The sequence below is a fragment of the Labrus bergylta genome, chromosome 2 (assembly GCF_963930695.1).
Source record: "Labrus bergylta chromosome 2, fLabBer1.1, whole genome shotgun sequence".
In the NCBI taxonomy this organism is placed as follows: Eukaryota; Metazoa; Chordata; class Actinopteri; order Labriformes; family Labridae; genus Labrus; species Labrus bergylta.
The window spans coordinates 27,937,635-28,008,897 of record NC_089196.1 but is presented as its reverse complement, the minus strand read 5'-3'; the positions used below and the strand labels follow the sequence as shown (position 1 = coordinate 28,008,897).

At 40.8% G+C, this 71,263-nt stretch overlaps 5 protein-coding genes, 1 long non-coding RNA gene and 1 pseudogene across 7 annotated transcripts; 2 read left to right on the top strand and 5 right to left on the bottom strand.

The window, feature by feature from the left end:
- Positions 1–2,213: 2,213 nt before the first annotated feature.
- Positions 2,214–3,059, bottom strand: LOC136176999 (GTPase IMAP family member 4-like). Its single transcript, XM_065962124.1, has 2 exons — positions 3,000–3,059; positions 2,214–2,900 (listed from the first exon to the last, which is right to left on the bottom strand). The coding sequence occupies exons 1-2, from the start codon at positions 3,057–3,059 to the stop codon at positions 2,214–2,216; spliced, it is 747 nt and encodes a 248-aa protein (XP_065818196.1).
- A 6-nt stretch (positions 3,060–3,065) lies between these two features.
- On the bottom strand, positions 3,066–4,294 carry LOC109999948 (GTPase IMAP family member 8-like). The gene has a single exon (XM_020655127.2). It carries the CDS (start codon positions 4,082–4,084, stop codon positions 3,107–3,109), a length of 978 nt encoding a protein of 325 aa, XP_020510783.2. The 5' UTR covers positions 4,085–4,294; the 3' UTR covers positions 3,066–3,106.
- Positions 4,295–15,449: 11,155 nt separating this feature from the next.
- On the bottom strand, positions 15,450–19,764 carry LOC109999944 (GTPase IMAP family member 7-like; annotated as a pseudogene).
- A 5,843-nt stretch (positions 19,765–25,607) lies between these two features.
- Positions 25,608–34,269, top strand: LOC109999951 (RING finger protein 225). 2 transcript variants are annotated; one of them, XM_065950605.1, is made up of 3 exons: positions 25,608–25,916; positions 28,656–29,496; positions 31,707–34,269. In XM_065950605.1, the coding sequence occupies exons 2-3, from the start codon at positions 28,829–28,831 to the stop codon at positions 31,948–31,950; spliced, it is 912 nt and encodes a 303-aa protein (XP_065806677.1). In that variant the 5' UTR covers positions 25,608–25,916; positions 28,656–28,828; the 3' UTR covers positions 31,951–34,269. The 2 variants fall into 2 exon arrangements, with proteins under 2 accessions (XP_065806677.1, XP_029137281.2); XM_029281448.2 differs by lacking the exon at positions 25,608–25,916 and having other exon boundaries at positions 28,655–29,496.
- Positions 29,352–30,415, bottom strand: LOC114921450 (uncharacterized). The gene is made up of 3 exons (XR_003809743.2): positions 30,276–30,415; positions 30,025–30,168; positions 29,352–29,482 (listed from the first exon to the last, which is right to left on the bottom strand). It is a non-coding gene; the product is annotated as an uncharacterized lncRNA (long non-coding RNA).
- A 7,736-nt stretch (positions 34,270–42,005) lies between the features above and the next one.
- On the bottom strand, positions 42,006–47,380 carry LOC109999947 (cilia- and flagella-associated protein 157-like). Its single transcript, XM_029281444.2, has 5 exons — positions 47,077–47,380; positions 45,739–45,904; positions 45,402–45,648; positions 43,530–43,630; positions 42,006–42,305 (listed from the first exon to the last, which is right to left on the bottom strand). The coding sequence occupies exons 1-5, from the start codon at positions 47,378–47,380 to the stop codon at positions 42,089–42,091; spliced, it is 1,035 nt and encodes a 344-aa protein (XP_029137277.2). The 3' UTR covers positions 42,006–42,088.
- Positions 47,381–58,267: 10,887 nt separating this feature from the next.
- On the top strand, positions 58,268–60,312 carry LOC136181310 (radiation-inducible immediate-early gene IEX-1-like). The gene is made up of 2 exons (XM_065962413.1): positions 58,268–58,587; positions 59,676–60,312. The coding sequence occupies exons 1-2, from the start codon at positions 58,311–58,313 to the stop codon at positions 59,822–59,824; spliced, it is 426 nt and encodes a 141-aa protein (XP_065818485.1). The 5' UTR covers positions 58,268–58,310; the 3' UTR covers positions 59,825–60,312.
- The last annotated feature ends 10,951 nt before the right edge of the window (positions 60,313–71,263 follow it).

Sequence of the window (71,263 nt, the reverse complement as noted above, 5' to 3'; positions counted from 1 at the left end):
TTAAATAGAAAATAATAAATGACTTAAATAATTGCAGGAAAGTAAAGAATTGTTTAACCATTAGAGACGCTCATTTTAAATGTCCAAATATGTGATGTTTGGATTTGGTTAACTTCTGAAGGGTTGTCTTTTTTAATGCATGACTGTTAGTACAGTAGGAGTGGGTGTTACGATGCACTGTAACTTCATTGTGTGAGAGATGACAATAGACTTACCTGACAGTCTACCTACGTAGGCAAAGAAAAATATTGATCTACTTACCCATTAGTAGCCCAGAGTCTAACCCTGTTAGAGATCAAGAGATGGTCTTCAAATCTTGGGCATTCCAAGTCTTCCAGAGCAATAGCATGATTTACCTGCATGTGGTTTGTCTATGACGACGAGGTGATGTTGCTTCTACTGTGGTCAAATATAGTAAATATGTAGACCTTGTCAGAAAGTTACGAAGCCAGGTTTAACCTACGATCAAAAGAATATGAAGAATAAGTGATAAGAGGAATGGGAAAAACGTAAATATGAGTATGAAAGTATGAATTACATAAACACTGAGGTGAGAAGAAATATTCAACTGTAGCTCCTTTAACAGAAATGAAAAAAAATATCTGGAGAAAAAGCCAGTTTAAATAGACAGTGCGCCCTCTTGTGGCAGCGCAGGCACTTTACGTGATCATACAACTTCAAGATTTGGTGAAGCAACAGGTCAATCACTTACTGAAGTCTGTTGTTTTTTAAATACACAATATGAATCAAATGTTGTCTGTGAAGTCATAATTTATCATATTTAACTCATCTGATGAATAGTTTACATGATTTTGTTTTTCATTATAAACGGTGGTATTATAAAGGAGAGATAACCTGGTGTCTGAGATGTAAACAAAAAAAATGGCAGACAGCAAAGGGCTCTTTATAACAAAACTATGCAGAGAAAAACAGATTTAAGAAAGCATTGATATTATCTACAGACTCAATATGTCAGCTAACATTGAGCAAAGCGTATGGTACTCTGATATATAATGCTTTTAGTACCAAATAATAAAAAAGGACATACAAAAGATAATTGTTAGACATTAAATGTTTGTTATCAAATTCACGATACATCACAATAATGTTTGTTATCAGATAAGGTTTAGTAGAGAATACATTTGCCTAGTTTCTCTAGTCCTGAAGGTTAAACTGAAGTTAATTAAATAAAGTTATACAAGTTTGGAGGTATAAAACCACCTCAAAATAAAAAGAGAGCTGCTATACCAACCACCAGGAAAGTAGTACTAAATAAATTAATAAATAAAACAACTTACCAAACAGCACACACATTTTTCATCTTTCTTCCTCGGCCGTCTCTTTCTGCAAAAGTTATTCCTCCATGTAGTCTGGTTCATAAAGGTTTCCTTTAGTCTCCAACGTTATCGACACTTTGATGATCCTTCATGATTTGAGTTTCCTTCATTAATTGTCTTTTCTTAAAGCTGCCTAAGATGTCAGGTCGTTTACCTTAAAGTCTCTGTAGATGTGTTTCATGGTCTTCTTGTAGGACCCCTACCTGTTATATGAATCACTCATGAAACTGCTTTCCCCTTACAGTAGAGAACAGGTTTAGTGCTTATGGGGGTTGCCTCCGTTTACCGCAATTAGCATGTTTACACAGCGGTAATTCATTTTTGCGGTTATAGCGACAGCCCTCGTAACAACATATTTTTAATAGTAATTTTTACAAATTTTTAACTTTACTTCTTTGAAGGTTATTGTAAAGTTGAAGGCTTTCTGATTATATTCATTCTACAATTCCCATAAATTGTCAACCTACCTCCATCTGTTTTTAGCCGGTCAGCGGCGCCATCTTGTGGAGCCCCTACAGAGTTGACTCAGTCAACCCAGAATTTGAATCCAGTCTCCCGTTAACTGTCGATCTATCACAAATCTATTCACATTTACTTTTTGTAAAAGACTCAGTGATCATATCGATTGTGTTAAATATGATTAAGTCAAGCAGTATCTCACACGAGACATTCTGCTGCAGCTCGGATTTAAAACTCATCATGCCATCAATACAGACATGCTTCCAGAAGAAATTCTCCAGGATAACTCAGTCAGCCAAGACAACTCTGCACACAAAAATAACAAGGTAACCAGGAGGGGAAAGAGAAAGGGAGGAATCAGAGCCAGGCTTAAACGGGAGACATGTAAACAACGGACGCTTCCATCTATCATCCTGGCTAACGTACGCTCCCTCCGGCTTCAGCTTCAATCAGCATCTCATTGGTGTAGCAGCTGCCTCCATTAGTTCTCACCATTTCTTCAATCTTAGTTATCAGCTCACTGACTTGAGTTTTGTCTGTGCAATCGCGGTTATCAAACACATGGTATCTTCCTCCACAGTCAGCAATAAGTTTCTTAAAGGAATCATCACATCTCTTTTCAATGTATTCTTCAGTGGACATGTTCTTACGCTTTAATGAATCTCCTCCAGTTAGAAGAACGATGGTGAACTTGTCAGCATTCCTCCCAAAGCCTTCCTTGATGAGTTTTAATGTCTCCTTCTCCTCTGGTGTAAATCTGCAGATATTTAACACCAACAGGAAGACATGTGGTCCTGGAGCCAGAAGACTGATGCATTTAATCATCTCTTCATAAACCTCTTCATTAGACATGCTATTGTCAAACAAACCAGGAGTGTCGACCACAGTGACAGGACGTCCATCCACCTCGCAGTGTTCTTTCTGACAATGCTTGGTGACAGACTTTTGGCCTAGTTTAGACATAAATGTCTTTTTTCCCAGAATGGTGTTTCCTGAAGAGCTCTTCCCACAGCCAGTCTTCCCTATCAGCACAATCCTGAGACCTTCTTGACTCAGCTTCTCATCATCACCACCTGGGAAATAAAAGGGTCTGGAGTTAATATGCTCACAAATTACACAGCATTAAGCCTTTAAGCATATTGTCAAAAATACAACAGCTTGTTCTTAACAAATCATTTGATTTGATAAAATTAATGGATGTACTTTATTAAACGAAAGCAACTCTTTCTTGTGCCTATGGCCAAATCCCAGCCACACTGACATTTAATACAACAGCACTCCCTCTCATGTGATATTGCTTATACAAGTAACTACTCACGTCTGGTTATCCTTGTTGTTTCTGCCTGTAGTGTGTCGACCCTTTCTTTTAGGGCGTGTCTCAATGTTTCTGTTGTGTAGCTGAGTAGTTTGTTTTTAATCCCAGGTCTATGTTTCTCTAGATTGTCAAACAGCTCTTGAATCTGCTGCTGATCACGGATGTTGAGAACAAAATTTCCTCTGCATCTCTGAATGAGATCCTGGATGTCTTTGTTTTTCTGTACAAAGTTGACAACTGCTGAAGCTGATGGATCTGACTCGACAGTGAACAGAACCATGGTGAAGTCATTGACTGCAGAGCTGAATGTGTTTAGGAAGGTCTTAAACTCTTCCTTGTCTTCATCAGCAAGTGGACACACAGGTAGGACCAGGATGAAGGCATGGACACCCTCAGGATCACAGAGGGTGATGCATCTGAACGATTCCTCAATCACTTCTTCCAGAGGTTTTCCATACAAGGCAGGAAGCTCCACCAGGGAAACCCGACGTCCACACACCTCACCCTGATGTTTAACACACACTGATGAGCTGGAGACTGAATGAAGATCTGTCTGACCTAAAATGGCCTCAGCTGCTGAAGTCTTCCTCTCTCCTCTCCTCCCAAACAGAACCAGGTTTAAAGCTGACTTGTTATGTTCAGACTTTGGTCTTATGGACTCTTCAGTGAAGGTGAGGAAGGCTCCTTTGTTTTCATGCACAATGTTTTCTATCTTCTCCATCATTAACAAATGGTTGTTTTCAGCTATGCTGTAGTGTCTCTCTCCACAGTCTTTAAGAAGACGGCTGAAAGAGATTCCTGCTCCTTCCACCTCATGTGTGCTGATGAGCATCGAGTAATTCAAAGTATCTTGACCAAACAAACTCAGGATGAACTTCAGAGTTTGTCTGTTCTCTTCAGTGAAATCAGAAGGTTTCACTAATAGAAGCAGGACATTTGGTCCTGGAGGACAGCACTCTGCACAGCTTCTCATTTCTTGTCTCACTGTTTCTATGGACAGATTGAAAATGTCTGGAGTTTTCACAACTGTTAACTGTTTCCCTTTCCACTCTCCATTGGCAACCTCACACTTATTGTTTGTAAAGAATTTCAGGTTATAAAACTGCCTTCTCCCAATAATGAAGATTCCCAGTGTTGTTTTTTTGTCAGCACTTTTGCCAAACAACACAACACAGAGATTTGGCGCTGGAACAAAAAGAAATATGATTAAATATATTACCTTGCAATATTACATTCAGAATCTTTTCATCATATTCAGTGACTAATGCAGACATTTAATGCATTTTTGTACATTATGATTGATATATTTTGAATTTCATTTGTTTGCTTAAATGCATTAAAGGCAGAATGTGCAACATTTGACACATAAATAAATAAAGCAGAAAACAAATATATTCTCTGTAAATGTCTCTTTGAGTCATGACTGTCTATGAGTGAGAAGCTCAAATCCTGCTGGCTGTGTTGTTGTTGGAGCCGTGTTTACATGGACGGGATGGCATTGTGTATAAAGCTGTTTAAGTTAAGGACTAGAGGAAAGAAGAATAGCCTACTCACTGCTTATTCGGATGTCAATTAAGAGTCTTTAGATCACGGTCATTGGTGCAATGTGAAGCTATGAGCTAACCAAAGTGTGCTAACATTAGCCTGCTAACACAAAGATGCAGGGCACAGGCAATTGCAGCTTGAGCAGGGACAATGGTGCTTATTTATGGTGCCTTTTTATTGATAACTCCCATCTCCAACCCCTCCTCGAGTGGAGGGGGGTTGGAGATGTGTCTGGCTGGAGGTGTTGGCAAACATCAGTTTGTTTTGGATTAATGCTGGTGCTCACAGGTGACATCTACTGGATCAAAAAGTTGCACATTCTTCCTTTAAGCAGTGAGTAAATAAAGATTTACCAACAGGATCACTAAGGGCAAAGTCTGAGTTTCAATTCTGTCCATTTTATAAAAAAATACAAACTTGAAGGACTTACCTGGGCTTGAAGTGCTGATATCCATCCTTGTTGTCAACCCTGTACAAAAACACAAATCCCTCATTGGTTTTATCTACAATAAACAAACATTTTGATATCGTAGCTATTGCCTAAATATCCGTCACATGTCAGAATACTTACCAGCATTTGTTTGGTCCTTGAAAGGATTCAGGCTCAGATGCTCTCTGTTTTTTTTTTCAAAAATTTGATCCAAACGTGTTTCCAGCTCTTGATGTTTAAGGTTCTCCTGCATCAAGTATCTGTTTCCACACAGTGTAATTATTTCTTGTAAGTGTGGATTGATCACATGATTGTAGCCTAAACTCTTCTCACTGGGTGTTGAGATCAGAACCAGTGAATGATCAAATGACTGACCACCAAAGTGTTGAAGGACTCTGCAGAGCCTCTGTTTGTGTTGCTCAGTGAAGTCTTCAGGCTGTAGAACCAGCAGGAATACATGAGGTCCAGGTGCAGAGAGTCTAGCACATTTTTCCAAATGTCTTTTCAGTTTATCATCCAAGATTTTGGAAAGCAGCAGATCAGGAGTGTTGATGACGGTTATTATTTTGTTCTCCCTCCACCGTCCTCTGACTGACTGAAAGTGTGGATCTTTGTCTGCCTCGAACACTTTCCCGCCCATCATTAAGTTTCCCACTAAATTCCGTTGAGACCAGCTGTTCCCCAGAAGGACAACCCTCATCTCAAAATCTGAAATGAAGATATGGAATTAAAACAGAAAATAATTACACGGGAAAAAAAAAAGAGTTAAAAAATAAGAATCAAATTGAGAGGATGGGATTTCCACAGGTGTTTAAGAATTAAAGCTTTCTGGCATCTCCTCATGCAAAGAAATTACAATAGCTTGCATTCAAATGGTAAATGGACTTACCGTATTTTCCGCACTATAAGGCGCACCGGATTATAAGGCGCACCTTCAATGAATGGTCTATTTTAGAACTGTTTTCATATATAGGGCGCATCGGATTATAAGGCGCATAGAATAGAAGATACTGCAGTCAAACGTTTGACTGGGGTTGCGTTATGCATCCACTGTATGGAGCTGTGCTAAAGGGAATGTCAACAAAACAGTCAGATAAAGTCAAACTTTATTAAGCGTTCTGACAACTCCGTTCACTCCCATGGTAACGATGTTCAAACGTTGATGTGCATATTCACAATATCTCCCAGCCTTGTTCAGTTGTAAACACGTAAAAGAAACACAGTCTGATACCGCTAATTCAAACGTTAGTGCATAACTCAACATTGTTCAGTTACGTATAACACGTAAAGCTCACTTTTTCAGTTCATTCCCCGTCCACGAATCCCTCGAATTCTTCTTCTTCAGTGTCCGAATTGAACAGTTGGGCGAGTACGGCATCCAACATGCCCGGCTCCCTCTCGTCATTATCCGAGTCAGTGTCGCTGAGCGCCGTGTACAACCAGTATGGATTAACCAATTGATCCATATATAAGGCGCTCCGGATTATAAGGCGCACTGTCGTTTTTTGAGAAAATTAAAGGCTTTTAAGTGCGCCTTATAGTGCGGAAAATACGGTAACTTGTATAACCATTTTTTAGTCTTCTGACTACTCAAAACAGTTTTACACAGTATGTCACACCTACACATTCACACACTGATGTAGTTAAACCATCAGCAGTAACTAATTCATTCATACACATTCATACACAAAGCAGCGGTAGCGATTTTAGTGTCTTGTCCAAGGACACATGGGACATGTAGCTGCAGGAGCTGGGGATCTAACCACCCACCGGTAGGAGACGATGACTCTACCAACTGAGCCACAGCCGTCCCCCAATTTAATTTAAGAAGAATTAACATTTTTTCTGCCTTTTAATATTTAATAATGTTTAGTCTCCATCTTGGCTTTTGATTTTTAAGTGTTTAAATATTGAACAGTAATCACAATCATCTACTTAAACTTAGAAATACATAAATATTTAAAGTAAATAAATTCAAGTTTATATATTTTAGTGATGTCCATCAGATGTGAGCTATATTTTTACTTCAATGGCTCCTCCTGGCAATCAGCCAATCACTAACTGGAAGACATCAATTATTAAATGTCAAGACTTCCTGGAACTATTATTAGACAGCTGAGAGGAACGAGCCATCCCAAGCAGTTAAGCTTCAACATTATTTCTGTTTATGTCACATTAAATGAAACTCAAATTTAAACCTTAAAAACACATTTTCCTTTTTCCTCATTCGTGCAAAGTCGGACTGAACTCACCTGATTCTGCCATTGCCATGATGCGTGTGTTATAATCATCACAGGAAACTTCACTTGAGACAGAAAATCTATAAAAAAAAGGCAGAACAATCAAAACAAAATTATCTGCAATAAAGAGAGAACGTTTCTTATCAGTTCAGTTACTAAACCTGTGACAATGTGTGTCTCTGCGTGGAGCTGGGTGTGGATCAAGTTGACTAACTTGTTCTTTTAACTTCTGATCATAGACCTGTTATATATATCATGTAGTTAAAAGTGAACATGACACAAAAATAGTTAATATAAATGAATGAAGCTTAGAGAGGAGCTGACACCATTGTTACATTAATAAGAGTTACATAACTTCCGTTTCTACTTCTGTTTAATCATCGAAATCTGAACTGTTGGCTTCACTTTATGTTGATAAAACTGTTTAAGTCCTAATAATAATAACTTTATTTATATAGAACTTTTAACATCGTATATCTTATCTTAAAATGTATAGTTGTAACAGGACTTGTCTTTTGGAGGCGGCTGCCATGATGATCCGCAATGACAGAGTGTGTATCGTTGCCGTAGAAACACCAGATGTTACATCAAAGACCGCTGCATAAAGAAGCGTGAGCTGCTACAGAAAGCTGCCGTACTGTTGCTGCATGTGCTGCTGTGATAAAATCGTCATGTAAATTATACTCGGATACATTATTTTGAAATTGGTCTGGTAGCTGAAGAGGTTCCAGTTCAATTCCTGAGCACTGCTGAGGTGCCCTTGAGCAAGACACCGAACCCCAAAACCTCTCTGCAGCGCTCGCTGTGGGCAGCCCCCTCACTCTGAGACCTCTCCGTTAATGCATGTCCATTGGATCCTGTTTGTGCATGTGTGTGTATTCCGGCATATGTTTGTGTAGCGTGTTCATTAAACAGAGTGTAAAACTGAATTCCCCTCACAGGATTAATAAAGGATAAATTATTATTATTATTATTAGCTCGTCAGTAAACATATTCTCTTTCTTAGGTTGGTTTCACTCGTTCAATTTCACCACGGAGCTTTCTGACCGGGGACTCCCATGTTTCCCCGTCAACCTCGACGTTCTCTTTTGTTATTGTTGTATTGATTGAGAGCTCCTGATGGCAGAATATACAAACTGTGCCTTTAAGTCAAGCAGTGGAAGTTGAGTGTGGATGTTTAAATTACAAAAGGCCCATTTTATTATGTGAACTAAATATATCTTACATGTCACTGTTTATAAAAGAAGCCATTTAACCTCTGCTGGACGGGCCACTTCTTCATGCACCACTACACCACTGGTTGGTCATTTCCACCAGATCCACTTAATAAGAGTTTGGTTGAAATTGTCTTTAGGTCCTGACAGAAATGAATAACTCAGGCGCTCCGAAATAAAGAACAAAGAAAATCCATCATCTGTAGCACTTGTAAGCCTGTAAAACCGGCCATTGGCCAGTGTGAGTAGTAAAATATTCAGTTTTTTTTAACATGTATTATGATAAAAGTATTTACATACCGCTGAATGAGACGACACAATGCGGCGCTCATGCAGGTAAGTGAGGGGCGTGGCTTTTGAGGGAGCACGGAGGGAATGCTACTTTCAAAATAATGCTATTTTTGGAAATTACCAACCCTGCCTTGAAGGCTATAAACCAAAACAGTTAAAGACAAATAAAAACTAAAAGTCAACAAGCTAATGGCGATGACATACGGTAAAAAAGACGACATCACATCACAGGTAATAAAAACAGAAATTAAGATTAAAAGGAGCCAAATCAAAGAAAGCTGTTAAAAATAAAAACACAGCAGAGGATAGGAGAGTCAAACATTAAAGGATTAGGAATGGATAGATTATTAAAAGTCTTTAAAAGGAGAAATCACAGTTTTAAGAAGTGATTTAAAAGATAGCTTCCTTCATCTCCTGTTGAGATTATTTCAACAGATTCTCTCAGAAATGATTAGTTGAACAAATGTGCTGACTTAACCACTTAACATCCTGTTAGATTATATTTCTGTGTGTCTGTATACTGTTTGAACAGAAATCTGTTCCCAGATCGGTTTCTGTTAAAGCTGTAAATCTGTTCTGAGGAGCAAACTCTAAACTAAATAATCTTTAATAACTTACCTCTGTCAGTCTCAAAGAGTGAAAGTACAAGTTCTATGTAGTTTTTACAAATGCATTAATCTGATTTATTTCTGTAGTTTTGTACTCACCTGCTGAGAGTTCTGCTGCGACATCACACCGAGATGAGAAAGGACAATTAAAAACAGGAGCAGAATCTGAAATATTAATAATGATCACGTGATTATGGGTGAGGCTTCATATTTAAAGAATGAATAACTGTTTCAATATGTTAATGAGACAGAGAGAATATTTCAGGCACTTTGTTTTTGAATGTAATTTAAAGAGACTCTGTCTTTTTGCCTTTATTAGATCAGGCAGCTGATCAGAGACAGGACATGCTGGGAGGAGAGAGTGGGGGATGATATGCAACAAAGGGCCGAGGTCGGGTTCGAGCACCCTGGCCGCTGTGGCGAGGACTACAGAAAAAAACTTTTTCAAGGTTTTTATTGACATTTTTTGACCTGAGCTCTTAATTTTTTTTTATTGCCGTATATTAATGAAGACCTTAAACATGTTTTTGGTCACTTTTATTTCTTAGGTGTTAAGTCTAACTCCTTTAGAAACAGAACCTTTGTGCACACTTGATACTGAAACTTCTGAGCTGGGTGTGTATTAGGAAAAAACACCTGAGGTCAAATGCTTTCATCGATTCATTTCCTCATATCTGAAATGATTCCTGTAAGTATCTTAATTAAATACTTTCAAAGAAGCCAGTCATATTTGTATAACAGGTAGTGTTGAAGTCAAGACCACACTAACCGAGACCAGAGTGCTCTGAGACCGAGACAAGACCAAGGCAGGGCGAGACAGCAGACCAAGACCATAAATATCAATGAAAAATCATCACTCATTGTCACTCATTTAGTCCCTAACTACGGGAAGGTTGTGGTCGTAACCAGGGGACAAAAATCAAACTATGAATTAATTAAAGTTATTTGTTCTTTTGCTAGTGGCGATTTCCTTCTAAACTCAGTGATGACTTGGAAAAATGTCCAATCAGTGGAGGTCTTGACCGGTCTTGATTCAGAATCCGGAGTCCGCCCGGTCTGAGACCAGGGCAAGACCGAGTAAAAATGGCTTTAATTCAAAGATGAGACCTTCAAAAAGTGGTCTTGAGACCAAGACTGATTTCAAGTACTACAACACTAATGACAGCATGTTTGTTAAGTTTTCTAGATAAATGAAGTTCATTATCAAATTAAGGACAACAGCGTTTAAATATTATTCAGACTCATTATTTGGAGACGAACATTCAACATCCAGTTGTATTTGTAGTTGTAATAAAGAGTGAACTGTTCCCTTAATTTAGCCTACAGCAGTATACTGTAGGGGTCAGATGGAGGGGGCTGGTGAGAGTGGGGAGCAGAACAGTTTTTTGTCTGCAAAAGGAAAGCTTAAGCTAAATGTACACTACAAGATAATTAGGCTGTTTTTTGGCCCGATTCCCCACTTCCAGCCAAAGTCAGCGAAGATCTGCATATCTTGCCAGATTCTCCTGTGGTGTGAGGTGTGTTAAGAGTGATTCTAACCTCCCTGATCTTCTCGGGAGACGATCATGCACGCCCCGATTTCAAATCGTAAATATTAAACAAGTTCAATATTTACAATCAGAAATCCTGTTGTGTGGGGAGATCGCCACGGGCGGCCGAGCACGGACTCTGTGGATTTTCATGTGGAACGGAACAACAGCCAATCTGAAAGTTAGATGGATGTCAAAAATTTGTGGCAACAACAAGAGTGTTTATTCAAAGTGTTTGTAAAACAAACCACAATCTAGCTGACAAAATGTTCGCCGTAATGGATGTACCGGTCATGTTTGTTTACTCTTAAAGAGGACATATTCTCCCCCTTCTCCATCTTTTCAAACAGTCCCCCTGTGGTCTAAATGAAACATCTGTGCTGGGCTTTGGTCAAAAAATAACATGAATCAAGCACCAGAGGAGGTTTGTGACCCTGTATAAACCAGCTCTCTCAGAACGCTCCATTTTGGTGTGTGTGTCTCTTTAAATGCAATGAGCCCCCCCTGAGTTTTCCCGGTAGACATCACTCTTACTTCACTAGCGAGAATAAAAATGGCGAACCAAAGCTAGGGTCCATGGGTGGAGATACCAAGGCGGAGATACCAGGGGAGGGGAGGGTAATTTTTTTTTTTTTTACCAGAATCCCACTGTGACATCACAAGGAGAGCAAATTTGAAACGGAGCATTTTTCTCTGCATTGTAAGACTTATGCGAACCACAAACAAAGGACTGGATGTGTTTAATTCACATTTTGTGGGTCAGTAGACACTCAGGTTACCCAAATATAAGTTCAGAAACACTGTAAACGGATTTTTCATAATATGTCCCCTTTAAAAAAAAGGGGAAACCTACCAGTACCCAAATGATAAAAAAAAGTGATTTATTGCTGTCAAAATCAATATTTCAGTGTAACCTTAATTACAGGGGGTGTCTGGCTGACTCAATTTTCTGATATTTTTGAGTGAGGACACCTATTTTAACAGTTTTATTTACAGACCTTTGTCAGAGTGTGAGTGTGTGCGTGAGAGAGAGAGAGAGAGAGAGAGACATCACTGAGTGAGGCAGAGGAATAGGTAACTTCCCAAAGCTAATGGCTCTGCTCAGGTTAAAAATCAAGGCATCACTCAATCACATCGAAGTGTGGGTAAGAAAAAAGCTAAACATTAAAAAGTCTCGATTTTTACAATCGAGACTTAAAATCGCAACTTGTGTCGCAATTTTCGTTTGCTGCCGCGATTTAATTGCAAAAAAACATCTAAAAACATTCAAACTTTCTTGAAAAGTTGCCACAAAATTAGACATTTTAGGCCGCAACAATCCCCCAAAAAGTCTGCGTAATCCTGGATAGAGTGAGTAGGTGTCAGAGTTAAATATTGCTCCTTCTTATGCTGCCTTTTCAGTAAGAATATATACCATACACCAGGAATGTGTGTAAGTGGAAAATGTTACGGTTTGTATCCAGACCCAAAAGCAGACACGGCAGCAAAGTTGAAGGATTTGAGGTTTTATTGCAGGGTTTGGGAAAGGTGGATGGCTGACTGGCTGGCTGGTAATGACGGCGTAGAGGAGACTATGGAGTAGCTGGTTCTGTAGGCAGGTGGGTGAGTGGTTGAGTTGTCTGTGAGGAGAGCAGACTGGAGGAGATGACACCGGTGAGAATCTGGACAACAGGAGAGAAGAAATCAGTTAGGATCCACTAGTAAAACACTAGGAACAAAACTCTAACAAACGTTAGGAGCAGCCGATAGTATCTACCACTTCAGTAGACTCAATAATCTGGCAATGAGTCAAGTTGAGCCCAGGGCTTTTAACTTGAGGCAGATGAGCAGATGAGCTGCAGGTGTGAGTAGTCACCCGGTGTTGATTGCAGCCACACCCTCCAGAGACACACACAGACAGACAGAGGGGGAGGGGACACAAAGGATACACAGAAACAGGATCACAGCCAGAGCCGTAACAGAAAAGTTATTTAGCTTAAAATAAAGAAATAGTTTCGAAATTAAAAAAAGTTATTTTTCTGCTTGTTAAATTTTTTTTTTTCTTTGCCACTGATACTTTGCTAAATGTTGATTAGTGCTGGATTAATGTTGGATCTTTGCAGATAATATAACAAAGATCACAGTCCAGGAGTGCTGTTTTAGGGAAAAAAAACTCACTTTCTCCCAGAGACATCATTTTCTCAAGATGCCAAAGTTGGTTCTGAGATTGGAGTACAGGGAGGCAGACACCCTCTTTACTTTCAGGGTAGGCTAATGCTAACCCTGGACCTGCCCTACTTCACTTATTGATCCACATTTCGAACACCCTCCCAGACTTTACTTATGCATAATCTGTTTACTCTGTTATCTTTTTATTATACCCAAAGCCAGATAAGCTTCAGCTTTAGCATGTCTCCTCTTCATACAACTTGACACATTATGTATCATTTAAATATGCAGTTAAATTAATAGCTTTACTATAAATACAGTAAATCAACAATCCCTTAAAACAGTTGTTCTCAACTGGTGGGTCGGGACCCAAATGGGTTGCGGAGCCATTTTCAGTGGGTCGCGATTGTGTGCCTTGGAAAAAAATAGTGTCAAGAAGTCTGTGAAGCCGTTTTTAAAAATGCTTGTTTTGAGCCATCTCTTTGCTCTTACACTTGTTTGTAGCGTCTGAGCACCAAATGGCTCACTTTTTCATTGAATAAATCTGATGGGTCCTGAGTCTGGACCAGTTGGGAACCACTACTTTAAACAGTGTGACCTTTATCTCTATATTACCTATAGCTTGTTTAACTAAGTGGTTGGTGGGTAATGTTTTCACGCTAAACTTTGACGTACTGTATGACCAAATATGAAAAAAACAACAACATTGCAGAACAAACACTTAACGGACACAGAAACCTGAAAACAATCATGGCCGTGTACTGTTAGCTGCACTTCACACTTCAACGCTAAAGTCCAGTTTGTTTGACCAGTGTGACCGCTCAGTATCGTGCTCAGGCACGGTACACTTCCTTGGCTTTGGCACACTTCGGAGAGGTGTGCTTCGGCACGGTACACTTCATGCACAAGCACAAGCACCCGTAAACAACCTTCAACAGCCTTCATTATGGAGAAATCCAGAGTTTCATGTCTGTATCTGACTAACATGACACAATATGAGCCACAAATTAGCTGTCATGTTCTCTGCGTTGTTCACCGATGTGCGGGCGTCCGCGCGGACTCGTGTGGTGGGGGGGGCAATCGTGCTTGGTTATAGCACGGTACAGATGACCAGTGTGACCGCGCCCCTAAGACTCTGTGAAGTCTCAGCAAAGTGCCCACTTCAGAGTTCAGAGAGACACTGCAAAGCCAGAAATTAAAGATGTGTCACATTAAAAAAACACTCTGTACCTAACATGCACATGCTTGTCTTTAAACCTCTGAAGGACTAAGGACCTTCTCATGCTGCTTTCAGTCAAACAAAAAAGGAGAGAGTCTGCATTCAGTTACTGAACAGCACAGAGGCAGGAAAACCTCCAGATGACATTAGACCACATTTTAGTCCACGTTCAACTCTTCTATTTGCAGCCTTCTACTGACTAAACCTTGAATAGTAATCATCTCGTCATCCCATCCCGTCTGCTTGTCGATCTTCTTAATATTTTCATTTTCCTTAAAAACAAAATCCAACTGTGTTAGATTTGTAAACTGCCTTTGAGAAAGAATACGCTGATGCAAAATATTCCTTCTCTCTCTCTCTCTCTCTCTCTCTCTCTCCTCTCTCTCTCTCTCTCTCTCTCTCTCTCTCTCTCTCTCTCTCTCTCTCTCTCTCTCTCTCACCTGATAGAGTTCCAGCGCTGTCGCCTCTGTTTATAAAAATAACTTGTTTTTGAAAACATTTGCATCAGCCTCTGGGCAACACCCTTCTATCATCCGCCCTATTAAATACTTTGAACCTCCCCTTTAATGTCCCTCGGAAGATGTTGTGGTTGCAATGTTACAATTATGGACAACTAGAAATTAATAAACACTTCCTAATGAACCCTGGGTATGCTTCTGGGTGAAATACAGACAGCAGTGGAAGGGCAATCTATCCCTCATTGAACAACTTAAAGAGGTCTGCAGCGAGTGGCTGAGAAAGATACTCTGATTTATCCATGAACAAAATGTGAAAGCATTTTTTTACATTACTTGGGAGTACTAAACAACCTTGATGCAATGTCTCCATTCCAGCTGACACTCACCTCAGCATTAGCAAAAAAGGTCATTTTAATTTACCAATATCAATCTGAAATGAATTCTCTCCATGCTGCCTAAATGTCGGCCTCTGGTGGACAGAGTTTTCACATCCACTAAATGTTCTGCGGGTTCTGCAGTCAGGTGTGCTTCAGTTATCCAGAAACTCTTGAAAACTGTGAAAATGCAAAGTTAATCAGGTGTAAAGGAGTTCTGTGGCAACTTGGTTTTATTTGCAAACAGCAGTGGTGGATAAAAATTGACTTCAAAACAAATGCTGATATATGTTTATACTTTATAGCCACAAACACAAGAAGAATCAACATAACACATTTAAAAACAGATAGTTCAAATCATCAGTGTCATTAATAATTTCAGACATTTGATTTTTAATCTCTATGTTATCGTTTTATTGAATTTCATGCAGTCTATTTAATGTCATCATCTGTACAGCTGACACTTCAATCAAAGCCTGCAGTAAATTTTGTCATGATTTAATCTGTTTTATTTTATAATTTCCTATCCTCGTGTTTCTTTCCCTGTGTGTTTTCCTTTTTTTTGACCTCCACAGGTTCCAGGGAATAGGGCTGTAGTACTATATACTAGTAGTATATTCTGGATTTTAAATCAAAACCGGTCGAGATTGTTTTAAAATAACAAATAACTTTTATATAAAATAACTCTTTCTGAAAAAACAGATAAATCATTCATAATTTGTTTTGTATCCCCCGGTTACAGCCGCAACCTTGTTACGGTCTAAATGAATGACACGCCCCCTGTACACCAGATGATGATTTTTCAGTGATAGTCATGGTCTTGGTCTTGTCTCGGTCTCGGGTATTTCTTGGCTTCGGTTAGTGTGGTCTTGACTACAACACTGAGTCCGCACTCCAGAAGTAGCTCCAAATAAATGAAATTTAATGGACTCTTGAAAAAATTCACGATAAAAGGTCAACAGGACCAATGCATGAATATTACAAAATGCAAAAGTGAAAACAAAAATTATTTTACATTGGTGTACGTCTCCAGCAGAAAAAAAACCCCTGCAGTCACAGGAGGATTACCAGAATGAGTGACTAACTATAAACATCATGAGATATCAACATAATAACATGGAAGCACAAAATCAATAGAGGCGGCTTTATAATATGGAAAAAGTGGTAGAGACCAATGAAAAAATTGAAATGAAAAGCACAGCAATCGTGCCTTTGTGAACACACATTTTCTGAAAAGTGGAACAGGAAAAAGACGGAGAAGATGGACTTTTCTCATAATTGGGGGGTTTGTAGACAGACAAGAGACACATGTTAGAGTTAGAGAAACATGATTTTACATAATATATGACATTTAATGCTTTTGAGGAATTAAGTTTACATCTTAAGCAAAAAGTCCTCATCTTTAAAAGTCTCTATACTGAAATAGTTCAAATTAAGAATGAATCTCAATTTTTGGAGACTTCTGGTAATGTTTTTTTAATTTGTTCATACGTCATAGTACCGTAGTTTTATGAAGATTTCCGTTTCAAGCCGCCATATTTACGCCCTGCAACGTTTCGGCTTTAATCTGAATTATGCAGAGGTGTAATGAGGGGATGAAGTGATGCCCCCTCTTGGAGACTGTTTCAGCAGGAAGTGCAGCACTGTGTGTGTGTGTGTGTGTGTGTGTGTGTGTGCGCGCATGTCTGACTGTGTGTATGTGGAACTTTCGCTGTGCCGCGCTTCTACAAGGCCGAAATTTTTTTGAATTCACCGACTGGGACACCAATATTACGTCGTTGTGGAATCAAGATGAATGAACAAAGACGTGATGACGGCTAAACCCAGTGAAGGCACTTTTGTGAAGTAAAGCAGTCTTAAAAGGGCTAGTATGAGTGAATAAAATGTGTTCCCTAATGTGAATAAGCAAGCCTCGATGGACTTATTTTAAATGTTCTCTGTTCAACATAATTAGGAGATGTTGCATCTTCTTTTGTTTTTCTTTTCACGATATTCTTTCTTCATGTCTCGTAGTTCTTGTCTGAGTTTCTCTACCTCTTCTTGATTCAGTTGTTTATCACTCTCCATTTCTTGTATTTTCTTTTTTAGCTGTTCCATTTCTTCAGCTTGTATTTTGCTGGCTTTCTGTTCCATTCTCATGAATTTCTCGACTTCCCTTTGAACGGCGTCCTTTGTCCATAGGAATATCTCAGCATTGTAGCAGCTGCCCCCATTTGCCTGCTTCATTGCCTCGATCTTGGTAAGCAGCTCTCCGACTTGTCCGCGGTTCTTGTCTTCTTTTGTGATTTTTGTCAGCATAGTTATTGAAGACCTGGTATCTCCCTCCACAGTCATGTACAAGTTGTTTGACGAAATCATCGCAATCCTCCATATAACTCTCTATTGACCGACCTTCCAGGGCTTCTCCTCTAGTAAAAAGAATAATGATGAAGTCTTGAGACTTTTTACCAAAAACACTCTTAATCAGTTCCACAGAGTCTTTCTCCTTTTGTGCCATGTTCCCAATCTGCATCACCAGCAAGAACACGTGAGGTCCAGGAGCCAACATGCTGATGCATTTAAGAAGCTCCTGTTGGATTTCATCATAAGACAGAGTTGTGTCGAACAAGCCTGGGGTGTTGACCACAACAACAGGCCGTCCATCAATCTCTCCTGTTGCTTTCTCACAAGACGTGTTCGCTGGCTTCGGGGCAACTCTAGGTGTGAAATGTGTGTTGCCTAAAATGGTGTTTGCTGTTGCACTCTTTCCACTGCCTGTTTTTCCAATCAGCACCATCCTGAGACATTCCCTGTTCTGACTTTCATCGTCACCGCCCATTGCAGTCTCCTGTTTCTCATCTTCATCCCACAGTTCAGCTGCTGCTTTTCTATCTTTGTTTGCCTTCCCTCGAGCCTCAGCAGATCCTTCTGATCTTTTCTTTTCCCCACCATCAGACAGCCCTGAGATCTGCAGCTTGTCCTTGATTTTTATAAAACAATATTGCCTTTCACAGCTCTGAATAAGCTCCTGGATGTCCTTATTTTCTTTCTGAAAGTTATCAATATCTGTAGTGGTCTGGTCTGACTCCACAGTGAACATAATCATGGTCTTCATAACTTTGAGTCGAGAGCTGAAGATGTTCTGGATGGTTTTGAACTCTTCCTTGTCTTCATTGGTGAGTGGACCCCCAGGTAGGACATGGATGAAGGCATTGACACCTTCAAGGTCACAGATGGAGATACACCTTGATGATTCCTCCATCACAGCCTCTGGAGGTTTTCCATACAAGGCAGGAAGCTTCACCAGGGAAACACTTCCAAACTCTGGTAAGATAGAGCTGGGATGAAGATCGGTCTGATGTAAAACGGCCTCAGCTGCAAAAGTCTTCATCGATTCACTCCTCCCACATAGAACCAGGTTCATGACCTGATTGTTGTATCCTGACGTGGACTTCAGTGATGAAATGATCATCTCACGAACTGAAATGAAAACACAGAATTAGAAAGACAAACCACAAAAAAACCAAACCTATGGTGAAATGTACAGTATTATGCAAAGTCAGTCAGAGAATGAAAGTGAAATAAGCAAATGTACTTTGCTTATGGTCTTCACAGACTATTTCTAATTTACCAAACCAAACATCTTAAGACGTTTTCACATCTGCACTCCGGATAATATCTAGATAATTACAGGTTACTCTGAAGCTAACATCTCAAAAGTACACTCAGTTTACTGCACATTGCACATACTGCACAAGTTCACTTTTTCTTTAAATTTTATTGTATTTTATTTACTACCTTTTGCACAATTTATTACTGTAAATATTATTTATCTAGTTTTACCTTATCTTATTTTACCTTATTTTGGTTATATTGCACCGCGGGACGGAGACAAACAAAATTTCGATTCCACTGTGTGTCTGGCATATTTTGAAATTGACAATAAAGTTGACTTTGACTTTGACTTTGAGGACTTCTCCGGAGATTCTCCCGACCTAGCCGTTCACATATGCTCCTCACAGCGGGGGACTCTCCCTGTCAGAGGGGAGGGGGATCGAGGGATTTTCTGAGGTAAGACGTGACGTAAATAAACAACGTGGAAGTAGCGGCCGAAGCAACAGAGTCCTCTACTCGACGTTATAATGAGACTATTTGCCTTTATATCAATACTATGTGTAATCCAATGGAATGACAACATCCACAAAAGAGTGGAGAACAACATACTGACGAACAGGAAACATAATGCAGATGTTTAATTACGTACACAGAGATCGTAGCGGTCGCGTGCAGACACTTTAGCCGGTCACTATATAAACGTCACTCGGGTCCTATTGGCTCAAATTGAAAATCTCCGGAGTGTATGCGGTCACGTTCAGACATCAGCTCACTCGGACTTTCTGTGGAAAAAAATACTAGGTCTGGTTGAAGACACTCCGGGTAAAGTCCACGCGAAAAATTCGGCTGTTTGCGTTCACACACAGCTTAAAAACCTCCGGGTAGCCAAATCTTCAGAGTTTTTCAGGAGATTTCTGCATGTGTGAAAAGGGTTTAAGTTTGTACTCACTGAAAGGTGGTAATCTCATGCTGTGTCTGGACTTCAGGAGAACAGTTGTGTCTTTAGCTGTAACAGAGAGAAGAAATCTTTAAAATTATTGAAGTCTTTCAAACTGAAATGTATATTCATTATAGTTCAATAGCAACTCCCTGTTACTGAGCAGCCTGGAGTGTGTCAATTCTCACGTCCTTAACTGTCAGCATACACCTGTGGATCAGTACCAACCAATCAATCAATCAATCAATCAATCAATCAATCAACCAACCAACCAATCAACCAACCAACCAATCAATCTTATTTGTATAGCACCAATTCATAACAAATGTGATCTCAAGACACTTTACAAAGGAGCAGGTTAAAGAGCTTACTCTTTGTTATGTCAGTACCTATCAGTTTTAACTATTAATACAAGAATACAGTCCTTTATTTTAAAATACAGGTTTCAAATGTATTCTATTAGATTCAAACAACTTTATTGATCCCTCTTGGGGCAATTGGTGGTCTATTAAGTTTATATTCATAAGTTAGTCGTGTCCACTCACCAGGCGAGATCTTCTTTGCTGCCTTTAGTGCGTCAATGAACTTCAGACTGCAGAGAAGGCACGAAATCAAGACCAACCTTTATTTTACTAAATGGGTGGCACACTGGTAAGAAACGATCCACGCATGCGCGCGCAACGACGGCCGGGAAACTGTTGTGTTTTTAATGTTTCTGTGAGTCCGTCACGTCTTGTGTCATAACATCTGATCGGGGCACTGCTGGTTTCACATATGGAGTATGGATATTCTGTATTATTTTATACAGACTGCTTACCTGCGAGGTCTGCAGGGCACTGTGCCAGGTGAGGACGGTGAGGACTCAATGCTCCAGGGACCAGCTGCTGCAGCTGAACTTTGCCGGTCCAGCTCAGCCGACTGATCCCACGCTGCAACTACCGGACTTTATTCTGAGAGATGAACATGGTGGTGTTAAGATGGACAAGAAGAGAAAGCGGGGCAAACGAGGAGGCGTCAGACTACACATGAGGAAACAGCGGCTCACTGGGATTCCTCTGCCCACGGTTATCATGGGGAACGTATCGTTACGCCCTTTTTTACCTGCCCCGCGAGCTCCCTCAACTTTTTAATACTATGGTGTATGGCTTTATTCACCTGAAGGTAGACGCTGCCTCTGCCTCAGGTACCGTCTTGTAATACAGAAACTGCAGTCGATCTCGCCTGATGCACTGAACTTCATACTGTTTGTTTTTAATCACGTCTCTCTCAAAAACTCACTCATGTCACCTGTCCAACTAGACAGACATCGGATCTTTGTTATGGGTCTGTTAAGGACAAATACAAATCCCTCCCACTTCCTCCTCTGGGCTCGGCGGATCATAACTGCCCACGCAGGACTGTTTTAAAGAGAGACAAAGTTAAGACTAAAGACATGAAGGTCTGGTCAGGAGAGGCAGTTATCTGCCTGCAAGAATGTTAGAACTGCATTGACTGGGACATTTTTACACAGTCCCGTGGAGATGATGTGGACCCCTTGGTGGATGTATACCTGCTCATATGTGACCTTCTGTAGGGACATGATCATCCCCTGTAAGCGTGTTAAAAATGTAGCCTTTCCCAACAATAAACCATGAGTTACCTCATCTGTAAAGTCCTGCTTAAGAAGGAAGAAATTTTGAAGAGGGATCATCATCTGATATACATTCAGCTACTAAGGAGCTGAAGATTGAACTTTAAAATCAAAGCTGAACTACAAGTCAGAACTGGAAATTTTGGCTCAGCCTGCATGGGCGACTATGAAAACCATAGCAGGTCTCCAAAATACAGAGAGTATCATTCATGTCATTTTAGATGCTTTTAACTCAGATACTGAATTGGCTAATGTTCTTAATTGCTTTGACTGTCGTTTTGATCCTCTTGACTTTAGCACCCTGAGTACCAGCCCCTCCCTTCAGGTAGATGATACAGGGTACCCTTACAGTAGGAACAAGAGCTTCAAATATTCCTTTGTCCCCTTGTCCATCAAAGCCCTCAACACTAAGCTGTAATGTGTATGTATGTATGTGTGTATGTGTGTAGATGTACCTGCACTGTTCATTACTTCTCTTAATTTTCACACATTTCTGGTTTTAGTAATTCACTCGTATGGAATTGAATGATTATTTAACTGACATGTTTTACTAACGAATGAATGTATTTTGATAATTTGCTACTGTATCAGAACACTGTGATGTCCAAGGTGAATTTCCCACTAGGACAATAAAGTTCATCTTATCTTTATCAATGAAATTCTGAGTCTTAAACTTAAGGACGATCAGCACTTTAACATTCACCTTAAGGACGTTGCCTTCCTTTCTGTAACAGTAAACAAAAAACATATCTGTGGACGTTTACTGAAATCATGTGCAAAACAGCCGAGTCCTGTATTTCACAGTATCTTTAATAAGTCCTTGCAAACACGTCCCCAATCTCTGGAAAGATGCTGTGGTTGTCCATGTCCCTAAATCCAGTTGCCCTAAAACCCTGAATGATTTCATGCCATTTGCTCTGACCTCAATTTTAATGAAAATTTTAGAGAAGCTGGTCAGGTCTGAGGTTCTGAGGCTAACTGAACATGTGCTGGATCCCATGCAGTTTGCATATCGGCCTCACAGAGATGTGGAGGACGCTACAGTCACTCTGCTTAACATGCTTTTCAGACATCTGGAAGGTAATGGGACTCATGCTTTCAATCCAGCCCCATATCTTAATCAGGAGGCGTTTGGAACAGTTTGACTTGAGAAAGAAATCTGGCATGCTGGATAATCGTCTTCCTAACCAATAGGACACAGAGAGTCAGAGTAAATGGGACTCTGTCTGAACTAAAGTGCACTTCTACTGGCTCTCCACAAGGGTGTGTGCTGTCACCCTTATATGTGTCAGAGAAGATTTCACATCAGATCTATTGTAAAATATGCCAATGAAATGTTACTGTATATGACTGAAAAACAGTCAGACTTATGTGGTAAGCATGACTAAACATAACTCAAATAAGTTTAGAAACTACAACTTTTATATTATCACACAAAGTTTGAATCAGGGATATCAACATTTGTGGCAGTTAAGCCGCTGCAAAATGGTCATATTTGAAACAATTTCTTTCTGCAGAGAAGCAGAGATACACATTAGAGGGTGGAGGTTGCATTGATTTGACAGAATTTGTAAAAGCCTTGCTTGCCTAATTTCCCAGGACAGTGTACAACCTGGTCAATGCAAACATTTTCTGCAAATGCAACACCAACTCTCTTGGGAGGCACTTTTGTAAAGTAATTTATTGTTAGATTGGCTAGAAGCAGAATAAAAGTAATTTCCATGTATGTATGGACTTTATGACTCAGTGGCCTTAAAAACACAGGTGTGTTCATGTTTGAGTGTAAAGAGCAGCAGACACCTACTGCTGTTATGTGCAAACTAACATTTTTAGAAATTTTAAACATTAATTTTATTTTCATTTCACTTAATAATTTGGTTTTATTTGAAATGTAACAACTTAAGTATCTATTTGCTGGTCTCTCTGTTCTGTTGGAGCAATTATTTCAGCACTCCTACATGAAACTTGCAGCTCACACATTTAAAATGTGGTTTCAAAACAGAATTGAAGAATATTCCCACAGCATGTAGGTACAGTTGTTTCCAATGTGACTGAGGACATTTCGACCAGCCTCACAGACTTTACTTATCCATAATCTGTTTACTCTGTTATCTTTTTCTGATACCCAAAGACAGAAAGTGCTAAGTTAATCAGGTGTAAATGAGTTCTGTGACAACTTGGTTTTATTTGCAAACAGCAGTGGTGGATAAAAATTGTCTTCAAAACAAATGCTGATATATGTTTATACTATACTATATAGCCACAAACACATGAAGAAGAATCAACATAACACATTTAAAAACAGATAGTTTAAATCAATCAATCAATCAATCAATCAATTTTTATTTGTATAGCGTCAACTCATAACAAGTGTTATCTCGAGACACTTTACAAAAAGCAGGTAAAAGACCTTACTCATTGTTATGTTACAAAGATCCGGCCTATCCATCATGAGCACTTAAACAAAGTAAATCATCAGTGTCATTAATAATTTCAGACATCTGATTTTTAATCTCTATGTTATCGTTTTATTGAATTTCATGCAGTCTATTTAATGTCATCATCTGTACAGCTGACACTTAAATCAAAGCCTGCAGTAAATTTTTGTCATGATTTAATCTGTTTTATTTTATAATTTCCTATCCTCGTGTTTCTTTCCCTGTGTGTTTTCCTTTTTTCGACCTCCACAGGTTCCAGGGAATAGTGTTGTAGTACTCGAAATCGGTCTTGGTCTCACACTAGATGGAAATCAAGACCGGTCAAGACCACCACTGAAAGGCTATTTCTCCACGTCATAACTGAGATTAGAAGGAAAACGCCTCTTTTTAAAATAACAAATAACTTCAATTCATGTGTAGTTTAATTTTCATCCCCCGGTTACGGCCGCAACCTTCCCGGTGTTACAGTCTAAGTGAGTGGCACGCCCCCTAAACACAAGATGATGATTTTTCTGTGATATTTATGGTCTTGTCTCGGTCTCGGAGCAATCTGGTGTTGGGTATTTCTTGGCTTCGGTTAGCATGGTCTTGACTACAACACTACCAGGGAATACTGCCGGGTGTGTCCCAAACAAAGGAGACAGCTTTATTTTAGCATAGCTTCTCACATTCACTGGAACCTTTCTAAAAATGTTCTTGATGTAACAAATTTTAGCGACTAAATCAGAATCAGAATCAGAAATATTTTATTAATCCCAGAGGGAAATTTGATCATTACAGTTGCTCTTAAACACTCTCCATTTTTTTTTTTAGCTGTTCCATTTCTTCAGCTTGTATTTTGCCGACAGTCTGGTTCCTTTTCAGGGCTTTCTGGACTTCCCTTTCAACGGCGTCCTTTGTCAGTTGGAACATCTCAGCATTGTAGCAGCTGCCCCCATTTGCCTGCTTCATTGCCTCGATCTTGGTAAGCAGCTCTCCGACTTGTCCGCGGTTCTTGTCTTCTTTGTGATTTTTGTCAGCATAGTTATTGAAGACCTGGTATCTCCCTCCACAGTCATGTACAAGTTGTTTGACGAAACCATCGCAATCCTCCATATAACTCTCTATTGACCGACCTTCCAGGGCTTCTCCTCTTAGAATAATCAATAAATCAATCAACCAATAAATCAATAAATCAATCAATCAATCCTATTTGTATAGTGCAAATTCATAACAAATGTGATCTCAAGACACTTTACAAAGGAGCAGGTTAAAGAGCTTACTCTTTGTTATATAATATCACTACCTATCCGTTTTAACTATTAATACAAGAATACAGTCCTTTTTACAATACAGGTTTCAAATCTACTCTATTAAGTTTATATTCATAATTTAGTCGTGTCCACTCATTGTTACTTTTCTAAAAACCAGAGTTTGTCAAAATGTCAGAAAATGAAGAGGAAATGTCCGTCTGTGAGTAAACAAAAAAGAATGAGGAAAAAATAAACTATTGGATGATTACTTAAGTTTCTTACACCAGCAAAAGATAAGCATAAAGTGCCCCCTCCAAAAGCAGATAATGGTAGCTATTATTCATAAAATAAAGGTGATGAACGCTAGTTGGGGGGGAGGGGGCTGTTAATTTTGCCCAGGCCCCAAAAGACTCTAGAAACGCCACTGCCTACATGTCTGGTCATTGTTGTTGCTTTGTAACTTTTGACAATGCAGAAGAAGTTAAATAAATAGAACACTTTAGAAAATATTAAAAGACCGAGGAGATGAAGAAAACAAATCTGTAGAGTTAATTTACGGGTACACCACAGACTATCTGAGGGTTAATGGAGTAGACCTGCTTCACTTAGCTCTCCGTTAATCAGCAGCTCTTTCCTCAGGTGTGTTAACCTTCAAATAGAAGCCAGTGATGCGCACAGGTGATTTGACTATCCCGTTTCCTCGTTTCTTGTTCAGCTATTCAAATACAGACTCTCTTTAGACAGCCAGAGAGAGTGAGGAGAGGGAGAGAGGGTAGAAAAGAATAGAGCATAAAAATATTACTTCAAACTCTCTGGACTTTTATCTCAACAACTCGAGGAGGGTCTCTGAGAGAAACCGGTGAGATTATGATGACGTGTGGGATGAGAGAGGACAACAGTCGGCGGTGATTGGTGAAGGTAAGAGCCGATTTTTGGATTGCATACCAAACGTCATTCAAAAATAACACAATTCTATGTATTAATGTTTAAAGGCATTCTATCTTGTTATAATGTATTATTTCAAATGTCTGATTAACTAACAGAGTACAGAGATGAATTCGGCACCGATAATGACCATTAAATGTCAACTTGGAGGCAAATATAATGTAAAAACAGACTTTAATTAGCCCCCATCCTTTCGTTCTCCCAGCATGGTGAATCACGTAAACAATAACATTCAGTTTCAGTTAAATACTTATCTGGTCTTCGCATGTGAGCCGAACACAAAGGTTTTTAATCCTAAAGTATTTTAAACTGCTTCTGAATCAGTGTCTTGCAGGTGTTTCCCTTATAACATTAGGGGTAGTAAATTACTGTTTTCTCTGAAGCTGTTTGGTGAAGCACGAGGAAATGTTTCTCTGCTTGGTAAATGCCAACAATTAAAGAGCTCTGCTTTGAAAAGTCAGGACCTTTTGTTTTAATTAACTCAAGCTAACAACATTAAGTCTGAAATTATTAATTAATACAGTGTAGCCTATATCTTTTTTTCTTTAATAGGACACTATATTGTAGCTAATTAGTTCCGAACAAGCAATCTGATTGGACGATCTGAGTGACGATAAAAGAGAACAGCATCACTGAGACTTTTCACAATAGCCTATGTATCCCTCCGCCTCAGCCAGGCGCGCTGAATACTTTAAGTTAACATTTACAGCAGTAGATGTTGTTGCTTTATGGTAACCATGGATACCAACAGAGTAGCAGGAGTGCAATAGCAGATTTGATAAATACTGGATCGTTCTTGGAAGCTCTCTGAGTAAAAACAATGATTTGAGGCTTTAAGGCATCTGTTTATAACTTTATGGTTTTAGTTTCGGATGCATTATGTTTAACTTTTTTTTTTTTGTAAAGATTTATTTACGGCTTTTGACTTCATTCTGACAGGAAAATGTGTAGCGTGAGTAGAGAGTTGGAAAGGAGCCGCAGGTCAGACTCAAACCCGGGCCGCACGATTGGAGGACTATGTTCTCCGTACACAGTGTGCGACCGAGCAGCAACCTCAGCCGGTGTTAAAAAATGAAGCCAATGCGGAAGTTCAAAAATCCTGCAGTTCATTGTGGATCCGCTTGAGGCTGACTCCAGAAGTCATATATACACCCAATGAAAAAAAAACTGTTTTTGACAGCTGAAATTAACATTTTCACAGCCTGGTACAGAAACAATATTGGTCTGATAAGTTGGCACAGCTGACATGAGGGTGAAGTGTTCTTAAGAGAGAAATGTTACGTGTGTGTGAGCTCATTGATAGGGCTTTCACACTTGCAGAAATTACCTGAAAAACTCCTCATAGTCTATCAGCAGTCCTCCTGAAATGATCTAGATATAGTCAGGAGTTAAGATGTGAAAACGACTTTAGACGTTGGCTTTGTTCATATTAAACTTTGGAAGTTCAAAACTAGATATTTAGATGCTCTTATCTCCATGGCGTCTGTCTCTGACCAAAGCAAAACCACACATCGAGAGAGAGAGAGAGAGAGAGAGAGAATCCCTGATGTAAAACAGCGGCGGGTCATAAGGCCAGTTCGTTTTGCATCTTATTTCCCTTTTTGAATAAAACGGACGATGCAAATTCTTGTCCAGTTGACGCAAAAAGACTGGGATAGGAATTCTATTGTGCACGGTAATTCATTGAGACTCAGATCAGCGTCCAGTTTTATAAAGTCATGCAAACAAGCAGATACGTGATCGTGAATGTGTTAGGAACGACTGCAATCTCCTGGAGGTCGGTCTTTTATATTCACAAACTTTTCAGATCACGACTTCCACCATCAGGGGGCCAGAGGCTGGGGGACCCCCACAGTACCTGAGTGCATAAGACCTATAACATGGCGCACCCCGACATCCACACACTTACAGACCCGTCCAAACACTGGTAACACAAAACATCAACATGAACACAACAGCCTGAAAACATGAAATGATGTTCTATATTATTGGAGAGACTAGAAGCAGAATAGAGGTGATTTCCATGTTTAGACTTCAGCACTGAGTGGACACACAGGTGAGGTGTGCTCAGGTGTGTGAAGAGCAAAGACACATTGTTGCTGTTGTGTACAAACTTACATTTAAGTATTTTAACACATTCATTTCATTTTAATTTCACTTAAAGATTTAGTTTTATTTGAAGTTGAAATATTTGTATAAATTATTTAAGTCATGGGTAAAATATAATTTTTTTTTAAAAAAACCATTGTTTATGTTCCGACTGGCAACTCGTGGAGCTGATGTTAAAACAGACATGGCTGCATGTGCAGCAGACGTCTGTTAAAAGACTAAATATAGATCTTCATAAGACGACTGCAGGTGGTTTTAGAATTGCATCATGGCGGACAGCGTTACAAACAGTTTGCTCTCAAGGCTGCAGAAACTCCAGGAGTCGATACTCGATGCACCACCAGAGAAAAAAGAAGATACAAAAAGAAAAGTCCTGCAGTATCTCCAAATGGAGAATAATCGGAGGGAAGCTGAAGACTAGCTGAACGTCTTCTGATTTGTTAAATGTTTACATAGCGTGAATGCTAATTGCACGTAACCTGTTTATTTTCCAGTTGTGATGAAAATACATTTATCATGCAGCTGTACTAACGTCCTGATTGAGTCTGATAGTAGCTTCAAAATGTTTTTATTCCGTGCATTAATTCTCTCTTTCATCTACAGATTGAGTTCTGAAAACTGAAGCTGCACAGGAAGCCTCTCCATCAACCCTCCGCCCTCCATGAGTCCGATGCTCCCCGTCTCTACAGACCGCTGAAAGCTCGACGTCCTCCGTCTGTTCATCCCCACTGAGCTTCCCTCTGCTTTCCTTTAACCGAACGACTCCTGCACCCGTCATGAATCCCTCTCCTAATCCACCTCCATATTCACCGTCGGACCCTCGTAACTCCCATGATCCATCTCCCCCAGCAACATTACCGTGTCCTCCAGTCATCCAGACGGGTCACAGCTCTGTGACAGAGTTAAACTGTCACTCGCCTCCGTGTGTTGCCCCCTCAGAAGAAGATGGAGGTCAAAACGCGGTACAAAACTCTGACCCCTCTGACTCTCAGCCGCCGGTCTCAGATCCAGTCTTCAGTTTTGCTTCCAGGCTTCACTCGTCCCCAGTATCCAACCCTTACCTGGCCCCCGTCACGCCCCCCTCCTACCAGGTCTCTGTCATCATCCCCTCCCCAGACCTCCGCCCGTCTCCCTGCCCTGAAGACTCCTGCCCTGACCTGGAGTGCTCCATCTGCTTCAGCCAGTTCAACAACGTCTTCCGCTGTCCCAAGATGCTTCAGTGCAAGCACACGTTCTGCCTCGAGTGCCTGGCTCGCATCAACGTCAAGGCAGCTCAGCCCAACGCCATCCAGTGCCCGCTGTGCCGCGGCTTCACGCCCCTCCCCGACCTCGGCCTGCCCAAGCTGACCACCGACTCAGATGTGCTGTCTTACCTGCCGGCCGCCATGCAGCGAGTCTACAGCATCCGCTTCCTCCGAAACAAAGGGAAGCTGCAGGTGAAAAGGTGAGACCTCTGTCACACACGCTTTGCTTTCTTAGAATCACATCGTGCGGGAGATTTGCGTTTGAGTTTGTTTACATGCAGACCTTTACCTTCCAGCTACCGCTAAAAGTACATTTGAAGTCGCGGTTTGAACAGCGAGTGGGCGGAGTTATGTCACCCCCACCCTCTACCTAAACCTGAGTATCTCAAGTCTTTAGAGCGTGTCTGACGAAGAGAATCTCCTGCTGTGAGGTTCATGTGTGAAAAGACAAATTCTGGAAACTATCAGGACCTGAAAGTCTTGAAATAATGTAGAAAATATCAGAAGTTCATGTGAGAGGAGCTACTCTCCATTGTAAAGAGACTTTTATGTCTCATTGGTAAAACTCCTGGTTAGATAAATACAATTAATAAATAAATGTTAGTTGCCTCCCTGATGAACGATGAGTCGGTGACCTTAAAAAAAATAGAAATATGGAATAAATCATGTCGCCTTACTGCGTTACTGTTCTCATCTGAATAAATAAATCAGCTGGCCTGCTAACCTACCTGCCTCAGCCAGCGTTGACTTCACAGCTGCTCCTTTGATTTCACATCTGATGACATCAGCCTTGTGTTTTCTGAGGTGGTTTGGAACGTTGGTTGTGCACATCCTCAAAAATGACCACTTTAACCACTAGGAGCAGTGTGGAGCTGTGTGGTGATGAGAACGGAAATGAAAACATTGGAAACACCGGAGAGCTGATACAACAATGGTGGGAAGTTTTGAAGAAAAGTTAATAGACCAAGTCTGCAACTACCTGCTCTATGATGTCATTGCTTTTGCATAGCAAAAAACACGCATGCCAAAATAGCTGACGGAGAGCTGAAGCTCCAAATGTAAATCAATTCAGAGGAACTTAGAGTAAAACAAGATGAACAGGTTTGATGCACTGCAGTAAATGTGATTAGATCTGGAGATGATTGTTTACAGTGTTACTGCAGCTCTGTTTTTATCAGAGCGTTCTCTGTTTCACTGTGAATCATTAACTGATCAAAGTCCACTTACTCATCACAGCTCATGTTGCTGCATGTGATGAAAGAAATCACTGCTTTAAATGTTCACTGACCCGATGACTCGATTCAGTTCAGAAAGCTTTATTGGCATGAATGTGACAACACTGATGACGAATATGATAACAAAGAAAACAATAATAGTAATGAATAGTAATAATCGACCGTTCAACAGTAACTTTAAGAATCAAAAGTGAAAATCGGATAAACATCTGGGAAAAAAAAAAGTTAGAATACAAAAAGTGTAAATTAATCGTTCTGAATTTGTTTTATTGTCTCTGTCCGTGTGTGTGTGTCTTCAGAGGTTGTCCTCTGGTTTTGACAGGGGCGGCTGTGGCTCAGTGGTAGAGTCGGTTGTCTCAGGGGTTCGATCCTTTGGCATGACACTTAAACCCAAGTTGCTTCCCCTGCTTCATCAGCTGCGTGTGAATGGTCACTTTACCCAGCAGCCTCTACCATCAGGTGTGAATGTGTAGGTGTGACCTGCACTGTAAAAACACTTCTAGTCATAAAACCAGAAAAGAAAAAAAAAAAAAAAAAAAAGCTCAGATCCATTTACAGGCTGTGATGGAATTTGCAGCTTTAATCTCAGGATTGTGTTTTTATTTCTCCCAGTACATAAGGGACCTTTTGTGTGTTGTGTTCAAACTCAGAGTTTACGTTTGTTATTTGAGGACACAAAGTATTCCTCCCTCCCAGTCTGCTATTTGATGATGTGAGGAAGTGGAGCTCCCTCTCTACCTGTAAGGTTTCACAGAGTTTGTCACTTTTAGACACTCTCTCAGACTCAAGCTGATGCATTTAAAAAAATTAAAAAACTTCATTTCCTAAAACCTGAAATTTCTCGCGCTGATTTTGAGCTGAATGGTTGTCGGATAATAATTAGGAAACAAATGACCAGATTTGAACAGATTAATCATCAAGTTCACTCATTGATCGATCAATCGGCATAAACATGAATCTTTATCGTATGTAGATGAAGAGTTTTGGGTGATTCTTAAGACACACGTTGTGTATTTGTTTCCAGCAATGGATTCTAAAGATTTTCTGCTTCACGCTGGTAAAAGTGTTTCTAAATTTTATTTGACTGTTCAATCGATCGTAAAAAAAAAAAAACCTGACTCAGATTTATCCTGGAGAATAAATGAAGAAGCTTCCCCTCTCTGTTTCTCTTTAAGGGCGGCTGACAATCATCGCCGTTGGGGTCAGAGGTCAGTGAACCGCTCTCTGGACGTGGGGCTTCCCAGCCCTCCTGCTGTGGAGCGCAGCGGCGAGCAGTCGGGCGGGCTCGTTGAAGCTCTGTTCAGACTGACGGGTCGGCCCGTGTGCCGAGCCTTCCTCCTGACGTCGGTGTTGATGATGATGGGGCTGCTGACTGGCATCATCATCTTCCTCTTAACCATGCAAAAAGTCAAGGAGTGACATCACTTCCTGTCTTTCTCCAACTGAAGGTAGGGTCTGAATCCATTTAACGAGCAACATCTGTTTCACTGCTGCGGCTTAAAGACAAGAACAGATCCAGATGTGAAATAAAAACCAGCGTTCAGGCTTTAAACTCTGTGACATCAGACATGGAGAGGAAGAGCCGCTCTGAAATCAACACTCTGAGAATCACAATGACTTTAACCTGCTTCATGACATCTAACTCAAAGATACAAACACTTCGTGTCGAGGTTTGAAAATATGAACTTTGAACTTGTTTTTTATCCCTTCAAATTGAGATTTCAGACAGGGACAAAGTATCCTGAAAACTGAGAAGAAATGGACTTTAAAATTCTCTGCAGGTCTCATCTTGAACTCAAAGCCTTAAATGATCAGCGAGCGGTTGACAGCAGAGCTTCCTGTTCAGTTTTATTGTTCAGAGTGAGAGCAGTGGACATAACAGCACTTACAATTCTTCCTAAATGTTCTTTAATTTCCTGCAGGTCCTTCTTAGTTCTGACAGCTTTCAGCACAAAACTAATCAGTCAGAGGTTACATTTTAAATTCAGTGATGTTCATGTTTCTGTAAAAAAAAAAAAGTCACATAAGAGTCCGTTTCCTGTTAGTGAAGCTGCAGCTCTGCACGCAAACAAACACACACATGTAAACATGAGTCATGCAAATGAGCCGAGCGACGGCGTGACGCGAGCAGATTTTCATAAATGGTGGAACGCTGATATGTTACAGGTGGCTTCGTTGCAAAAGGGAAGCAACAACTTAACAAACACAGCTGGACTTGTTTATTACATAATCACATGATCCCAGTTGAAGGGGAGTTCTCATGTATTTAAACTCCGCCCTGTTTGTTCATGTTTCCTCGTGTAGATGACGAGCAGAGCGTCCGTTACAAGTTGTTGTTTTTCCACAAAGAAGCTCAGATTGTCATTTAAGAGTCTGACAACATTACATCAAAACATTCTTACAGAGTCAGACATTTTACCATCTTAAAATGATTTTCTTCAACCACAAACGGACCTTAAATCTCTTCCTCTAAAAGCCACCAGACTCTTCGGCTCCTGATCGCTGAATTGAGTAGATCTTCTACCGCCGTTAGTTTGTTTGTGTTGTTGTGTCACTTTTACGTCTTCAATATGTCCGACTAAAATGATCAGTGTTTGTGATACATCACAGCATGAAAAATAACTAAAACAGCGGTCGACCAGCAGCTGTAATCTGCATTTTAAAAAACCTGTTTTTTATTCACTGTGAACAAAAAACACAAGAGTGGAACTTAAAGTCTGTTTCTGGTGTAAGAAAAGCATCTCACGCTGTGTGTGATGATGATGATGATGATGAAGAAAGAAAAACAGTCAGAGGAGCAACTTCTCACAGCATCATGTTGCAGCCTTTACAAGCTGTTTTAATGAATTATTCACGCTGACACCACCTACTGGATCATTTAAAAATGCTTTTTGTAACAATAAGTCACTCTGACACCAAAACGTGAACAGAAAGGGCTCAGGTTTAAAAAAAAAAAAAATACAGGATTAACTGTGAACCTCTGCAGGTTTTGATAGTTGGAAAAGTAGAGTCCCGGTTATTTAGACTTTCAAAAGTTACATTTCGGTTAAAGGAAGAAGTTAAATATTTTAATCTGCTTTTTAAATGACTGTAGGCTGAATACTTTCTATTATCCTCGATTTTATAGAAAATATAAGTATGAATATTTAAAGAACGTGACTAAATGACAACTAAATATGTTCTTGGAGACATTATAGAGGGTTGATGTTTGAGATGAATTTGTGTTTGGTCAGTCAGGTTTGTCTTGAGAGCGTTCAGTCTGACAGCTCATCTGTGGCGCCCCCTGCTGGAGGCTGTGAGCCGTGTCCCCCCCCCCCCCCCCCCCCCCCCCCGAGTGCTGCACAGGTATCATGTACTGCGGGACCACCTGAGCCGAACCCTGTAACGTAACAAACTTACTGATGAGTTAACAGACCCATCAACAGATCAGAAACATGACACAGAATCAGAGGACTGCCCACAAGTGAAACTTCCTCAAACACTTTGACTGTCAAATGAGAGACGACCTTCAGCGTGCGGTCAGAGACTAGGCGTTTGACCCTGACGCTGAATGGCGATCTGTAACAGTTCTAATCTCATGTTCATCGTCCTGTTCTGTTTTTTAAACACTCACCTGTTTTAATGTGCAGTGTAAAATAAATAATTTTATATATTTATGTCACGTTTGTTTTAGCAAAGCTTGCACTATCACTATGTTTGCCTCTTGTTTAACTTGAATAAATTCTTTTTTTGAATCAATCCGTCTCTCTTTTTTTTATTTTAAATGAAGCGGGACAAAGATTTAGAGGTCACATGTTATCCTCCTTTTCAACAAGTTTCAATCAGGGCGCACTCACACGAGGCATCGGGACCATGCCTAACAGAAAACACTTTTCAACATGACATGAAAATGGAAAACAATTAAAAAAGAGAAATAGAGAAAAAGAGAAAACAAAGATAAAATGTTAGAGTGGAGGGTCTTCCTTCTGCTGTGGTTGAAGGTAAAAGTGGTTTAATCCCAGCAAAGAGGTCTGTGTTTAGAGGACGTCCTGTTGAGATGTTTTGGAATAAATGTGTTTTCTATTAACGAGACACAAGAAGTAACACACTTAGCTCAAACAAAGCAGTGGATGAATTACAACCTCATGTTGGTCTAAAGTGGTCGGCGGTGTCAGAGGAATGAATGTGAGTGGATCTAAATACAAAGTGAGAGAGTAGATCTGATGTGTACAGGTCAGTTATTCCAGTCAGCAGGAGCTTTAAAAAAGTTTTTTTTTATTTTTTTATTTTTAGCCGCTCGCTCCTTTTGAACGTGAAGTTTATTTATCGAGCATCATTCATTCACAGAGAACTTCAAAGTAGTGATGTACTCAAAATCCATCTTTTTGAATATTCGTCACAGAATCGAAAGCATTTTTACTCGGTCTCGTCTCGCTCTCAGACTGGCTGGACTCACAATTTAAAATCAAGACCACCACTAATCTGCTATTTCTCCACATCATCACTGAGATTAGAAGGAACACTCATCTTTCTAAAAGAACAAATAACTTGAATTCATTTGGAGTTTAATTCTTATCCCCCCTGTTACGACTGGAACCTTCCTGTTTTTATGGTCTAAGTGAGTGACACGCCCCCTAAACACGAGGATGATTCTTCAGTGATATTTATTCTCTTAGTCTGGTCTCGGTCTCGCCCTGCCTTGGTCTTGGATTTGATTCGGACTCGATCCCTAAAGGTCTCGGCCTTTACTCGGTCTCAGAGCATTCTGGTCTTGGTTATTGTGGTCTTGTCTACAACACTTCAAAGTTCTTCACAGAGTTTAAAACAGCACCATGAAGAGTGTCATTTAGAAGTAGACATAGAAAAGGTTTTATTTGACTCTGAAGAAGACAAAGTGAACAAACATTTACTTTTAAGTGAGTCGTGTGCTCCGGTTCTTTCTTTGGACCGAGTCTGAGAGGAGTCCACTGAACGTCTCCGTCCGTCTCTCAGAGCGTCGACCTCCATTAATGGAGCGGCTGATGGCAAGAGTTTCTTCTACTTTACTACAGATTAAAATAGTTCAAATGCGAGGAAAAGGTGATAGAATTATATAAAAAAGCAGTCATCGAGTCAGAGCTTGTTGTTAACAGAGGAGCCAGTAGGTGGAGCTGTAACATCAACAAAGCCAGTCCTTGTTATGACGGCAACAACACAGGAACACACGATGCAGAGGACAACCTCACCTTTCACATGTAATTTAAAATACTCCTTTTAAATGATCTGTTTGCTCTTCTGAGCTGCATGTGTTGACATTAAGAGCTCTACATCAGAGGTAGAATGAGGAATATATAGGATGAATATTCTGCAGATCTGTTGTTGTTTGTTTGTTTGTTGTTGAAAATGTTTCTGTCTTTGAACTCGTTGGTTAAAAGAAGTTTAAACTGAAAGAGCTGAACGAGATTAGATCAGATATACTTTAATGTCCCCAAAGGTAAACTTGTATTAGACTCTGTCCTGCAGTTAGGAGAGAATTAAAGGAGAGACTGAGACAAGACCACGACCATAAACATCAGTGAAAAATCTGAAAAAATGTGTGCAGTGGGCATGTCACTCACTTGGAAAGGTTGCGGCCGTACCTGGGGGATAAGAATCGACTAAAAACTCCAAATGAATTGAAGTAATTTGTTCTTTTAGAAAGAGGAGTTTTCCTTCTAATCACAGAAATGAATTGAACCTCTCAGTGGTCTTGACCGGTCTTAAAATCCAGAGTCCACCGAGACAGACCAGGTAAAAAACTGCTTTAGATTCTGAGATGATACAGAGACCTTCAAAAAGTGGTCTTGAGATTTTGAGTCCTACAACGCGATTAAATGCTGAAAGTCAGAGTGATGAATGTGGGTCAGGTCAGACACTATGTCCTGTGTCTGTCTGACAAAAGACTTTTCATTGAGTGATCTTCATAGCAGTCTGCATAAGACGAGTTCTCTGTGACCACAGCACGCTGTTATCTCATATCTGATGATGCTTTCAAAGACTGCCGTGTAAAACAGTAACACTCTCAACATCCTGAATACGTCTTACCAGAGAAGATTTTAACGTTTGTTTACGGCAGACAGGAGCTCAAAACAAATGTCAACAAGGAGAAGAGTACAAAAGTTACACCAAAATTAAAAAAAAACGAGATCTAATGTACCCGAGACGAACACAGGTTGTTCCTCTTTAAGAAACAATCTCGTTAAAACAGTTCCATTGTTTCTTTTTTTTAAGTATTTATAAGTTAAGTAGTCATCTCGCGTCAATGTTACACTTGTCCAGCAGATTGTTTCAACAGTTTCCACTCCACACCATGGCGTCTAACGAACACACGGGTGTGATTTTGCTGTAGTAACAGTGTGTGTGTGTGTGTGTGTGTGTTACTTTGTCTTTGAAACCCGTGGACACACCTTGACAACGCAGTCAGCGATCAAACAATCCTGTCTCCATGGTCACCACCCGCTGAGACAGTTTCATGAATCTCACCTATTGAAGAAGTTCACCTCCTGCTCAGATCCGTCAGCCAGGGAGGAAATCTTTCCGTAACACGACACACAAAATCAAAGTCTCTTGCCTCTTGACAAACGGTAACATGGCGCCCGTCTGTCAGTGAGGTCAGGGGACACTTGACAAACTGCAGGATTTTGCACTTCAGCATCGGCTTCATTTTTCTACACCGGAGGTTTCTGCTTGATTCACACATGCAGCTCACCCTGAAGGTGTGAAAACACCAAAAGATTCTTGATAAGAACACACACTTACATCTCTTTTTAGAGGGCTTGAAGGGTTATTGTTTTTGGGCCATATTGAGATGTTACAATAGATGAGCCGGCAAACACAGATTAATTGAAAGTTGTTGGTCACATCCTTTGTTTTCTACATAGAAGAAAACTGATGCAGCTTGTGGGAGGCGCTGAACAACAGAGCTCTGTTAATCCTGGCTCAGAGTTCAGTATAATCGGGACGTTTTGAGGTCTGCTCCCTCCTTCTCTACAATCATAGGGGAGTCCCCGACTCGAGGCTGCTCAGAACCGATTATCTACCCAAAATATTGTGTAGTATGTATCGTATAACGATCCAACGTTAACCTCCAGGATTCGATTTTTAGGATTTAACATTTTGAGTGTTACATCATGAAAGTGTCTGGAGGTCTTGTGTGAGTACAATAACGTGGAGAGACAAGGGAGGATAGTTATAGGTGGACAGTAGTGGCGACCGGTGGCAGGACACACGGGTGCGTTGGACAGACCTCCAGCTCTCGCTGAAGAACAGAAAAACACAAAACTTTTTACGTAAAAAAACAAAACAAAACCATGTTTTTCCACCCTGCACAAAACATTAAAATAGTCAATTTTGGCTCGGCTCTTTTGTAGTGTGAGCATGTTTGAGATTATGAAGAAGAATATCTGAAAGGATCACACACACCAGGATTATTTTATCGGATAGCCAGGCTTTCCTGTGACATGGAGAAGAATAAGATTACATTTCAGTTTTTAACCATGTGAGTGAGAACATCAGATCTGGAGGATGACATTAATCACAGCCAACTGGATTCATGTTTTTGTACCACAGCAAGCAGCGTTTCTTCCTGACTTTTCTGCCAGGTATTTCTAGGCAAGGTGAGTTTACCTTCAGTGAAGTTTGCCTACTGTGTATTGAATTCTATTAAGTAGAATATGGAATTGTTCCTGTCGATGAAACCTGTTATCAGGAGAACTGATTCCCACTGCACACTTCACATCCTTTTTCTGTCAGCGTTAGAGGACAGAGGGGAGGTTTCTTTAGTTTGTTGACCTCATTCAAAACAATTTCATGAGTCTTTCCAGGAGACACACACACACACACACACACACACACACACACACACACACACGTTTTGTCGGTGTGATAGAGGGCTTATTGTTGGAGCAGGAGAAAACATCAACATGGTCTCATGATGCTTTGCCAGTTTCCCAGGATTCCTTTCTCTGTGTGGGCACATAGGATGACAGAGTCTGAACAAACTGTTATTGGAAAGTTACTCAGTCTGGTTCTGGAGGTCGCTGTGGATCAGGAGGAAGAGAGGGTCGTTGTGGATCAGGAGGTAGAGAGGGTCACTGTGGATCAGGAGGTAGAGAGGGTCACTGTGGATCAGGAGGTAGAGAGGGTCACTGTGGATCAGGAGGTAGAGAGGGTCACTGTGGATCAGGAGGTAGAGAGGGTCACTGTGGATCAGGAGGTAGAGAGGGTCGTTGTGGATCAGGAGGTAGAGAGGGTCACTGTGGATCAGGAGGTAGAGAGGGTCACTGTGGATCAGGAGGTAGAGAGGGTCACTGTGGATCAGGAGGGTCACTGTGGATCAGGAGGTAGAGAGGGTCGTTGTGGATCAGGAGGTAGAGAGGGTCACTGTGGATCAGGAGGTAGAGAGGGTCACTGTGGATCAGGAGGTAGAGAGGGTCACTGTGGATCAGGAGGGTCACTGTGGATCAGGAGGAAGAGAGGGTCACTGTGGATCAGGAGGTAGAGAGGGTCACTGTGGATCAGGAGGGTCACTGTGGATCAGGAAGTAGAGAGGGTCACTGTGGATCAGGAGGTAGAGAGGGTCACTGTGGATCAGGAGGTAGAGAGGGTCACTGTGGATCAGGAGGAAGAGAGGGTCACTGTGGATCAGGAAGTAGAGAGGGTCACTGTGGATCAGGAGGGTCACTGTGGATCAGGAGGTAGAGAGGGTCACTGTGGATCAGGAGGTAGAGAGGGTCACTGTGGATCAGGATCATTTTTTTTGTTGTTTTTAGGGGCCCTGTTACTTTTGTAAACAACTTTGTAACTTTGTTTTGAAAGTAGCTGAATAAATAAAGAAATAATTATTTTTGTTTTCATAAAAATGTCCTCAGGGAAACCTAAAGGGTGTGTGTGTGTGTGTGTGTGTATGTGTGTTGATGTAATATGATGCATTATTAGCTCTCACATTTTGGTGAAATAGGAAGTTGGAGAAATCCTGGAATGTCCAGCTGACACACACACACACACACACACACACACACACACACACACACACACACACACACACACACACACACACACACACACACACACACACGTCCTCACACACGCAATATCTGACCGTCATATTTGATTTCCACGTTAGCTGGTCACAATGCTCTGAGTCAGCTGATGAGACATTTCACGGTAAGCTCAGAGATTGTTCTCAGTCAGAGGTCAGAGGTGTTCTGAGCTGACATCATCAACCTGCTGTTACCTGAGATTTTAACCACAGAATCTTTAATGTGAGGTCAACAGAAGACAATTGGTTGTAAGGAGTGAAATAACTTCCTATTTCAACAACATAAACATTTTAAAAGTGAGTTTTTGTTCCATGTTCTTTTTTTTTTTTACTTTTTGTTAATCACATTTCTAACATATCCTTTGTTTATAATTTGCAACAATTTTCATCTGTTTTCAAAACTGACTTTAGTATATAGAAGTCTTGATTTTTGTCCAGAGCTTTTATGTGAGCTGTGTGTCTGATCACAGCTGCTGTTACTGTAATTTCCTGCAAAAGAAGAATAAAGTCCTTCCATCTTTACATCCATCCATCTGTCAGTCAATCTGTCCGTCCATCCTTTTTAAAGCACTTTAAGTATGGTAAATAAATGTTATAATGATTATTAAACATGAGAAAGGGATTACTAAAAGCATCCCACAAAATTCAGCTTATGATTTTGTCTCATCATCGTTGTCTGAAAAACAGATAAATGTAAAAGTGAATTAATTTTATTAGTATTTAGGACTTTAAAAACAGGACTTAAGATTATTTGACACACATCTCCTTTTGTTTATTAGTTAGTCTGGTTTCTGATGTGTATCCTAAACTTTTCACGCTGCCGTCTTGTGTGCCCATCTCTGGTTTAGGAAGGTCCTGAGGTACGTCACACCTGCTGGGACCTAGATGAGTCCACATGGACTGAGCTCCTGTCCTAGAGTTTCCAGGTGGGTCGGGGTATGAGGCCGAGGTCTCCGGGTCTGTAGCGGGCCAACAGGAACAGAGGATCTGTGGCCAGCTTCAAGGTCTCCGCTCTATGGAGGACAGTAACACTTAACTCCTCCCCTTTTCTTCAAAGAGGATTTGAGATTTCTAACTTTAAGAGACAGGGGAGAAAGCGCTGGCTGAGCGCACTGGAGCATTTGTATAAAACACACCAGAGCGCACAGCCAGCTGAGAAAAAACCACTTTATGTTTTATATTTGAGATGGTTTTTTGCGTCACTATGAGCATCAAACTGAGGATCTTTGTCCTCCTACTGTGTCTGGACACGGAGTGAAGAGGATCTGTAGGAGACAAAAATATGCGGAATATCGTACATTTGTAAAAGAGCGCCGGTGACGTCATCAGCGCCTTTCTGAAGAGTTTAAAGATTTACAACTGGAAGCGCTCAAAGCAGCCGGACAAAAAAGGGGGAGGGCTCGCTGCGCTTTTAACTCCAAGTGGCCGTCTGCGGCTGCAAACGCTCTCTACTCATTGAAAACAAAACAAGAGCCTGGTCAGAAAAAAACCTAATGGTAAATAAAAGAAATCTAAATGTGTCTCTTTATCCTTTTAGCCCTCAATGTTAAATAGTGTATCAATAAGTGAATGAATCATTGAGTTGTGGTTAAATGAAACTCTTCGAGTCTTATTGGAACCTCTCTGGGATATTGTGTTAAAAAAATGGGATGGAAAAGCGAACAACCTGAAAAAGTGAGACAGCTGTCGTTGGAGAGGACGCATGAATAGGATGATTAGTAACTCCATGAATGACTCTCTGCAGTCGGTGGTATTTTCACTTTCCTGCTGTGACTAACAGAGGAAGGTTTTCATCATGACTTTAGAAACGTACAGACGAGACCCGGTGCGGAGGGATTGGAGTACCTGGCTGGTTCAGGGTCAGTGGTCTGCGGTTTACGTCCTCCACTTCTCGTCTCAATCGAGTCTCTGAGGGCGGAGTCTGTCACCGGGGGGGAGTTTCCTTCCAGGACGTCCTGCAGCTTCAGACACAGCTGAGTCTCTGCTGCCTGCTCCGAGTCCTTCAGAGGACAGAAAACACCACAGCATCCACCGTAAGGAACCATCTCATTGGCTGAGGAGGACCTTAAATGGGTGGAGCCTCATAACAACATTTTCCATAGTAAGTGAGATGCCAAAGCAAATGTAATTGATTTCACTGTATTAATTAATCCTATTCCTAAGCAGCGCTCACAGCCTCAACGTGCTTCTCATTGGTGCTCACTGTTGCTAGGATACGGAGGTCGGCTCACTGCACTTCTGCTTCCCTCTGTCGTGACCGTCTTACTGTTTTAAATGTCTCCGTATGTTTAATATTTGATTTTAATTTAAAGGGAACTCCACCAAGAAAACCAAAACGATGTAAATGAAACGTGTCCTGGCATCAGCAGCAGCTCTTTGATTAGTTTCTCTTCAACCCCTGTTTTTGAGAAAGTTGATATGAGAAGTCCTGCGCCTTCTTCATTGTGATTGGTCGTTCATGGAGTAGAAACATTGACCAGTGTGACAAAGCTCCAACAGTTGAACGTTGTGAACGCATTGTCAAAAAACTGCAGACTTCTGTCCCAGTCTTCCGAACATTTTGTGATCAGGTTTGAGTGTTGTTACCGTCAGGATGTGTCTGAGGATGACGACTGCTTCCTTCATGTCGACCTCCAGCTGCTCCCCTCTTCTCCTCTCCCTCTGTAGCTCCGCCTCCAGCTGAACCGCCATCGCTGCCATCTGACGGCGCTCCTCTGATGCTGAGGCCAAACATTTCCTTAAACAGCGCGACAAACATGAACACTTTAAAAAGGTTGTCAGTAGGACGGCGCTGAGTTCAGTGACTGCAGATCAAGAGGTCTCTGGTTCAATCAAAGCTCCTCTCAGTGTTGTTTACGTCTAAGATCAAACTGTCTGTTCACTGTCACGCACAGTGGTGTCAAACGTAGGTTTCTGTTGTCACTTGTCAGCATGAAGTGTAGCGTCAGCATCAGATACTTCATCTCAGATTGTTAAATATGGACGCTTTTGTTACAGTGTTTCATGCACACGAGGCACCGTCTTTAGATCTCCTGTCTCAAGGTTATGACGTCATAAAACCATCGAGGTGAGGGTAAAATCAATTCAGCATAGTATCGTGATATTAAGTTTGGCAATATTATCTCGTCTCATGGACGCCAAGAATTTATATTTTTATTATTATTTATAGCAAGCAAACATGCTTTTTTAATTACTGAAGGGGTTATTCATTTTGATCAAGTTGCATTGTAAAAATTCATGTTCAAGTTCGATGAGACTGAAAAACCAACACTTCAGATTGTGACGTGCATACAGCCTTTTACAGGGTTTTACTTTCAGGTTCAGGTTACTTTATTCTGTCTGAGGAAATTGGCCCGTTTTCACAATGACAAAATCATGATGACCTTTTTTTGTTTTTATATTGTGTGTAACAGTGTGTCCTTATAGCATGTGACGCCATCCAGGCTGGATTCCTTTGGCAAAGCAGCACGACGCGACGGGCTGTTTTTACCTGAACGCCCCGTTTCCGTTTTTCTTTCTGTCGCTTGCACAGACGTGGTCGAGTAACAAGAGAGCTGGACAAAGCGCTGGGAGTGTCCTACAGGAGAATGTACTGGATCCTCTTCTCCTCTCTGTCCTCACTCAACAGAGCTTGTTAGCTTGTTCTGCAGAGTTGAGGAGACGGTGGATTCATCATATCTATGTCTGTGGCTAAAATGTTTTGCTGTGACTTGTGTTAACACAGAGGAATAACTTTATCTGGCCCACCGTTCAAAGGGTCGTCAATACAAAGCACCATACTTCTGTTTGTCCACCTCCTAAATAAAGGCTCTAGATGTCACACTGTTTACGAGGGTTAACAGCGAGCGTCAGTGATGCAAAGCGACACGTTACACTCACAGGCTGTTAGAAGACGCCGTCACAGATCTTCAGTCTTAAACGACCTTTAAGTGTGGTCAGCAGGAACAGATGAAACGTCTACCTGAGATCCTCGATCTGAGGCAGCCTGACCTCCGTGATGAGGCTGTAATCCTCCATCTTCAACTTCAGCTGCTGGCACACCTCCGTCAGCCGCTCGGCTGTCTGAAGAAAGATGCAGATTGATTTTGGTGATTTTTATGAGATGAATAAAAAGAGGTGAAGCTGATGAAGGCTCTATCTCTAACAGTGTGTGTTTATTAGCTGAACAATCAGCTGAGGATGAGGAAGCCTCCTTTGCAAACCTAAAGAAGCGAACATGTCCGACAAGACTTCATATGAACTTGGCTGCATGACTCGTGTATCTGCATCTTTAGATTTACATTTCACTGTTAATAAATGAATAAACAAACAATAAATAACTTAGTGACACAGTTAGGCTCTGCGTCCACCGAGCGTTTTTTCCAGGCAGTAAAGCGCTGGCTGTGTGCTCGGAAGTGCTCGCATAAAGCATTTGTGCATGACCGACACTGCTCCGTTACTTTTTACTGCATGTTTAATATTTGAGATCTATTATTTCCCGATCAGACACGGAGCGAGGACGAGTTCAGTACAAGACATGATCCGTATTTGGCAAAACTTCGGGGAATATCATACATTTGGAAAAGAGTGTCGGTGACGTCAATAACGCCTTTCTGAAAAGTTGAAAGATTTTTAACTTGAGCGCTCGGATCGGCCGCACAAAAAATGCTTCATGTAAACATGTCGATCAGAACAGACTGATCCGATCAGGCTCATTCAGAAAAAAATGTCATTCCGATCGAGAGGTGTGGTTTATGTTGATCGTTGTTCGGATCAGGATCCATGTACACGCTCCATCTGATCGTGTCTGCTTGACCGGGGTAAAATGATCCTTACTGCGCAATCTGCCCCACATAAAGTGACCTGTTTCTGTTTTTGTCATACTGGAATTAAAAAACAAACATAGCGGGAGCAAAACAAAACTGGTCTGTAGCCGAAACAACTGCTTTGCTTGAAACTTTAAAGGAACTGAGGATTGTAGAAAGGCTTGACGGTCGAAAGGCCAGTGTTAGGTGGGGGTTATTTCTGTAGTAGATGGACAATTATGAAATCGTGAAACAGACTGTGGATCATCTTAGATTTATTCAGCCACGGTCAGACAACACAGAAACACAACACACATGACTGACAAAGTGCAGACCATCGCTGACCCATGCTGATCTACATCTCACAATCATTGATAATCATTGGCAAAGTGGCAAAATGGCAAAGTCTTCATCACACAGTGTTGCTTATATTCTGCTAGAAGGTACAGCCCACAAATTCCTTTCCATTTGGGTACATCACTATAAAACAATAAAGATGACATGACACTGATTAGTATACGTAACAGATGTAGACTCTCTGTCTAGCAAACAGTTGCTGACAACATATAGTTGGCTCCTATCCATTTATAGATCTGCTACTACTAAGGTGCTTCACCCATATAAGGTTACAGCTTCACAGACCCAAAAGTAGAATTACTGTGAGATGGTTGACACAATTTAAAGATATGTCCACAAAATTATCAAGATGAATGAATCCATGAAAATACGTACTAACAGCCAGAAATAACAAAGTACTCGTCACATTGTTCACAAACACAGGCGGAAATGTCAGCTTCTTCTGCACCAGTCTGCGCATGTCAGAACGGTTTTATTCCGATTAAATGCCGATGCATGAACACGCACGGCATAATCCGATCATTTTATTTAGCGTCCATGTAAACGGTGAGATTGGAATCAGAATGATTTCAATCAGACATGTAAACGTAGACAGTGAACAGGGATAGAGCTCAGTCTGCAGAAGGTCTCAACTTTAAATCCAGATATTCCCTTACAGTTCTATAGACATTATTGAACAGCTGTTTTCTTACCTTCTCATTGGTGGAGATGTCCCGCTCAATCCTCACAGCGGCTTCATTCATGTCGTCTATCTGTAATCCGAGATGTGTCTCGTGGCTTTGCAGGCGGTCTCTCTCCTCCAGCAGAGCGTTGATCTCGTCCATTATCACCTGCAGCTGCTGCATCCGCTCGCTGTGCAGAGCCTTCTCCTCCTGAATGATTTCTGAGGTCTTCCTCTCCAACCTATCGTTCAACGCCGTACTTGTCTTCTCTAACAATCTGTGGTTGGTAGACAGAGGGAGGGGAGGTGAAACACTTGACAGCAGGAATTATTTCCCTGCAGATATTACGCCGACTGCCACACGTCACCTGTTCGTCTCAGTCTTTTCTTCTGATCTCAGGATCCCGATGGCAGCTTCATGCTCCGTCTTCTCTTTAAACGGCTGCTGCTCCAGAGACTCCAGGTCATACAGCTGCTCACTGAGCTGTTTCCTGAGCTGCTCCTTCTGCTCCTTTTGCTCCTCAATCTGTGCAGCTGATAGAGGAGAGGAGAGGAGAGGAGAGGAGAGGAGAGGAGAGGAGAGGAGAGGAGAGGGTGCCTATCACAATTCATATCTTTTTTGTAACTATTTGCAGATTGCTCAAATGTTTATAAACGCGTTAATCAAAGATAGTTCACTTTCTTAAAGATATCTTTTCGGGCTTATTGCCTTTATTCGATAGTGGCTAGAGTAGGAAACAGAGAGAGGCGACCTAACCGCTAGGCCATCTGCGCCCCCAAAGACACATAATTAAATACTATGACTACTAAGTCGCAGAATAATGTTTTCGGTTAGTATGTATATTAATCACGCTTTATTCTCTAACGTTTTTAGTCTTTGTAACGTACAACTTTAATTGGCTCATCTTAATTTCATGTTACTGTTTTTGACAATATTCACCAGCAATACGCTAACAAACAATCCTATAAGATAACTCTCGCCCTGAAAAGTTAGGCTCCATATTTAGAAATAACATCAGATGATCCGCGTATGAGGCGGCTAGCAGCTGCAGATCAATATTGAAACGAAGGCATCAGAGGGCAGGAGAAGCTTTAGTTTAACATGAGCATGTGCACCTCATACATTTACAGCAGGGCCATACGGACAGCAGGCGTCTCACTATTTCTCTCGCTCGCGATCTCTTTCTCTCTTGTGTGTGCAGCAATTTTGTGAATTAATAAAAAAGTTGAAAATATACTTATGCAGCCATAAATAGACCTGGGATGTCCGCCTGAGTATTGTCTATGTGTGGGGAAACATGTGGTGAAAAATGTGATTGGTTATTGATTTGAAATGTATTTGTTGCATTAGAAATGTTAATTTTGCAAATAATTAAATAAGGCTCCAGCAAAAGTTCAGACAAAAAGACCATAATTATTTGCATGCTGACTGAACTATTCATCTCTCATGCTGTGTTGCGTTCACTTCACATTCTCAATCCTTATTTTCCTGTAGTCATGAACTTTTCTCATCACCTGGTCACAACTAACCAATAGGTCTGCTCCACTCCCTCTTGAACATCCCTGCCAATACGTCTTAGTCGGATTGGAAAGTTGAAATATTAAAAATCACCTAACCTCCAAAAGCGTAATGATCTATGATAAAAATGCAGATAATGAGCTGCAGGTTTTTAACAAGTTGCGTTGCTGCATGCATGTTGGCTCACCCTGCCTCCTGGTCTCTGAGGTCCGAATGTCCACCTGCTCCTTTAGCTCTTCTATCTGCAGGCTCTGCTGCAGCTTCAGGTCCTTCAGGAACTGTTCTGCAACCTGCTGCTGATTCTCCAGCTTCTCAGCAAGCTCGCCCACCTTCCGCTTCCTTTCAATCCGGGAGTGTTTCAGGAACTCCGAGATGTCGTACTTGTCCTCCTTCAGCGCTTTGCTCTGCGAGATCAGGCTCACGTTGTGCTTCTCGAACTCGTCACATTTCCGCTGACACCTGCAGGACGGAAAACAAATGAAGAGGACCATGTTAGTTCTAAGGTTATTTTTATGTAACAATGTGAGTTAAATATAAATACAGCATTTGAATTAGACACATCTGCTTTTCATCTAACCTAACTTTTAAAATGATATACTCGCTTTTCTAATGTTTTACAGTAAATAAAAATGAAGTTTTCAGAAAACAATAACAAAACAATGAAAACATGTAGGCATATACCTGATGGTTTATACTATAAGTACTATTTACTATAGGTTTAGCAGAAGTCGCTTAAATTGTTTATTACACTTAAAACATTATTTTTTATAGCTATGGCAATACATTGATTCATTCGTATTTGTGGTTTCGAACAATTTTTTCCGCCTTTCCCTCTGGGCTCCCGTAGTTCACATCCTCATGTAATTCCCAGTATGACAGTTATATAACAATATAACATATTATGACATAATAATAATTATTTAAAAAAAGTGTAATAATAATAATAATAATAATAATAATCAAATAGGCATTCGCTGTGACACTTTTCGTATTCAACATCTGTGGTAACTGCTATTTCCACACCTGCATTCGGACGAGAGTCACCAGATAACACGGTCACGTATTACAACGTAACACCGGCTAACGTTATGCCACTAGTTACGCAAATAAAGAAAGTGGCATGTTGACATTGTTTGCCTAAATACACAAGGCAGAATACTAACGCTTACATTAACAGTTGACATCAAATATATATATTTAAAGAAATCGTTGAGGATCTATTTTACCCCTCCAGCGTCTTGTCCAAATATTGAATTTGTGTTAAATATAAGGATGTCTCTCTCTCGTCTGCACTGTTTGTATCCTCCATCTCGATGTGTTCGTGTTTTCCTGTATGTTGTTTTTCTCCAAACGTTTTGCAGCCTCGGCGTTTAAACACTTTGTTGATGTATTTTTGTATTAAAGTTTACAGCACTTTAATTTAACTGACGTTGTTGCTAGGAGATGCTGCGTTCAGTGAATGCTCGGAAGGTTGCGCTCTATTCAAAAGTAAACTGACAATCAGCTGTCAGTGCTGTTACCATTATTGTTACTTTCATCATTATTATAATCTCTTTTTAATCAAGTAGTTTATTAAAATATTTTCACACGATTAATTACTTTAGAGTTTCATTTTTAATGTATCAAAGGTAGAGTAAGTAGCATTTCCCACCTGAAAAAAAACATCTGCCAGTGGATTCCACTATCTCTTCAGTTAGCTCTCTTTCTGGTAGGTAAAGCCCGCCTCCTACTTGATTTGATTGGCTGATAGGCCAAAAGTGACATTGACGAGTGACATATAGTGATATATATATTTCATGCACGTCCAAAAACTTTGCAGAGACCCTGTCCACTGACTATAATTTGGATGTTTTGGTTGACTCAGGGCGTTTCTGGTTTCCCCCAGCCAATGACAGCGTGCAGGTGAGTTTGGGAGTGGATACACTTCAGCAACTGTTTCCATTTAGACCGGTGAATATGGCAGGTGTGGACGAAACTCCAAGCAGTTTACGTTCGCTTACCAAAACGGCAAACCTTTGGTGTTTTAGTCTGAATCAGTTCGCTCATTCATTTCTTCCCTGTGGATTGCTTAGTCATATTACCAACACACACACACACACACACACACACACACACACACACACACACACACACACACACACACACACAACCAACCCACAGCTCTATTAATACCTGTTCATTAAAGACTAAGGTGTTCCCTCAGTGTGTGGCTGCCTGATGTGTATTTCTGTAATTACTGTGTTTAACCCAAACACACACACACACACACACACACACACACACACACACACACACACACACACACACACACACACACACACACACACACACACAACCTCACAAACAAAGGTAACATTAAATACTTACGTGTAAGTATACTTAGCTCACGTGGTAGTTTTTAACTATGACACAGACTAAAATAATCTCTGATGTCTTTTTATGACCTAAAAAACAAACCAGACCGTCAGTAAGACAGGAGGATTGTGTCAGCAGACCTGCTGGATGGGAGTGCCCACGTGAGGTGAGGAAAGGACAGGTCGGACGAGGTGATAAGCTGCACGCTGCAGAAACAGACTCTGTTTACATTTTCAGCAGTGAGAATAAGATATCCTCTGAATTAAATCCTAAAATTACCTCACTCTATCATCAGACATTAAGTAAACATGCTATGTTGAAGTGCTTCTCTGACAACAATGCAGCAGCCAGTATGTCCTCCTTCTAACTTTAGATTCTGCTCCTGTATTTTTAACTTCTGAACGTGAAACGTTTGGTAACCGACCCGACTGAGAGTTGAACCTGAGTTCACAGAGCTCAGCATGAACTTGCTGTGTGAGGATACCTTCAGGTACAATCAGTCATCTTCATAACTGAGGTTTCTCCTCTGCACACTGTCATAACCTGTGTGCTGTCCTGCACGCTATACCTCCACCTCTCACAAATATTCAGCTCGCCTGAGGCCGCCTTACTGTACCTCGGCTGTCTCTGTATTGCCGTCTGTTTTCCTTGGATGTATTTATGTCCTCCATCTGCATCCGCCCAGTCGAGTTAAGCCCGGGAGGATGATTCCTCTAAAACAGGAATAATGTGCCCTTTGCACGAAAAGTGAGAGAAATATGTCTCCCTCAGTAGGAAGGGGTTGGACAGAGGGAGACACGCGCTGGAAGACAAAAGCAGTTTGTGGTGAAAAATGTGGGTGTGGAGAATGAGCAGGCAGATGAGTGGAGACAAACGACTCCCAAAAATATCATTTCATTGAAGCAAAACCCAAATGTTAATCCTGAGATGATCCAAAGCTGCTTTCAGGGACCATTTTCATGCAAAGATCAAAGAAAACCTGTTTCCAGTTCCTGCTTGTCTCATATTGATGTTTGTTCTGCACTTTTTTCAAGTGTTTTATATCTTCTAGATCCTGACATGTTTACCTCCTAAGTGTGGAACAAAAGAACAAACAAGTACACATCAGCTACTGAATACATAGTCAACAAATGAGAGACAACAATAGAAAAAAATCATCATCGAATACCATCAAAAGATATCAAACATTAACCTCGAGGAGCCAAAAGACTTTCAGTGTTTTATCAAAATGGATAATAGAACAGGTTTTTTTTAGGGCGATGCTGATCACATTTCCAAAAAAATATGAAATTTAAAATTTCAAGTAGAAGTACAAGAATGACTTGTTGACGGGGGTGATTGGCAGAGGTGTTTAGGATGGAAGGATTTCCCTGATTAGACTTGTGTTGCATCATGAGTATGACTTGTTTGCCTTTTTCTCCAGAGAAAAGTCTGCTGCAGCTCCTGCAACTGTTGGATCATTTAATAGACTTTTGAGGGCAGAAAACAAAACCTTAAATGTTTTTAGTCCCAACAGCACAAGCAGGGGTGTTTGTCGTGGTTGCAGCAACAGATCAACAGAAGCTGAAAAAAGAGCGAGATGTGCTGCAGGCTGCAAACAGAGCAGGGAGGAGACACGCATCAAAATAGTTCTCCAAACGTTGCTTTTATCTTAGCTGCATGCAAATCTGTCAGCTGTTTGTTTCCTGGTCGTCATGGCAGATTATAATTAAACTTGCACACACAGCAAATATCTGATTTAACACATCAAATAGTCTCAAATATGAGCTCCTTCTGTTGTCAGATTGTGATATCTGCCTGATGATGCAGGGATAAGAGAGGGAGAATTTCACTCAACAAGAATTTAAAAAATAGTCAAAAATAATCAATATAGTCCAAAAATTGACTGATTGAATATTAATATGGTCAGTAGGGGTTGCACAGACTTGTTGACTTTACAGCTGTGTGATGACCCTTATGCCTGATGTCGACGACTCACTTATCAGGATAGAAAACCTAAAACTGTGACTGAGCAGGACTATGACAGTGAGGAGGCAAACACACTTTGTTTACATGATTTTTTCTCATTTCCAAGTGTGATTCCTAACTGGAGCAAATAGGTGAGAGAGCAAAGGTCAAGTAGTTTCATTTTTCTCAGTAGGTGAAAAACCCTCTTTTTTTCACTTTTAAACAAAAAAATATTTATTTTTTGGGCTTTAAATGGAGAGATAGGACAGTGGATAGAGTTGGAAATCAGGGAGAGAGAGGAGGGAATGACATGCAGGAAAGGAGCCACAGGTCGGATTTGAACCTGGGCCGTCCGCTTGGAAGACTATAGCCTCCATACATGGGGCGCGCGCACTACCCAATGCACCACCAGCACCCCTTCTCTTCACTTCTGTGAAAAATTGCTTCACCTCGTTTTATTTGTGGGAATTTTCATTCATGTGCTCTTAAAGTGCAGCGGGGGGAATCCACCTTTCATCCACTGTAGTCTGTTTGCTCGCTGGCTGTCAGACGTTCATTAAACACTAAGGAAACCCAACCCCTCATGCTGCATCTAATGCTCTTCTTATTGTCCCAATTCAATGCAATTTTCTCACGACGTGCCTTATACGATGTGGTCATGTCAGTGATGTTTAACACATAAAGAAACAGAAGGTTGCAACAGCTGCAATGAAGTATGCAACAATAACACCTGTGCTGCAACTTCCATAGAAGGGAGTGCAAAGAGAAAAAGTCAGACGTGGGAAACACTTGCCTCCTCACTGTCATAGTCCTGCTCAGTCGCAGTTTAAGGTTTTCTATCCTGATAATTGAGTGGTCGACATCAGGCATTAAGGTCATCACACAGCTGTAAAGTCAGTCTGTGCAACCCCTACTGACCATATTAATATTCAGTAAGTCAATTTTGGGGACTATTTTGACGTTACTGGATGTTTTTTCTCCAACTCTGCAGAGGTAATTTCTGCTCATCATTCATCGGTTGTCATGCCAACATGACAAACACATGAAGTCATCCTCCAACACACTCATTTTTACGCCCCACCTGCAGCTGTAATTATCATCATTAGACTCCAGATTAGTTGCTATGCTTTGAGAATGTCTTTCCTCCTTTGACAGCAAAATTACAGTCCCAATCACCAATCTGTTTTTAGACAGCAATTACTGACTCTAATGAGATTTCACATATTTAAATATTATGAAGTCTGAACATGTGAAGCCGTCTCAGGTCAGGCGATGAACACTAACGTCAGGTGAGAGGAATCTCTCTCTTATTAGTCTTAAGTGCACTAAGACAACACTCTATTCTTTTTAAACAAGGGCTATTTTTGGTGTGCATGCGTCCAACAGAGTCTCTGAGAAACACACTGATGTCAAACATAAGCCGTATAAAGTTTCACTGGCATGCAGCGTGAACAAAAGGGTGACATTACCGCTCGGCGAATACAATCCACTGACGTACTTTACGTTGTTTCAGCGGAGGGTTTGAGAGTGTGAACACCACACTGTGTTCTTAATAGAGTTTAGAATTTAACAATAGAAGCTTAATCAAAGAAAACAGAGCCTCAGTGGAAGCATTTCATTTTGTCAGTGTGAGCCAGAAGGAGCTTATACATGAACAAACACTCTGCACTGCTGGACATGGTGAACGTGACTGATTTCACGTACTATGATTTCCGTGACTCGGCATTTTCCGATCACGTAGCGTCACATAGCTGCTGTTTTTCAGTTCAGCACCTCTTAACAAAAAGGTTAATCAGATTTGTTTTGATTCAATTTGAGTCAGACTTTCATTTGGTGGCGTTAGGTTGACAGAGAGTTAGGCTGAGTCAGCATTTCCAGCATGGAGACCTCCATCGGCGGGCTGCCAGCACCCCCTGCAGGAACAGACATTACATTCTACAATGTGCCAGTTTGCATTAGCATTGTGAATGATCACCATGTTAGCATTGTTTAAATGACTGTGTTAGCATGCTAATGTTAGCATCAGGCTCAAAGAAAATGGTCTACAGCATATCTCATAAACTTTGGTACTTTTGCTCAGTTAGAATGTTAAATGGACTTGAGCTTGAATATTTATTTTCTGGTCTTCTGACTACTCAAAGTGCTTTTACACCGCAGGTCACACCTACACATTCACACACTGATGGTAGAGGCTGCTGAGTAAAGACACCATCGGTATTAACTCTTACGGTTGAGAAAATGTTCACGTTCATAAATTCTAACATTTTGAACACATAAGCATATTGATGTGAACATCAGGCTAAAAGAAAATGGCGAGAAATCCCTGCCAAGCATCAACCTGATTATAATTGTGAGCATGTTAATGATGTTTGTGTACCTTAAAACAAATGGTGCGGGGCGCAGATGGCCTAGCTGTTAGGCTGGGCCCCATATATGGAGGATGTAGGCCTACAAGCGGACAGCCATGGTTCGAGTCCGACCTTCCAACCCTATCCACTGTCCAATAGAATAAAGGCAAAAAGCCCAAAAGTAAATCTGAAGCTTTGCCTCAGCTTTGAATCGACCGTTTCATTTCATAACATTGTGGTCAGAGACGGTAGATCATAAATTCATCTTTGATCTTCTCCGTTAATGACTGTTGTATATACTGCTTATTTTCATTGCTGCTCACTGACTCTGGGTGTGGGCACAAAGATAAATACAACACAGTATTGAAGAATGTGTTCCCTTTGGCCAGGGCCTGAACCTCCGCCACTCCCTCAGTGAATCACAGTCAGACCGTCTCTGAGGGTTTGGACTCATCTGATCTGTTGGTGCCTGAACCGAAGAGGAGTCCAAAGAACGAGATGCAAGAGGGCCAGGATGTGATGAGACAGAGAGACAGACCATGTATCAACCAGCTGCATTTTTATTATATTTTAATGTGCAGATACACCATCCACTTTGCTTTTGTCCTCTCTGCAGTCACACTGTTGCTTTCTTCTTCATGTGTTTTCAGGGCGCTGTCTCTCACTGCAGCAGGCGGCTGTGTTGTGTTTAAACTTTAAGTATGTTTCTGATATTTTTAAAGTCAAAACCACACAAACTGGGAAAATGCTTCAAATTTAGTTGGACATTGTTTAGGGTTGGACGAGTGTTCTGTGAGGTTTGGGAATCAGGTCAAATGACAAACTATTCTCATTCAGTGCTTCTTCAACGACCTGCAAGTGAAAAGACAATAAATGGTTAAAAACTGGAGGGGCATCAAGGCATCTTTCAAGATAAAACACAATGTTTGACCCTTGTTGGATGCCACTGTGCAACAACAAGCGTTGAACCATAATACTGTTAGATTTTAGTATTTGGTTTAGTTTTTCATGGTGCCAAAGGAAATATGTATTCAAGCTTACTCCTAATGATAGATATCTTTGAGGAAGAAGACATGCCGTTTCAACCACAGGTTTTCTTTAGGTGAGACCTGTGGTCAAAACGTTGTGATGAATTAAAACTTTTTGTGGCATTAGAGCGAGTGTGCAGGCATGTCTTCTTCCTCTGTCTGATGATTTTGCATCTTCATGATGTGCGTATAAATATCTTATTTTTCTAGATAGATATCTTTGGAAATAAATGCATAATTTCTTTTTAATCACATTTATCGCATGTGGTTATTTCCCTTTACATGTATGTGCACTGTAGATAAGCCAACATCTCCCTGTAGTCTCAGTGATGTAAAAGAAGGACACTGCTGCGTCTTTTGAATGTCTCATTTCACTTGAACAAACTCTCACACAGCTCAGCTGACGAGCCCAAAGTCATATCCACCTTATGACATCACACATTGACCTTTCTCACCGTTCCTTTGAGCTGTTTGACGTCAGTTTGGGATCCCTAACCACTTCCTGTTTTTGTGCTTAACTTCCTGTCCTAACCTTCACTCTACCAGAGAGTCTTTCAAAATAAAAGCACGATTGTATCCAAAAAGTACCCTTAGCTTGAGATGGTAAAAAAATTCAACATAACAGCATGACACAGTTTTAAAATGCAAAACATATGGAATTTGAAACTGAAAATGTGATTAACTATTTAAGGTCAGTGATTCATGGAGATAAAATGTTCTGATCTTTTGACAGTTTTAAAAGTATTTGATTTCACTTTGAAATATGATACGTAATTGAATTATGATATTGAGTCATTGTGTGTGATGAAGGTGTTCATGTGTTGCTAGCCAGCCTGCAGAGTGTGTGTGTGTGTGTGTGTGTGTGTGTGTGTGTGTGTGTGTGTGTGTGTGTGTGTGTGTGTGTAAGCAGTGTGCCATATCTGGTGTCGATATTGCATGCAGCAGCTCTGTGCGTGCTTGATTCCTGTACATCACATACAGAAATGAAATAATGAGAAACAGTGTGTTGCATGCAGTCCTGTGTGTGTTTGCGTGCAAAGAGAAAAGCAGGCAGGTAATCAAAGCAACTCAAAAACATTCCTGAAGACTCAGAGAGACTTTCTGTGGTCGAGGCCTGAGGAGAGAAGAGGAAAATAAAACCAGGTCCACACGCAAGGAGAGGAGGAGAGGAGAGGAGAGGAGAAGAGAGGAGAGGAGAGGAAATGAAAGGAAAGGGAGAGGGAGAGGGAGAGGGAGAGGAGAGGAGAGGAAAGGAGAAAGAGAAAGAGAAGGAGAGGAGGGGAGAGGAGAGGAGAGGAAAGGAAAGGAAAGAAAAGAAAAGGAAAGGAAAGGGAGAGGGAGAGGAGAGGAGAGGAGAGGAAAGGAGAGGAGAGGAGAGGAGAGGAGAGGAGAGGAAAGGAGAGGAGAGGAGAGGAGACAAGGTACAGTAAAGTGAGGGTACAAGCGGAGGAGAGGAAATAAAAACAAAGAGAGGATTCAAGGAGAGGTCAGAGAAATCATTTTAGTACACACACTAAGTAAAATTTGGTGAAAATAAAAGTTACAACATGATGCAATACCTGCAGCCCGATCAGGTTGCACAACTACTCTGGCTCCTCCAGAATGACGTCATCTATACGTGTGATCACAAGAAGGCTTGATGTGTCTCCTAGCACAGTCTCTACAACAAGGAGAAGCTACCAGAAGACCAGCAGTTACAGGAGGAGACCTGTACTGGGGCGTCGAAGGGCATCAACCCAGCAGCCGAGCCGCTATCTGCTCCACTGTGTGAGGAGGAACAGGAGGAGCACAACCAGAGCCCTACAAAATGACCTCCAGAAGGCTGCTGTGTGCACGCTTCTGTTTCAGAGCGATTGCCAGACCTTAAACTGGGGCGGTGGGTCCTGGGTTCCTCCTGGTGCAGGACAATGCCCCTCCTCATGTGGCAAAAGTATGTTGACAGTTCCAGGATGAGGAAAGCTTTGGTGGCATTGAATGGGCCTTTTGTTCCCCTGACCTAAATCCAATTGAGCATTTATGGGACATTATGTATCGGTACACCCAACAGCGCCATGTACCGCCACAGACTGTCCAGGAGCTCACTGATGCCCTGATCCAGATCTGGGAGGAGGAGATCCCCTTCAGCACCAGTATAAAACCAAAACTGCTGTTTGGCTACACCTCCTCCACACTGCCAAAAATCCTGCATTGTTGTGTTAGCATGCTAATGTTAGCGCTCTTTAGTTAGCTCGTAGCTTCACATTGCGTGTAAATTGACTCAGACTGACCGTGATCTAAAAACTCTTACATGACATCTAAATAATAAGTGAGTATCTTCTTCTCTCTAGTCCTCGACTAAAACAGCTTTTATACACAAGGGGAGGAGCCAGCCGTCCCGTCCATGTAAACACGGCTCTGACAACAACACAGCCAGCGCAACTCGAGCTTCTCACTCATTGTAGACAGTCATGAACCAGAGACACATTTACACAGGATAAACTTGATTTATGATTTATTTATGTGTACAATGTCGCACATTCTTGCTTTAAGGTGTACGTTTTATAAACATAAAATCTCATTATTTCACCTTATTTATGTTTCACAACAACAAACAAATCAGGTTATATCTCAAGCTAAAAAAAAATGTTTTTCCCCCAAACTTCCCATTCCGTCAATCATAGCTCTTAAAATCCTGAGCTGAGAAATGTTTAAGTTGTAAGAATTAGTCCTGTATTTAAATGACTCTCAGTCTGGAACGCAGCAGTACAACACAACAGCATTTGAACATCGTACCCTCAGCGTGAGGTTGGAGTAAAAATTATTACTTTATGAATGAAGCCACTCGACACTAGGAGGCGTATTTAGGTGTGACATAAATGACACAGATATGCAGATTTTCACCTTCAAATGATACATTATTTCAGCTCATCTCTGCATTATGACTCTCCTGAAGTCTCGCCCTTAAAATCTTCAATTCAAACTCCATAAGGAACAAAACATTTCAGAAACTGCAACAAAAAACGAGCTGTCTTGCACATAGGTCATCAAGATCAGTTCGGCGTTTTGTCTGCACATGTTCATTCAAAGACTCGTTTCTTTTATTTTTCTCTATTTTTGTGCACTACAGCAGCACAGCTTCCACCACATATCGTTCCATCTTTCTGAAGGAAACATGATGATAAAAAACGATACAATGAGATTCAGGATGTCCTCATCTTCCCCCTCTGAGGCGAGCCCTTCGTGCGGCTGCATCAGGGATTTCCCCGCAGCACTGAAACATTTCTGCAGACACAAAAGGAGGAGGATTTCTCTTTTGGGGGAAGAAGGAATTTGCGTGTATCTAAAAATAATTTCAAGTCACAACATCAATTCCAGAGGTGGGCGGGGCCTACCTGGCCGCAAGCAAGCTGACAACACCTACTTTGCACATATTTAAATAGACTGAGTGGTGGATTAAGAAGTAGATTTAGCCTGGACAAAGACTTCACGAGCGAGGAAAAGAGAAAGTGACAGAGAGGACTCCAGGTAAAAGAGAGGGGAATAGAAAGGGATGCAAGAAAAGTCAAGGTCATAAGGAGCAGAGTTGATTGGTGATAGAAGACTGACAGAAGTGAGAGAGGGAAAAAAATGAGCACCTAAAGAGTTGTAGCATAAATTCTTTGGAACAGGACTGATTGACTGTAAGAGATTCAGACCGGGATTCCAAATTCCAAAGAAGCCGCAAAAGATTCCTGACAGTGAGAGAACTTCACCAAACATCCATCATGTCCTCCTCCTCCTGCAGACTGCTCCCTGTAGCTCTGGGGCCTTTGGAAGCAACCAGCACCATCACCTTCAACTCCTTTTCCAGTTCTTCATCATCTTCCTCCCTGCGTCCCTCTCCTCCCCGAGGTCGTCGCCCCCGCAGGGTCCTGTACCCGGCCTGTCAGAGCAGGAAGCCCCAGCTGAGGGAGGCCCCGGATCAGGCTCTGCGTTGGCTGCTGCTCCTCTCTGCAGTCGTCTTCCTGCAGATTTACAGTGAAGAGAGCCACACCTGTGCAGGTTGGTTTGCAAATATTAAGATCCGAGGCAAGATCATGACACAAAATAATGAATCATTTTAGCCAAATGTTCTGTAAATGTAGGCAAGACCTCTTTGGTTTTGTGGCAGTAAGACTACATTGGCTTTGGCAGGGCTGTAGTTATGCTAACTCCCTATGATTTACAGATAAATACTACAAGTCTGACCATATGTACGTGTAAACTTTGCATCTGATTTAGATTTTGTTTCCCCCAAAGTCAGGGGTGTGCCCAAACCTTTTTTTGACTTGGTTGGTTCAACTGGTGGAAATGACTCATGCAGGGGTGGCAAGATTTTAAAGCTTAAAGGAAAACAAAAAAACACTAATTAGGGCCACAAATTAATAAACTTAACAATCCTGTGAATGCACACACCTGCATATTTGCCCATTAATAAACAAAACACTCACTCAAACAATGTCCATTCTACAATTGACACGTGGAGTAGTCGGCAACGCGTCATGCAGCTCAGCGCGCTGCAGCAAACGGAGTGAGCACGGCCTGCAGCAGGCCTCTTAATTACTCAGGTGTGGCCTAATAGGTTCAAGGCAGGAGTCGGCTTTAAGGGGAAAGTGGGATTTGCAACACTTCAATTTAATAAAGGATCGGGGTTAAGAGATGATTACGCTAGGTGTGCAAAACTCTTTTGTTGTTCTCTTTGTCTCTTTCACCCAGGAGACATATGTGTGTGTCTCCGTTTGATGTCTGATTTCAGCCTAAGGTAGAATATTTACTAAAACCAAATAATGAAATGCAAAAAGTTCAACATGTGGTTAGGCCTGTCCACTAAAAGTAATTGGCACTATTTAGAAAAATATGAAGGTTTGGGTGCAAAATGATAAACTGCAATCACTGTTATATTCACGAGGCCTGTATCTGCATTCCATGTTTAAAAAAGATCTTGAGCTTAATCTTTTCATCAAACCCACGACTGACCCCTTGAGGGACTAAGCCACTCCTTATCTTAGCAATCTACTGAATAAGGGACCAATGCATTCAAATCCTGCACCTAAATGTTCTTCTGATTTAATTCTGAAAAAAGAATTATTCTCTCTGTTGTGAATCTGCAGATCTCCAGAACCAGAGCCCAGCACCAGCAGCATCTCTGTCCCAGGAGGGTGATGGGAGCCTGGGCACAGTGCAGGGGTGGACGGGGGAGGAGCCTTGGAGGGTCCATACAATGGGCGGAGCTTCAGAGACGGAGTGTGTGGTGGCGTGATTGAGAAGCAAATTATGTTTCACACATCAGCTTCTGTTGCCAAAGACACTGGATGAGCTTGGACAGGAGAAAAATGTAAAAAGCTGCAGATGATAAGAGAAACACCAGTCACAGATCAACAAGTTCAATTCACTGACTGTAAAACAATCCATCCACACTGGTCTGACTATTGGGAGACAGTGTTTTTGGTCACTGTCAGACTTTATTTCTCTGAAGCTGCAGACCTCTGACTCTAACATCTGTACAGTTTGATTCACATTGAATCTAAACGAGTGAACTGGTTCAGCCACTATGCTGACGATGATGTGCTCTCTTTCTGCAAAAGACTGGACATAAAAACAGACTTTGTCAAGCACAAGGAGAAACTTTTTCATTTCTTCAGCACATCAAACCTACCGTTTTATTTAATTGTGCAAGACATTACACATGACACATGTACAAGAACTTTTTGATACTTAGATCCAAAATTGTGGAATAAAAAGTCCTTAAATTTGTCTGTGTGTTTGTTTTTTTGCGCAGTGATATTAAGTACAATTCTTGCGAGGTACAAAGAACTTGTACTTTACTTGATTATCTCAATCTTTGTTATTATTATTTTCAACTTCATTGTTCTTGTTTGAGACATTTTAATAGACTTTAAACTTTTAGTATCAGTTTAGAGTATTGTAGTCAAGACCACACTAACCAAGACCAGAGTGCTACGAGGTTGAGACAATACCAAGACATTTAGGGATCGAGACCAGGACAAGACCAAGGCAGGGAGAGACCGAGACAAGACCAAGAACAAGACCAAGACCGTAAATGTCAGTGAAAATTCATCATCTTGTGTGCAGGGGGCGTGTCACTCACTTAGACCGTAACACCAGGAAAGATATGGTTTTAACTGGGGGGGGCAAACCAAATTGCAAATGAATTGAAGTTATTTGTTGTTTTAGAAAGAGGAGTGTTCCTTCTAATCAAAGTAATGAAGTGGAAAAAAAAGCCCATCGGTGGCGGTCTTGACTGGTCTTTATTTAAAATTCAGAGTCTGCCCAGTCTGAGACTGAGACAAGACTGAGTCAAAATGCTTTAGATTCAGAGACTAGACCTCCTTCGAGAGCTCTAGGCAGATAAATTATCTCCAACTTCACTCACAAAGAATTAAATACTTATTTATTAAAGTGTAAATAAAAATATGCAAAAATAATCAGGTGAAAGTGAAATAATTGAACAACTGTTGTGTTTTTAATAGTCTTATTTCTCACAGTGGTGTAAATTTGATTTAAAGTCAAAGTTGAGAACACGTTGTCTTCTGTCTGGTGTTCAGTAAAAACTGTGAATGATCAGACTCTGGTTCAACCGGCTCTCTGCTCTGACACCCGAGAGCTCCACCTCCGTCATCAACGACCAAACGTGCTGATGTGTCCTGAGGCACTTTGAGCAGAGGGGTCTCTGCAGTGATTCACAGAGATAAGGTAATCCCTCGCTCGGCCCACGCAGACATGCGTGAAACAGAGTGAAGTGAGGGAGGAAATATGCGACTGTCTGGTTTCTGGTTTCACTGTGAGAAAGTCAGCGTGTCTGAACATGCCTCAGTATGTAGAAGTGATGCTGTAATAAAAGGTAATGTAAATATCATAGTCATACAAGAGGAGACATCATTGATACATGGGGGGGTGGGGGGGGGGGGGTGTAATGTGTAAGAAAATAACAATCTAAAGGGGTAAGAAACAGAAATCAATCACAGTGTGTGGATCCCACCACCAGGGGGCTCTCTATCAAAACAATAACAAAAGATGACGTTGAACGGGGAATCATGGGAGTTCTCTTTGCTGTTTCCCCAGATTTCTGAAATCGGGATAGGATGTTTACGTGCACAAACACAAAAACGCGATAATTAAAAAACCTGATCAAAAGCCGGACACTCAAGTCCATGTTAACGTACTCCGTGTTCATGATTTAATATTTAATATATGTTTAAGATGCCCTGAATAACACATCAACTTAAATTGCTCTCAAAAGTCAAAGTTTAAAACTGAACTAGTGTAAATTAAAGTAACGCCCTCATTAATTAAATTATAAACACTGGAGTTAAAAGCTATACTTGCTAATCCAGCTTTTTGTTTGCAGAGATCTTTCTCACACTTTTATTACAGCGACTGGGCTGGACGACCCTCAGCACCGTCTGCATGCAGAGTTTAGGAGGGTAAAATCAAACAGATACCTGAGGTTGTTTGTCCCATCAGCAGGTTTCTAAATAAGTTGTAGGCATTGTTGTCAGTAAACTTTTACTCTTGACTGTCTTTGTGTCTCTTACCTCACTCATGTCCATTATGATAATATCCATGGTAGTTATGTTTTATATGTATGTATTAATGTCTTTGTGCTGTTTTTTATGATATGTATTGACTGTATGGTCTCTGTTGCAAACCAAAATATACCTCTCGAGGACCATAAAGACTTTTCCAGTCCAATCAATATTTACAATATATTACTTTTCTTTCTCGTGAGCTTCAATGAGCAGCTAATATGAACTCATCAGGAGACAAAAACGTGTGAATCACAGAACTGAAATGAAACTATATGTTTGATAGACGTCTGGTTGTAGGAATCAGATAGAAACGAGACAGTTTCATACGGCTGGCCTGCAGGTAAAGTCACGTCACTGTGTGTTTGTAATAACTCTGTTCAGACATATGAAGCTGTGTTTGTGAGCTCAGTGTGTTGTTCATTATTTTGAACACAAACATCCCGTCACTGCAGGAGAAGACGGCGTGATGACAGATTTAGAGTTGACTGCAGTCTGAACCTTTCTGCCTACATGTTCCAGCATGCATTGTTCAGTCAAGTCAGATTTGTTTACACAGCACCAAAAAACAACAAGAGGAAAATTAAGCCAGTGTGGAAGTGAAAAATCCTGCAGGTCCTCGAGGGTCCGTTTGAGGCCGGCTGCAGAAGCACAGGAAGTCACATACACACCCCAATTATCCAGCCTGGTACAAAAAATGAATTAGGTCTGATTAGTTATCATCCTGATGGGCACACACTGGACTGGGGTGAATTTTTTTTAAAACACATCCGTTTTGATTTCATGAACAATACGTGTCGTGCAGGCGCATAGCTGACATGGCTGACAGGCGAGCGCGGTGTAACGTTTCGTCAAGAGGCTTAAAACTCGCCTCAGTTCCAGCTCTCAGCCTGTCGTTAGGTTGACTGAAAGTTACGGTGCGTTCGAATTGTCCCTCCTATCTCCTTTCACTATCCACTTTACCTTAACCCCGGAAGCAGTTAAGTGGCGGCCATGATAAGAGCCGTTCGAATTCTCTAAAAGTTAAGGAAAGGTGGGTCAATGCTTCCTTTATAACCTCCTTTAGCATAGGATACACTGGACCATCCTTTATGAAAGGAGATGAGATATGACGCCCCACAATTCCTTGCGGCCGCAACATTTAAAGTGAGTCGCGCATCCGACTGTTCACGGAAATGAACGATGATCGTAAAGTGACACAGATGAAGGGATAAAAAGAAAACAGACATTTTTATCCAGATGATGTTTTATTCAACGTATTTCATTCACTTAAGAATACTTTGTGCAGTTGTACATTTGTATGCTTAAAACATTATGTGTAAGCTATATCTTGCAGAAATGTAACAATTAATTTCATACAATCATATTGATGTTGATGTTGATTTCTGATTGGACAGGAAGCTGATGGTTTCACTTTTTTTACTTGTAGCCTGGTAGCCTATATTGCTTTTATTTCAATCCCAACCTTGTGGTAATAAGGATTATTTCACTGGTAAGAAGGCACAGGGGAAAGTTTTTTAGATGCGTTTTTTGTAGTCCATTCTCTGAACATTGTAGTTTCAACACGGCGGACCCGCGTCATTAACCTCCGCCGGCCCGTCGCATTTAATGACGTCGCCTAGTGGAAATGTGTTCGGATTGTCAGAGCAACGAGATCGCCTTTCCCTAAGTCCTTTATGAATTCTCCTAACATCTTTCCTTAACCTCATGACGTTTTCCCCGGGGTTAAGGTAAAGTGGATAGTGAAAGGAGATAGGAGGGACAATTCGAACGCACCCTTAGGCTGAGTCAGCATTTCCAGCACGGAGACCGCCATCGATGAGACTCAAGTGCCCCCTGCAGGAACAGACGGGTGATGTCACTCAGGCTACCATTAGTATTCACAGTCTATGGTTTTCATATATTGAAGTTTGTGTTTATATGGTGGGATGAACTTCAGCGGTAGCAGTCAACAGCGGAATTTTGCAGGGGTGGTAAACATTTCCATGGTAACAGCCGGGTGCACCAATCAGCGACATTGTTGTTGCACTTAAGGATTGTGGGTTGTGTAGTATTTTCCCCAAGAAATTACAAACAGGTGCTCATACCATCGTTTCACATTCAGCTCGACGTTGGCTATCTTAAACATGAGAGCAGCAGCTCAGCAGGAGAACGATGATGGACAGACAAAGATAATCTAATTGTCAGACATGTTTGAGTTCTGATGTCATTAAGAGTTTATTTAAAATGCTCATTGTAAACAACCAGGGCGAGGTGATAACAAACACACACACACACACACACACACACTGACACCTGTATGAGCTGAGGTGTTGTGGTTGAATCTGTCACCGTGTCAGAATGAACCTCGGAGTGACTCAGGACAAAACTGTTTCTAGAAGAGGAAGAAGACATCACGTCATCGCAGAGCAGAGTGACAGTTTGATGACAACGACGCTCAGTTTCTATTAGAGAGCGCAGAAATCTGTGTGTGTGTGTGTGTGTGTGTGTGTGTGATTTGTTTATATAGTTAATGAGTGAAGTGATTCACATATGTGTTGAAAGACCCAATGAACAATCAGGACACACTCACTGCAGGTGTGTGAATTTGGTTCCCACGGTTATTTGAATAACCTGAGCGAAGATTTCGGAGGACTCAGTGCAAACTTTTTTTAAAGTTACAAACTCTTATTATTATTATTAAATTTAAATGTTTTAAGAGTTTGTTTTGTTAAACATCTATTTATGGATCTAATAAAACAAGAAAAGAAAATCTTTTGAAATATATTGTAATTTATTGTATCAAAACTGTCCTTTTGCCCGAGCTGCTCGCTGTGTCCTGCATTGTTGTGTTAGCATGCTAATGTTAGCGCTCTTTAGTTAGCTTGTAGCTTCACATTGCATATAAATTGACACAGAATGACCGTGATCTAAACAAACTTAGGTGAAATCTAAATAAGCAGTGAGTATGTTTTTCTTCTTTCCCGTCCGTGTAAACATGCAAGGGGCGTGGCCTTTGAAGGAGCACAGAGGGGAGGGGGTGCGTGTAGACCAAGGGGCAACCTCCGGTCTCGAAAAATGAAGCCTATGCGGAAGTACAAAAAACTGCAGTTCCTCGAGGTTCCACTTGAGGCTGGCTGCAGAAGCGCCGGAAGTGCCATAAGCCCACAGCCAAAAAAGCCCGTTTTTACCACAGGAATCAACATGTTTACAGCCTGGTTCAAAAAACGAGATATATCTGAGAAGTTGACGGCCCCTTCTCCTCACACTGTGGGGGGGGTGAATTTTTTTATAACTCATCGGATTTCATTCTATTAAGGAAAACGGCTATGCCCATATTTGGTTGTGTCAGATTTGATTGACAGCTGTGCGCGCTGCATCTGTCTGTGAGGTCAGGAGGCTAACAGCTTGATCCGTCTGATTTCTCCTCTTTCTTACTTCGTTTGGAGAGTTTGTGTAACACATATCTGACAACATACATGGCTTGCTGTGCGGTTAACAGACCATCCAAGAAGTTGATGCTTCAGTTTTTTTCGGTAAGTGATATAGTAGTGTTATATTTACTGCTTACTCGTGTCAGTATTTACAGACCTAGCTTGTTTAGCGTTAGCTTGTAAACCAGTCGGCTAACTGTGTAGCTCATTATTTACATTATTTACATTATTTACATTATTTACAGTCAATGGTTTAGAAATGTTTGTTGTTAAGATGTTGTTGTTGAAAATAGTGAGTTTGTGTGATGTTAGAAGCTAAAGGTTCACCTCGGTGGTTAACCACAGACTGTAAATATGTTTATCTGATGTTATGATGAATGTTATACTCCACGTAAATGTGGACATTAAAAAACAAACTTTGTGTAGTAATTATCCGTCAGTAACATAAACTGAACTGAACCTAATGTGCTGTGTAGGTTATAGAGGATGACATTAATGTTACATGGTTGATGTAGTGTCTTAAGATTTGAGCAAACTGTTAACAAATAAAAAAAAACTTAACTTTGTAAGGGCATCTGTAACCATTAAGAACTATATTAATAACCATATTAATTTTCACTGAACTCATACACAGAATATAGCTGTAGAAATATAAAATATAAATAACATATGGAATGAAAATAAGATATAAAGCACATAGATATAAAGTATAAGAAATAGTTTGAAGAATACAGCCATGTACTGAGCTCATGTTAATAATAAATGAGTTACTGTATGTTCTGTACTGAAGCACAGAGAGTTGGGACCTGTTAATGATTTAAATAATTCAGATTATATTTGTTTCATGTTAAGATGAAGTACTATCCACAATAAATTGCTGAATTTTTCCTCACACAAAATCTGAGACAATTTGATGTGGAATATCATTGTGTGAGTGAGAGAGCTGAAAACAGCATGATTACAATAATGTTTATCCTCTTAACTTTGAATAGATATTGATTACCTGAATACTGTACCTTTGTTGTCTGGGTAGTACACTGTTGAATTTATAAATGTGCTCTTACACACAGATGAATACCGAAAAATAGATCAGAACAAAAAAATGATTTAATGAATAACTGATATTTTCTCTCTTTCTTTGCCATCCTGAAGACCTCTCACTAAAAGTCCATGTTCTCCTGGATCCATGTCACATGCTCGAGCTTCTTCTGAATGACTTTTCAACAGTTGAAGTTCTGCTGAGAGAAGCTGGCCAGCAGATAAGACAGCAGTACATCAAGGAGCTCCACAAGCTTCAGAAGGAGGAGGAGGGTTTGCACCTTGGAAGACTGTATTCATGCTGTTCAAATAAAACTAGATCTCCTCCAAACAACTTGCAATCAAACTATTTTCTTCCCATTTTAAAACCCTTTGTCCAGTTTAGATGGGATAAGTTGATATTATGTGATATTGATCAGGGAAGACTACATTTCTAAATCATTTTTAACTGTGTTTTTATTCACAAGTTATTGATCTTATTTACTCTCCATGTATCTTGATTTAAGAATGGGGCTGTGTTTAAGGGCAAATTTTTGCAATGACTCTGTTCCATCCCACTTTCAGAAATGAACTACATTAGTATTTATCAAAAGAATAAGAAGTTGTGTAAAAGTAGACTTCCTTCCCTAAGCTATTGAGTTGAGCATTAATCTGAAATGTATACTCATAAGTAGACATAAAAGAGTGCATTTATATAGAAATATTTATTTAATCTGAAAAACAACATTAAAAAAAGTCTGTTTTTATAGCAGAGATTAACATGTTTACAGCTTGGTACAAAACAAACAAATAGGTGTGATTAGCTCATGTCTCGATGGACACACACTGTACGGGGGGGTGAATGTTTTGATGAAGGATAAGAGTTACTCACAATAAGGCGTGTAGCTGACCAGCTTGACAGGTGGGCGCGGTGTAACGGTTTGTCAAAAGGCTTAAAACCTGTCTCAGCCTCAGCTCTCAGCCTGTGGGTGACATCACTCAGGCCGTCCGGGGGAGACCTCCCTCACAGCGAGCTGTTGAAGAGAAGTAACTGAAGTCCACCCCAGAAGAACCAACAAATGCAGATGTTGTTGAAGCTCAGGTTTCTTCCTCTGTCTCTGCAGCTCTCTGGGAACCTCGACGGACAAGTCACCAATAATCCACACTGTGTCTATAAGAGAAATACAAAGGTGTTCAATTAATGCCTCAGACAAGACAAAATGTACAGTTAACTACATGTGACATCTCAGGGTGTTTTTTTGTTATGAGCCACATCTGCAGGAATAATATTGAACAAGGTAGCTGCAGCTCATCATAATAGATGCCAGTCTTAAACACTATTTTTTCTAATACTTAAAGTTTTTGGTGTGAAGCTGACACTGTCCACAGACTCCATGACTTCACAGGGTTCAATAGAAAACAAATGTCTTATAATAAATACTAAATAATTATTTTTCAACTGTCATGTTCACCTCATCGCTGTTGACATCAGTAAATATAAAACACAGACATTCCTCTTTTTGTCAGAACAGTAACATGAACTGTATGCTTTGTAATATTGATTTCTTCTGGATGTCTCATATTTACAGTCTATGGATAAAACTTTGTTAATGTATTTCTCTGCTAACACTGACAAAGTCTAACTTCTCTAACAAATAACTCATAAACATAATTGTATATTTAAAAAAGTGTAGTTTTAAGACTTTAATTAAATATTTGTGTTGAATATAATTTGTTTTAACTGTTGTAGAAAAGTTAAATGTTAACTTCCTGTTTGTAGAGTTTTCTCAGGACGAGCAGGAATAGTTGATGATAGCAGCCTAGCTGTTAGATATGCTGTCAAGTGGACTGCTAACGTCAAGCTGAATGGGCGGAGCTAAGTCCCGCCGGTCCCGCCTTACTGCTGTAGCTAGGTTGATCCGAAGTTAGGTTGAGACTGCAAATCCAATATGGATGCGGCCGTCGATTGGACTCATTTTCTGCCTATGTCACAGACGGGTCAGGGTTCGTCCAGTAATATTTACAGTCTATGGTGTAGACGGAGCACTGGGGGAATGCTACTTTCAAAATCATGCTAGTTTTTTAGAAAATTACCAACCCTGCCTTTAAGATGAAACTGAAGATGTAGTTAAACATTTTGTCTGGATGAAGCATGTTGTGGAATCAGCTTCATTACAGCATCTGTTGTCTGATGTTTATAGTTTACATGTTTTACGTTCTTCAGTGTCAACCTTCATTCATTCATTGTGTTCAAGCTGCTTTGTTGCTCTGCAGGAATGTGTGTTCAGAGTTTGTTTGTGCAGCCTCATGATGAACCTGTCAACTCTCTGTCTCATGTTCTGAACAGCTGCTGTGTTAAAGCATCAACAGTTCAGAACATTCTCACTGTGATGTAATCGAACCTTTGGCACCAAAAACTAAAACAAAAACTCTTCTGCTGAATGTTTTTATAAAGAAAATGTGAACAACTCTCCATACAACTGTTTTCACTAAGACCTCACAGTAGTTAAGGATAGTAAGTTAGTACACATAAGGGAACTTTATAGGTTATTAGGTCCCAGTTAAAGAGAGCATTTTATACCTCTCTTTAGAGACAGGACAGTAGATAGAGTCAGAAATCAGGGAGAGAGAGAGAGTGGGGAACGACCATAGACTGTAAATAATAATGTTTGAAGCCTGTGAGATGTCATTCATCTGTTCCTGCAGGGGGTTCTGGAGGCTCATCGGCAGCAGCCGCCATGTTGGAAATGCTGTCTCAGTCTAACCTTCAGTCATCTTAATGACAGGCTGAGAGCTGGAGCTGAGGCGGGTTTTAAGCCTAACTATGGATGACATGTTACGTTCATAAAATCGAAACCAGCTTCAAGCGGACGCTCAACAAACTGCATGATTTTGTACTTTCACAGTGGCTTAATTTTTAAAAACAGGAGGTTGTCACTTGGGAACGGCATGCAGGACAAGGCCAGTAGGGGGCCCCCAAGGGCTGCAACACAGCAGAGGCTCAAAATGTTCAAAGTTTGCAATGACAGTCGGAAACCTCCCTAAGGGGGCCCCCATAGTTTGTCATTGAAAGTCGCTGAAGAAAAAAGGAAGAGGAGTAATCTGTCTGGGAGTAACTGAAATAAAGTCCAAGCCATTTTAACAGCATCGTTTACTGTGTCAGAATACTTTCGACATAACAGTGATGAACGCTGGTTGGAGGGGCCCCCTGTGGATTCTTCTGCCCAGGGCCCACATAGACTCTCGGATCACCACTGTGAATCAGAAGTTGTGTATCTTGTGTGGTCTTTATCAGCACAGGAACACAAACCACACAACATGTGTTCTTGTTGCCATAAATGGTGGAGTTGATGACTGTCTTCTATAAAAGGTGTTCCAGGTGCGGTGAAAGTTCGTCTCTGTTTACTCATCGCTGCGTCTCATGGTGACACTCGGGTGTCACAGAAATATTTTCACTACTATGTAATGTTGGGGGAAGCTGCTTTATTATTTCATTTGATGCTTCACTTTTTGTTGTTGGAGAATAATCTGAGAAAGTTTATGTGGATTTTAATTCACATTATTCATTCAGGCTTCATTCATTAAAGCAGGGGTGTCCAAAGTGCGGCCCGAGGGCCATTTGCAGCCCTTGAGGGGATTTTTTGCGGCCCGTGACTTCAAATGAAGAATCTGAAGATTTTGGCCCGAGGCCTCGATTAAGATTGGCACATTTTCTTAGTTTTTTAGTCTTAGTTTTTTTCATGTTAGCAAGGGCTGAACAATATTCCTAAAATAAAAAAATGTTCAGTACAATGTATGTTTGTTTCTTTTAAATCTACAGCTTTTACTATTTTCCAAAATAAAATAAAAAACTTATGCACAGTTTTTGCAAACAAGCCAACTGTTGTTTAACCATTTAATGACCTGAGCTAAATGCAGAAAGCTTTTCTAAATTGATTCTGAGAAAAAAACAAATAAAGTAGAACGAAGAAATCAAGGTATTTGATTCCCTTTTATTAAAGGGTTTCTTTAGCGAGCCTTTTTATTCTCATCTACAAAGCCTTACTACTTTTTCAACTATATTTTAAAAAACAAAACCTGTGGCCCGTGAGCGATTCTAACAGGACAATTTTGGCCCGCAAGAAAAAAATTAATGGATGAAAGACAACAACTCCCAGAATGCACAGCACCGCAGGCCACTCCCACTAAGGTCCTCTATTTACAGACATTTACTACAACACATATGGCCGTTTCCTCAACTGATTCCGAGATTTCTTCCAGAGGGAATTGGCATCTTGGAAATTCCTGGCAGAAAACAGACTCTATGTCTGTGTCCATAGGCAAACAGTGAGAGCACCAACAACACCAGTCCGCCCCAGCTCGAGCCGGCCCGGGCTCCTCGTCCTCACTGCGGCCGACAGGCAGGTCTCGTGGAACTCAGCCTGTGTGAACAATGTGACTTTCTTTTGTATCTTTCTTGTCATGATGAGTTAAAAACACTTTTGATTAATGAAATGTACGCTCATACTTGGAGCTCTGATGACGACAGGATGGAGAGGTTTGTTTAATATCTGTTTATAAGTCGGACATTTTTAGCCTGGAAGGAAGAATGGTTTATTTTGTTATTATTTTTATGAAGTGTCTCCTTTTGGTCTTTTGGTCTCTTTGTATCAAAAATGGGGTCTTGTAAACCTGATTTGGGCCAGGCATATTGTTTATGCACAACACAATAATTATCAAATC

Excerpts from the sequence above, each read along its gene's own strand:
- LOC136176999 (XM_065962124.1), bottom strand. The coding sequence starts at position 3,059 with ATGTCAGTGTGGCTGGGATTTGGCCATAGGCACAAGAAAGAGTTGCTT. Across the intron at positions 2,901-2,999 it reads AGTTGCTTTCGTTTAATAAA|CATATTAACTCCAGACCCTT; the intron begins GTACATCCATTA and ends GTAATTTGTGAG.
- LOC109999948 (XM_020655127.2), bottom strand. The coding sequence starts at position 4,084 with ATGAGAAGCTGTGCAGAGTGCTGTCCTCCAGGACCAAATGTCCTGCTT.
- LOC109999951 (XM_065950605.1), top strand. The coding sequence starts at position 28,829 with ATGAATCCCTCTCCTAATCCACCTCCATATTCACCGTCGGACCCTCGT. Across the intron at positions 29,497-31,706 it reads GGGAAGCTGCAGGTGAAAAG|GGCGGCTGACAATCATCGCC; the intron begins GTGAGACCTCTG and ends TTTCTCTTTAAG.
- LOC109999947 (XM_029281444.2), bottom strand. The coding sequence starts at position 47,380 with ATGGTCCTCTTCATTTGTTTTCCGTCCTGCAGGTGTCAGCGGAAATGT. Across the intron at positions 43,631-45,401 it reads ACATCTCCACCAATGAGAAG|ACAGCCGAGCGGCTGACGGA; the intron begins GTAAGAAAACAG and ends ATCTTTCTTCAG. Across the intron at positions 42,306-43,529 it reads CCTCAGATCGAGGATCTCAG|GAAATGTTTGGCCTCAGCAT; the intron begins GTAGACGTTTCA and ends GCGCTGTTTAAG.
- LOC136181310 (XM_065962413.1), top strand. The coding sequence starts at position 58,311 with ATGTCCTCCTCCTCCTGCAGACTGCTCCCTGTAGCTCTGGGGCCTTTG. Across the intron at positions 58,588-59,675 it reads AGAGAGCCACACCTGTGCAG|ATCTCCAGAACCAGAGCCCA; the intron begins GTTGGTTTGCAA and ends GTGAATCTGCAG.